General features: G+C 35.7%; 2 pseudogenes; both read left to right on the top strand.

The window, feature by feature from the left end:
* Positions 1-26,929: 26,929 nt before the first annotated feature.
* LOC149152235 (uncharacterized) lies at positions 26,930-48,309 on the top strand (annotated as a pseudogene).
* A 29-nt stretch (positions 48,310-48,338) lies between these two features.
* On the top strand, positions 48,339-52,856 carry LOC149152234 (uncharacterized; annotated as a pseudogene).
* Positions 52,857-72,089: the final 19,233 nt, after the last annotated feature.

Below are 72,089 nucleotides of genomic sequence, written 5' to 3'. Positions count from 1 at the left end.
CTTCTGCCATATTTTCTCTTTGATTCGACAACATTTCGAAATTTCTTTGAGAACATGGATACTGCATGATGCAGGCTCCTTTGCATTGCGTTCTCAAACCGTTGCAGATCACTTAGAGAGGCATCATAGATATGAGAAAAAGGAAAATCTCTGTGGAACAATGGGAGCTTAAAAGAAATGGGTTCTTGGCTATGGTCGGCTAAATATAGAATAGGCATGAGTAAAAACACAAAGGGAAGTGGACAGAACAAGAAATATTGCTTGAAAGAAGCCATTGCAGCAGGTCTTCAAAACCCAGTCTATGGTGACGAAGAGCAAGTGTGCAGGTGCTGTATGGTTGTCGCGGAACAACTGAAGACATCTCATCCGGTTCATCGTCATCTCCCTCCCGACCCTTCATGGCCTTATACCCATACCCTTCCAAGAACTCGGGCCCTCTCTGCAACAGCCACATCGGCGCATCAGGAACTTCCCACTCGCCCTCCAACATCTTCAGGGCGACGCTCATCCATGGCCTCTGGTTGGGATTGTCCCGAATACAGCAGAAGGCAACCTTGGTCAGCTTTGGTTCTGCCTGAATTGTGAAAGGCAGGGATGAGTTCTGCAATGCGATGGTGGAGCGCATCTTGAATATCGTAGTATTTACGGAGGCACTGAAATAAAATTCAAATTTCAAATTTGCGGAATGTTGTCGATGCATGGCTATGTGATTGTCATTCGGCAGATGGCTACATGATATACTTGGCTGGAAAGTGGTGAGGACGCGGAGATAAGTGCGATTATATAGGAAATGTCATAAACAATTATTGGTGTACTAAATATCTTATAGTATGGTAAATAGTGGTCGCTTTGGATTACGAAATTCTGGGCAGTTTTCTAATTTGACAGGGGAATGGGTTTTTCCGTAAAATAACGTCTTAGTTTTTGGTTTACTTCACCCATATCCGGAATGTTATTATTTACATAATATTTTATATGAGAACTCGAATCTTATTATTTACCTAATATTTCATGTGAATTATTTTTAATAAGTTAATTTAAGAAAACAAAATTATGTGAATTATTTTTAATAAGTTAATTTAAGAAAACAAAATTATTTTTAATTATAAGTCAGTAAATTTCAATTTTTTTTTTTTTTATTTTAATAATTAAAATTTAAATATTAATAATAACAATAATAAATAATTTTCTCCCCTCTTATAAAAATATTAATATATAATAATATTTATTTTGTATACCAAAAAAATATTAATATATAATAATATTTATATTTGTATACCAAAAAAATTATGAATAATTATGACACGTAATTCTTTATAAATAAATATTTAAATTTAAAATAAAGCAAAAATGATAACATCACCTATAATTTATTATATCTATCCTTTTATAAATATTTAATAATTTAAATTTAAATATTAATAATATTAATATTTTTTATATAGATATTTAATAATTAAAATTTAAATATTAATAAAAGTTATAACAGCATAAAAAATATTATTATTATTATAGCATGTTTTTGGATAGAATCAAATAATAAGGAATATTGTGTTAAAGGAGCACCAAAATTAGAGGCAAAAGTGTCTTTTGTTAATCTTTTCTTTGTATGGTTTAGTAGATTTTGGTCTAAGTTTTGATTTAGATTTGCAAGTTAATTAATATGAAGTTAAATTTTATGGAGAGGAAAAAATTGATATAAATATAAAGTTTAACTTGTAAATGAAAATTAATTGTGAAAAAAATAATATTGGCTAGAAAATTTAATAGTATCTTACTTTTTAATACGGGAGAGATATATAATTATTTTCATACTCAAAGTGGTATTGATGGATAACATTTAAAAACATATTATAACAAGAAGTATTTGAATATGGGCCTAAAATAAAATATCTCAATATCAACTGTTTATATATTAATAAAGCTATTGGAAGTAAAAACATTTCAATGGTGTGCATATGATTAGGATTTGCAATTCCTTTCATGCCCAACATGGACTTGAAAAATGACACACACACACATAACAATCTGTGTAAAACTAATTAACTATCATGTCTTACAGGGTTCAAGTCTTTGGACGTGCACACCTTTTTTTTAAGTGCAAAAATTATGGAAATGGTTGCACCTTTAGAAATTTGTTCCCTCTAAACATATGATAAATTCTAAGTTAATATGAAACTATACTAGTATTACAAATAGCTCAAATTCAAGTGCAACTTGATGGGTGTAAGATACATTTAAATTTAAACCTCAAAATAACGCATATATAAATTCCACCTTTTCCAACAAAAACTATAACTTCTATATAACTAGTTCTATTTATTAGTGTTTTTTTTTCTCCAAAAAAAACTAAAACCTTTAATTACTGTACTTTAATAAAAATATTATATTAATGGAAATTTTTAAATTAATTATATCAATAAAAAATTTAGCTTCTCATACAATAATATTACAAGTTCAAATGTATTATATCTCACAAATATGTATAAAAAATTCCATCCATACCAAACATTGTAATGTGCATGAATCCACCCAAATAAAACTTATTGGTCGATGACGAGCATTTTAAAATACCAACACCAAATTTGAGTTCAACACAAACTTGATTCAGTGTAATCTCAAAAGTTAAAAATACACTTGCAATTCAAATGCAACCTAACATTAACCAATACACACCTCGGATTACAGAGAGGATATTATAGTGCTACTCGATAAGCATTGAAGGTTTTCTACTTTTGACATGAAGATAATTTATCAAAATGCAACATAACTTTAACAAATACACACTTCGGATTATAGAGAGGATAGTATAGTGCTACTTGATAAGCATGGAAGGCTTTCTACTTTTGATATGAAGATAACTTATATAAATACTTCACGACATATAATATCACAAACAAATGCTAACCTTCACCTTCACTTCCATGGGACAAGATAAAGCACAACGAACTAATAATGGTTGTTTTAGTTACATTGAAATATATCAAAGCCATATTAGTGAACTTCATTGGTTGTTTTAGTTACATTGAAATATATCAAAGTCATATCAGTGACATGAAGTTCAGGATACATACAATATTGAATTTGGACACATAACATTTGAAAGTGAATACGTCAAAAACATGTGACACTCTTGCTCTCCTATGCTTGTAATCATTTGGTTTACATTGAAGATCTAGAACAACGTCCTATGAGATCTTCAGCAACATTTATATAGGTATTCAAGAGAATAGACGAAGTTGATTATAATTTATCGAGTAAAAGAGATGGTCAAGCACGTGTAGAGCGAAATAATATTGTTCCTCAGGGGAAACATGGAGAAGGCGGTGAGAGACAGATATGTAGTCCGCATCATATTCAATGATCTAACGTCCCTCTTTGACGAATATGATCTAACGTCCCTCTTTGACCGTTATATCGCCTCACCCGTCTTTGACGAATATGATCTAACGTCCCTCTTTGACCGTTATATCGCCTCACCCGTTCACAAATTCTAGATTGAATTAGTTGCCTTCAAAACACACCACTTATTCATCAAACCTGGTTCATTGCTTCCTCTCTTATTGCACAAATTTTTGGAAAACAAAATCTTGAATTTCCTACAAATTTCACACAAAATGGTTTGGTCATAATGGCTATCTAGTTAGTATGTGAAACATGTTGTATAAGTGTAATGATCAGGAATTCCCTTCATAACGATACAATTTTCTTTTATATGGTTTCTTATTTTTTTTAAATATGGGTAAATTTATTTTAAAAAGTATTTTTTATCTTTTTTAAAAAGTGTTTTTTAAAAAATTCAATTTCTACTCATATTTTAAGTTTTTATCTTTCTTTTCTTTTCCCAATAATTGCTCTTAAAAATTTCACAGAAATTGGTTTGGCCATAATGGTTTTGTAGTTTCTCTTTTATGGGACATGTTGCCTCATTAACAATGTGATACACATGTTTTTTATTTTACTTTTTTTTGCCATAATATCTTCTGCAACTTTGAGACAAATTGGTTTTATCATAATGATTTTTGTAGTTACTCTTTTATGACATGTTTTATGTGGGAGTGTGCGGAATCAGAAAGGGATATACTTATTTCTTGGTGTCTTTAAATTTCCTTTATAACTATAAATTTTTCTTTAAATTGTGTTTAACTATAAAAGAAAAATGACATTAGTTTTTTTCTCCTCGTTTAAATATGGGTAAATTGAAGCCCTTTTTTGCTAGCTAAATGTTTAGATAAAAATTTCAATTTGTCCTTTTACATATTTGTTTCTCGGTTTGATGGTAATGATTATGCCTTTCCTCTTTAATGTCATGTGTTGAGTGGGTGCGTGTAGAGTCACTTTCACACACATCTATTTTATCACATCTTGAAATTTTTTACAACTATAGAATTTCTTTGGAATTATTTTTTTCTCGTTCTTTTGGTAAATTGAGACACTTTCCCATATTACTAAAAAAACTACACGAATTTTATGACCAAACCAACTTAGTAAGAGGTATTATGGAAATAAGAATAAATAAATAAATAAATAAAAGATAAAGACAAATTGAGCTTTGCAAAGAACACATTTAACCCACGAGCAACTTCCCTCAATTTACCAACATTTAACTTACACCCGACTTGCTTCAATTTACCCATATTTAAAGAGGAGAAATAATTGTATTTACAACTATAGAATCTTTTTGGAATTATTTTTTTCTCCTTTAATTATTGGTAAATAGAGGCACTTTATCATGTTGCCAAAAAAGAACTACATGAATTTTATGATGAAACTAATCTAGTAGGGGGTTAACTCACATACAAATTGCTTCAATTTACCCATCTCTAAAAGATGAGAAAGAATTGTATTTACAACTATAGAATCTTTTTGGAATTTTTTTTTCTCCTTTTTTAATCCTTGGTAACTTGAGACACTTTCCCATGTTTCCAAAAAGGAACTACATGACTCTCATGCCCGAACTAACTTAGTAAAAGGTATTAGGGAAATAAGAAAAAAAAATGAAAAAATAAAAAATAAAGATAAATTGAGTTTTGCAAATAACACATTTACCTCATGAGAAACTTCCTTCAATTTAAGAACATTTAACTCACACAAAACTTGCTTCAATTAACCTATATTTAAAAGAGTAGAAAGAAAAAAAAACAAGGTTGATTTTCTAAAAATAAAATTAGAATATACAAAAATATATTTTTTATTCAAAATTATATAAAAAAAATTATCTTTAAAGAATAAATATATATATCATGATATGTAAATATTTTGAAAACATTCCAATCAAATAAGTAAACTTAATTCTTAAAAATAAGTACGTCCATCATAATATTATGGAAATATAAAGTGGAATAATTACGTATACAAAGTAATCACTAATACACAACTTTCAGAACCCACACTTAAGTTGTGTTCACTATTTTTAATTAGTAAATATTTTTATTTTCTAATATATTTTGATTTTCTAATACGGTGAAAAAATATGTTTTATTAAGTTAGTAATATTCTAATTTTTATAATAAAAATTGCAATTAGTCTAGTCATATAAATTAAATGATTAATAAGTATAAGTTAAATGATTAATAAATATTGATCAATATCAATTTATGACAAACATCACAATACTTATTTTATTAAATTTTAAATTGTTAAAATTTTAAAAATCACAAAATTTGTTTGAATTATAATTTTATTTTAAATTACTATTATTAATGTAATTATTTTTTTTGCTAAGGCAAGAGTGGATCCTTCTATTCAATTAAAAAGAGAAATATTGTACAAAGGCGACCGCGGTTGTGGGGCCTGCTAATATGACATGCCAACCCCAGAACAAGGTCACAAAATGACAAAGCATATTCAAGGATGCAGGCCCACCAAAGCAAACCTACAGTCCAAAACTGACCGTTGGATCATGAACTGATGATCCAATGGATAATAAAGATATCGAGTGGCCAACAAGCGCACCTTTTAACAAAAAAATCGGACCCGATAAACCCATTAGACCATAATCTATAATCTTATCGGGTCCATTTTTGGCTTAACCTTCGATCACTTTAACCCTCCAAAATCCACCATCTGCGCGTGATCCCGGAGAGGTCTTGTGAACAGCTCGAAACATAACCCCTGACGTGGACCCACCAACTTGCACGCAAAATCCTGGCTGTAGATTATCTCCGCTTGATCCAATAGTTACAGATCATATCACACGGGCTAAGAGTATCGATAGTTAGCGCGCGATGAAGGAGGTAATTCCAGCCCACCCCTACCCACGTGTCGCATGGTGAGTGGAATCGCTCCCAAATGAGAAAAACCACTTCCTGCTTGATGAGCTTGCGAAATACCAGAAACCATCACAGTGGCCGTAAAGCTATTCACCGGAATAAAAGTTGAGGTTTTGCGGTTGGCGAGAAAATCCGGGTTCCGGCTCATGGGCCACAAGGAGATGAAGATCCCTGAGACGTCTGGATTGCCATTACCCGCGTTAATGAGGCCTCCATAGACCTGCCCCCTAAAAGGGATCACACTTATGTCAAAACACTTCATGATGAAACTAGAATAATTGTACCCCATTACTGTGGCTCTGTGTCAACAAAAACGGTCTCTTGATTTTCCTGATGTTGTAATCAGTCGCTAAGGGCTCTGGATGAACATCCCTCCTTCAACCTGTCATCTGTTATCTCCTCCCACCAGCAGCAGCGATCAATATGCTTATTTTGTACCCCCTCATTGGAAAGCCAATCCGCCACTTTGTTGGCTTCCCTACGAACATGCACCAACCCGAGGGTTCTCAGCCGTCTTAGGTGCGCTTGGATTCTTTGGTAGACTTGTAGAAGCCGCCAATGTTCTGAGATTTTCTCAGGAGCAGCTCTAGCATTTATCCTTTTTACTGAGTTAATGACAAGTTCTGAATCAGCCTCAATGATGACATTTTGAATGTTGTACTTGAGCAGTATTTCCAGGCATGATTCCATCGCCATGAGCTCAGCCATATTGTTAGTAGCTTTACCAAGATAACTGTGGAAGATGACCTGTATGTTTCCTTCCTCATCCCTCAAAACCCCTCCATAACCTGCTTCTCCTGGATTCCCTTTTGAAGCCCTGTCTATGTTGAATTTTAAAAAACCATGAGAAGGGGGTTGCCATGAAGACTTTTCTGTTGAGGTTTTCTTGATAATCTACTTGGAACCTTGAGGGGGATTGACCTTGAGCTGTAATTTCTTCAATATTCTTGTCTCTCTTTGTTCAATAGGTTTACCTATAGCTTCTCTTCCCAGCATATGTACAATTTCTTTAAGTTGTTTAAGGACCAGTTTGAGGATGTTACTCATCGGACTCACTTTCTCCTTGAAAATCCTATTGTTACGCTCCTTCCAGACATTCCAGATTAAGAATCCTAGGGTTAGCGTTGAGGCAGAGTTTATGATCTCATTATCCGAGAAATTTTTCCTCCAGTTCTTCAAAGTGGTGATGATGTCATTAACATCTCTGTCTATTTGCTCAAAGACTTCTCCAACCCAATTCCAAAGAGTTGTGGTGAAAGTGCATCTATTCAGGAGATGATTTGTAGTTTCTTCCTATTGTCTACATAAGTGACATCTTGAGGGGCCAACAAAACCTCTTTTTGTTAGGTTATCACATGTCAGAATCTTGCCCTGTTGAACTAGCCACTTGAACAGTTTTGTTTTCATCCAATTAGGATTTTACCAGATTTCTTTCCATTTCTTATCAGTGTTGGGATGGTTTAGCCCTGCCTCTATTCTTTTGGCTTCCTTAAGGTTGAAGAGACCTGTCTTGTTTTTCCACCATCTTAGTTGATCATTCAAGTTTGTGTTCAAGATTTGTCTATTGTCTAGAAGACCTTGAAGGGATGTGGCTTGAGTGTGCAACATGCGCATTCCACTATAATCTGGAAGTTTCCAAGTTCTCCATTTCTTATCATTCCTTTCTTGGTCGCAATAGTCACTTACCCACTTTAGTCCTTTGCTGATGGTATCAGTGTGAATGTCTTCTAATTCTTCACTTCAGAGATTGTGCCTCCTGCTGCCAATTGTCCTCCTAGAACCGAGCCAGGTTCCTATTTCTAATCTACCAGAAACTATGGTTTTGGACTAGGGCTTCGTTCTCCCATGCCCTATTCCAAATTGCAGAACCTTTTATGTTATGAAACCAGCTCAAGAAAATATAGAAAAGATAGATCAAGGCCTTAGAATTCAGCCTCTTCAAGGGGGCAACCTCCTTTACATTACATAAATGAACAATTCTTCGATGATTCAAATGACAAAACCTCCTTTCTATATACAGGAGTCTAAGGAGTCACAATATAATCCAGTCGACCTAACAATAATAATATAAAGCCACAAAAATAACAATAAAGGGAGCCCCCGAGGGTTAGCTCAAATGGTCGAGTTCCCGCTGATAGTACTCTCCGGTTTGAGAGGTCACGGGGTCAAATCTCCTCGACGCCCTCGGGGGTAGGCCTGATGGCCGTGCAGCTCTACGTGGACGTAGCGGCCACCTCCGGTGCCCCCGTGAACCACATCGAAAAAAAAAAAAAAAAAAAAAAAAAAAAAAAAAAAAAAAAAAAAAAAAAAAACAATAAAGGGATTCTATGGGGCACAGTGATAACAATATGGGGGCAATACGGGCACAACAATATTAATAAGGGGTATAACTACAATAGTAATGGGGTAATCACTAGTATTATAGGGACCCAACATGCCCCTCTCCTTCAAAAAAGTGTTGTCCTCAATGCTTGAGTAGTTCTGGGTACTTCTGCATAAAATTATCATCCTCCCATGTGGAATCTTTAGCGGATAAGTTCTTCCACTTGATAAGATACTCTGAAATTGATCGATTTCGTAGCTGTCGAGTTCTTGTTTCTATGATCGCTTCCGGTTCCAATATAGTTTTTCCTTCCTCATCAAGTTCTGGAAATATTGTTTGAACTGGGAGCTTGTTGCCTATAACCTTCTTTAAACATGAAACATGGAAAATTGGGTGCAATCGAGACGCTGCAGGAAGCTCCAATTTGTATGCCATAGTACAAATCATTTGCAACACCTTGTACGGACCATAATACTTTGGTGATAATTTATTATCCTTCTTAGCTTGCTTGAGGGAAATTTGCTTATATGGTTGTAGCCGTAGGAATATCCAATCACCTACATCAAAACTTCTTTCACTGCGATGTTGATCTGCCTGTTATTTCATTCTATTCTGTGCCAACACAAGGTTATCCTTTAAGAGTTGGAGGACTTGTTGTTGGTGTTCGATGTGATGTTCCACTGCCTGAACCTTAGAATTTTCTCTTAGATATGATGTGATGGATGGTGGTTGATACCCATAAAGTGCCATAAATGGGTTCATTTTTGTTGCTGTGTGGAAGGAAGTGTTATACCACCATTCAGCCAGAGGCAACCATTTGACCCATTGTGTCTGTTTATCAGATACAAAGCAACGAAGATATCCTTACAAACATTTATTTACTATCTCATTTTGCTCATCAGATTGAGGATGATAAGATGAGCTATGAGCTAACTGAGTACCAAGACAAGAAAATAATTCTGTCCAAAAATTTCCAGTGAAAATGGGATCTCTGTCACTTACAATAATCTTTGGGCTTCCATGTAGCTTTTGAATTGTTTCCATAAATGCAGTAGAAACTGTACTGGCTTTAAATGGATGTGATAATGCACAAAAGTGTGCATACTTGGTAAATCTGTTAACTACCACCATGATGACACTCTTTCCCTCAGACTTGGGTAAACCTGTGATAAAATCCATTGAAACCTCCTCCCAACATTGGCTTGGAATGGATAAAGGTTGTAATAGACCCGGTGTCTTAAATTGTTTCAACTTTATTTTTTTGGCAAACCAAACATTCCGCCACAAACTTTTGAATATCTGATTTAAGGCCATCCCAAAAAAATTCCTTCTTAACCTTGTGGTAAGTTTTTAAAAATCCTGAGTGCCCTCCTAAGGAAGAAGTGTGCAGTTCCATAAGAATCTTTTGTTTTAGCTGGGAATTCTTACAGAGGTACAAGCGATCTTTGTACCACAATGAATCATTTTACCAGCTAAATGTATCAGACGTACTGGAATCTTGTTGTTACTTTCGAATAAGTGCCCACACTTCTTCGTCATTCTTCCATTCCTCCCTTGCTTCATTTATCCAATCTGGTTGGATAATAGAAATGGCGCACAACAATGCTTCCACATCCTCATCCTTTCTTGAGAGTGCATCTGCCAGCACATTTTGCTTCCCTTTTTTGTAGATGATTTCAAAGTCATAACCCAACATCTTTGTGACCCACTTTTGTTGCTCTTCAGAGGATAATCTTTGTTCTAAAAAGTATTTAAGGCTATCATGATCCATTTTTACCTTGAAGTTTCTTCCCATTAGGTAGGGTCGCCATTTCTTAAGTGCATGGAGTATTGCCAACATTTCCTTGTCATAAATAGCTTTGCTTAAAAACTTTCCCTTGATTGGACAACTTTCAAAAGCAATGGGTCTTTCATCTTGCATTAGAACAACACCAATTCCATTCCCTGAAGCATCACATTCCACAATAAATGTTTTTGTGAAGTCCGGTGTAGCTAAGACCGGTGCTTGGCACATTGCCTCTTTAAGATGTTCAAAGGCCTTTGTTGCTTCCGGAGTCTATGAAAATGCATCTTTCTTCAATAATGTTGTTAGAGGTGATGCTATTCTCCCATAATTCTTAACAAACTTGCGATAATACCCTGTCAACCCGAGAAATCCTCGCAGATGCTTTATGGATGTGGGGATTTTCCATTCCTTAATGGCTTTAATTTCGCTAGGGTCTACCTTAACTCCTTCCTGAGATACAATATGACCCAGATATTCCACCTCCTGGACTCCAAAGAAACATTTGGATCTTTTTGCATATAATTGTTTCTCCTCCAATAGTTGTAGCACCCTGTCAACATGTTCAACATGATCCATCCAAGACTTGTTGTAGATTAGTATATCATCAAAAAATACTAACACAAATTTTCTAAGGAATGGTTTGAAAATTGAATTAATCAAACCTTGAAATGTTGAAGGTGCATTGGTAAGGCCAAAAGGCATGACCAAAAATTCATAATGACCCTCATGAGTTATAAATGCTATTTTCGGAATGTCTTCAATATTCATTCTGATTTGATGATATCCTGAACGAAGATCCAACTTGGTGAAGTAAATTGATCCATGCAATTCATCCAGTAATTCATCAATGACAGGAATGGGGAACTTATCTTTAATAGTGAGCTTGTTGAGCTCCCTATAATCCGGACACATGCACCATGATACATCCTTCTTGTGCACCAATACTACTGGAGCAGAGAAAGAACTTTGACTTGGTTGAATTATACCAGCCTCTAGCATTTCTGCAACCATACGTTCAATTTCACTCTTTTGGACATAGGGATATCTGTACGGCCTGATGTTTGGAGGAACACTTCCTGGAATCAGATGAGTAGCATGATCATGATCACGCATAGGTGGGAGAGCTTTGGGAGTCTCAAATACCTTGGAATGATTGTCCAGGACTTTTTGGAGATCTGGAGAAATAGACGATTCCGATGTGGAAACATCTAGCGAACATAATTGTGCAATTACACCTCTTTTCTCCTTTTTTAGAAGCTTTGTCATACCATTAGAGCTGATTATCTTTCCTGGTTTCCCTGCAATACCCCTTAATTCAACTTCCTTTCCTTCCGTAGAAAATTTGATGAAAAGTTCTTGAAAATTAAAAGATATTGTACCCAAGGATTGTAGCCATTGGACTCCTAGTACAACATCAGCACCTCCCATTGGAATGGAAAGCATTGGGCTAGTCAATACATATTCTCCCATGGATAGCTTGATATTATGGCACTTTCTAGAGCAATTTATTGTTCCTCCATTTGCAATCATCACTTAACACTCTGGTGCTGGATATAGGAAGCAATTCTGAAATTCTTTTGCTACCTTACAGTGAATAAAATTGTGAGTGCTTCCTGAATCAATCAACACTATTACCTTTTTCTTCTTGATTTGTCCTTCTATCTTGATGGTTTGAGGAGTGGTAATCCCCGCCAATGCATTACAAGATATGGTCGGATTTATTTGTTCTTCATATAGGCTTTGTTCCTGGAGTATATCCTCTTCTTTTGACCTTTCTTGCTCCTTTTCTTCTTCCTCTTCACAATCTATGTAGAATAATTTCTTCTCAGTACACTTATGACCTTTAGTGTATTTGCTATCACAACTGTAACAAAGCCCTTTTGCTATTTTTCCTTCCAATTGTTGTGGTTTCAACCTTATAGGTTGTGGAAGACTAGGGGCAACAACACTTTCGTCTTTATAGTTGTGAGTGGTATGCTTCCTGGTTGCCATAATTTTGCTTTCCATTTTTCTTGCTAACCTGAATGCCTTCTCTAATGAATCAGGTTCCCAAAGTCGAACATCATGTTGGATATTATCCTTTAAAGACCCTATGAACACATCAATCCTATGCTCCTCTGGAATATCTTTTACCCTTATGCTCAATTTTTAGAACTCCTCAATGTGCTCCATTATTGAACCCTTTTGTTTGAGACTTATCAATTGGCTAAAAAAAATGTTGATTTTTGTATCCTCATAATGTGCTATCAATTCTTCCGTAAAAATTGCACAAGTGATAAATTGTTTATGAGAGCAAAGCCATTGATACCATAGAAACTGATTTGGTTCCAAATATAAAGTTTCCATACGTACCTTTTGTGTGTTTTGCACATTATCGAGATCGAAGAATTGCTCCATCTGTAATATCCATGTGGCGGGATCCTTGCCATCAAACTTCCTCATATCGATTTTTGGAATATGGTGGGTCTTCGATCCCACATTAGAGTCTATGATATCATGATTTACATTTCTTTTGTTCGCATCATGAGTTTCCTTTACTACCTTTTCACCATTAGTAAGTATTTCTTGTAGAGAATTTGTCAAATCTGTCTTCAAATCTGCCATGCCTGTCTTCAAATTTGTGTTCAAATCTATCTTCAAATTGTCCATCTTAGCTTCCATGCCATTCATCTTAGCTTCCACGCCATTTATCTTAGCTTCTGTTAACTTTTGTGAGCACATGTGACATTTGTTGCACTTGTTCTTGTAATTTTGATATATCATGTAGCATTTCTTCTTCTTCTTCATGAGTCATGCTAGAGTTTTCAGGTTCCTTACTAGGTGTTTGCATTTTCTTTCCTCGGGGCATCAGTTACCGATAATAATGCTCTATTATGCCCTTTGAATTCCTTCAGAATAAATTTTCAAACTAAGCTTAGCAAAAATTTAAGAAAATCTACACACCTTTTTTCACTTTGTCGGAGCTCGATATTACCTCTGATGAATCTCTGTACTTTCTGATCATATAGTTCTGAATTGGTGACCTGTAGTAGCCCTTTGTTTCCTCTTTTCAATGCCACAAGTCTGACCCAAATTGGATTCTCCAAGGAAGAGTTATGTTAAATCTCCCACAGTGACTTGATTATAGACTAGTTCAGTAGAGAGAACTTGTACGATGTGCCACGAGTCACTGTTTCGACCTTTGGATCTGAAAAATGCATACCCCAGGTCACCTGTTTGGAATGTAATTCAGGAGTTTGCAAAAAGACCAACTTCCTTAGATCATATCTCCTCAAATATAGTGCGGAAAGCTCTGAAATTTGGACCCAAGGTTCAACGTGATTTCTTCTCAAATGAGTTTTTTCTGCGACTTCTGAAACATCACAGAAGAAAATTTATAGCGAAAATGCCACGATGACCTGTTTGGAGCAGCGAAACCCTAGAATCCAATGCTCTAATACCAAATGTTATGAAACCAGCTCAAAAAAAGATAGAAAAGATAGATCAACGCCTTAGAATTCAGCCTCTTCGAGGGGGCAACCTCCTTTACATTACATAAATGAACAATTCTTCGATGATTCAAATGACAAAACCTCCTTTCTATATATAGGAGTCTAAGGAGTCACAATATAATGCAGTCGACCTAACAATAATAATATAAAGCCACAAAAATAACAATAGAGGGATTCTATGGGGCACAGTAATAACAATATGGAGGCAATAGGGGCACAACAATATTAATAAGGGGTATAACTACAATAGTAATGGGGTAATCACTAGTATTATAAGGACCCAACATTTTACCTGTCCTATCATTCTGTTTAGATTTTTTTCCTGCCATTCCCTAGCATATTTATGCTTCCAGAGTTTTGCCCACGGGGCTTGAATTTCTTTCAGCCATCTCCAACAAATTTTGGCACCAAGAACTCTATTGAGAATTCCTGGGTCATGAAGACCCAAGCCACCATGGGACTTAGGTTCTCATACTATGTCCCATGCCACAAGGGCCCATTTCTTCTTTTCTTCACCTTTCCCCCATAGAAAGTCTCTCTAAATGTTTCTTATATTGGTCATTACACTGGTTGGTGTTGGAACGACAGATAGCATATAGATAGGGATACTTTGTAGGATAGCCTTAGTGAAAACTAGTCTCCCTGCTAGATTAAGTGCTCTATTTGTCCATTTGTTGATCTTATCTTTTATCTTATTAAGAACGGGCTCCCAGATGTCCTTGTGAAGCGGTTTTTCAGTGAGAGGAACTCCTAGGTACTTCACAGGCAGTGTCTCCCTTAGAAAGCCCAAAATTCTGGAAAGATTTCTTTGAATTGAAATATCTATATTGAGAAAGAATATTTTTGATTTAGTGAGACTTACCTCAGTGCCTGCTGCCCTAGCAAACTCACTTAGAATCAGTTTGAATTCTTTGGCTTCCTTAACAGTGGGAGTACCTTGAAGCATAGTGTCATCCGAAAATTGTTGATGTGTCACCGTGTCCCCACCATTAGTGAGTCTCAAACCGTGAATTCTCCCTTCCTCCTTAGCAGGTCTGATAGCTCTTCCTAACCCTTCCATCATTAGAATGAAGAGGAAAGGAGAAAGAGGATATCCTTGCCTTAGACCTCTAGAAGGCTTGAAGGTTTTGGTAGGAGCGCCATTGAGAAGAATCGAACAGCTTGCTATGGTAACTAGCACCATAACCCATTTTATCCAATCGTGATCAAAGCCATAGGCTTTTAAAATTGCCCTTATATATGACCAGCTAAGTTTGTCATAGGCCTTTGCTATGTCTAGCTGCATTATCATTCCAGCCTGTTTGTTGGTAATGAGTGAATGAACCATTTCATGTGATTGTATTATATTATCTAGAATTTGTCTTCCTTCCACATAGCCTATTTGTCCCTCTGACACTAGGGTTGGGAGGAGAGGTTTAAGATGATTGGCAATGAATTTGGATATAATTTTGTAGATCACACTGCATAATGCTATAGGTCGAAATCTGTCTGGAGAGGTGGCCTTTTCCTTTTTGGGGATTAAGGCTATGAAGGATTCACTGAACACCTTTAAGACTTTCTTAAATCTTCGAGAGCCTTCCACTACCTCCAGGATGTCCTATTTCACTATCTTCCAACAAGCTTTGAAAAAGTTCACATTGAAGCCATCCGGGCCTGGTACTTTCCCATTTTGCATCTCTTTCACTGCTTCCTCAATTTCTTCCAATGTTACTGGTATATTGAGATTGAAATTATCTTCTTTGGTGACCAATTTAGGGATGTGCTGAGTGAATTTTTCTGTAAATTGGTATCTATCTTCCGAGGTTTCCTCAGCATTTTTATGGAAATGCTGGAGTAGAACTTTCTCCATCTCTTCATGAGTGTTTCTCTCTACACCATGTTGATCTGTAAGTTTCACAATTCTATTGTTGTTTCGATGAGCTATGGTGGATCTGTGGAAGAATTTGGTGTTTCTCTCCCCTTCTTTGATCCATTGTACTGTATATTTTTGTCTCCAGAGTATTTCATCTTGAAGGCATATATTGTTCCACTCTTGTTGGAGTGACTCTGCCATCTCTTTCCTTTCATCTGTGTATCCTTATGTGATAAGAGTGTGGTTTATTTCCTTTATTCTCTTTTCCACCTCTCCTTCAGCTTTAAAGATGTTACCAAATTCCTTTTTTTTCCACTCTTTGAGTCTGCCTTTAATATGTTTGAGCCTGTAGTGAAGCAGGAACATCTTTGTACCATGAAGGTGAGGATCTCCCTTCCACCATTGTTCAATATTTGTGAGGAAATCTGAATGTGTGAGCCAAGCATTCTCAAACTTGAATGGGGTGTTCCTTGGTTTGCCAAAAAGGGAGGCTTCTAATTGGATAGGCCAATGATCTGAACCCCCAAAAGGTAAAATGAGTGTAGTAATGTTGCTTCCCCTGAGAAGAAGTTCCTCTGAAACCATAAATCTGTCCAATTTTGAGGCCACTGGGGTAGGGCCTCCTCTTTTGTTGTTACAAGTGAAGATTCCATTGCTTGTTTCCATATCAACCAGTTTCATATTGGTGATGAAGTTTTGGAAGGCAATTGAATCTCTCCCCAGTATTCTAGTTCCTCCTTTCTGCTCCATGAGTGATTTTGTTATGTTAAATCACCTCCAAGAATCCATGGTAGAGCTGGTTATGTCTTCTTAATATCCTCTAGTGTTGTGAGGATTTGAAGTTTGTCCTCCATTGGTTGTGGACCATATACATTGGTGATCATGTAACATTGCCCGTTTCCCACCGGTTGGAAAATCAGAGAAAGGTGATGTCTGGATGCCTCCGCATCAATCACACCAAATTTCTATGGATCCCAGAGAGTGAGAATACCACCAGCTGATTTGTTTGCCTTAACTTCAAGGTATTCATATCTATTAAACCATTCTCTATGTTTTTCATGGATCTTCTCCACTGAGCATTTTCTTTCCTGTATGAATACTATGTCAGGTTTTTCCTCACTAATCCTTTTACCAAGATTCCTCTGTTTTCTTCTGCTCCCTAGTCCTCTAATGTTCCAGGTTGTGATTTTCATTGAGGTGGGGTTATAAAGAAGTAACTAGAAAGGTCTTTCATCCTTCCTGAATCAATCATGAGCTTGCCACACTCCAATAGTAATTCCTTCTGTCTTTTTCTACCCCTCCTTTTTCCTGGATTCTTTGTTAATTTTCCGGTTATTAATCCTATTGAGGAGGTTCCTTTGTTTCCCTGGTTGTCATGTCCTCTTTTGACTCCTGCAGCTGTTTGATGTGTCTTGTTAAGGAATATCTGTTGGACTTTATCCACGTCCTCCTAAGGGATGGAGTTTTTTCCCAAGTTTATGCTCTATTCTACAAACTTTTCCAGCTATAGGTTCTCCCTTTCTAAGATCTCCTACAAATCTTGATCCTCCGTACCACTTTCACTTTGAGTCATTTCTTGGTCTTTTTCTACAACCATGGTATTCAAAGAGTCCATTGTGTGTTCATTTTGATCCTGAATGTACTCCACGCTGGTCTCTTTTTCTTTCCCCCTTGCTGTCTGATTCTCTGCACTCTCTTTATCCCCTTCCTTAGATCTTTTTCTCCTAAGATCTCAAAGTTGTTGTAACTTTTTGTTTTATCATTCACACTATGGCTCTTTTGTGTCTTCCTTCCCCCACCTTTTCCTTTCCCTCCCACTTTGGTGAAACCTGTCTCGTCTTTTCCTTTGTTGGGATTTAGGATTTCCTCCCTTCGATTGAGTGGACAGTCTCTTGATAGATGCCCATGCTCATGACATTTGTCACATCTGAATGGGATATGTTCATAGTCAACTGCTTGAACCCATTCCTCATCATAGACTTCTAGAATGACCTCATCTGGAAGGGCTCCTAATAGGTCCATCTCCACACAAATACGAGCATAGGATGTATATTTTCCCCTTAGAGTTGCCTCAGAAATCTTTAAGAAATGACCTAATTTAGTGCCTATAGCTTTTAAAGACTCTGGCATCCAGTAATCTAAAGGTAAGGAGTATAGTCAAATCCATATCGGTTCCGAAGTGAAGGTTTCTCGTTTAGGTGCAAATTTCATCGTCCATGGCGTCATGTAGAGCCCAGCAGCTGCAAAGAAGTATCCACCTCCTTCAAAGATTTTGTCTCTATCTTCCATGTTTGTAAACACCACAGTGAAAAAACCTTTGGATCCAAGATGAATATTTAACTCCCCCTTTGGTTTCCAGTTGTATTTTATCTAGGTGTACAACGCTTTCTCTGATGGCTAGATTCCAATAAATTTACATATGATGGCCTAGTTGGCCATGTGGTCTCTGTGCACTTGCTGAGCTGGATCATTCAGAATAACTCGAGGTTTAGCTGTGGTCTTGGGTTTAGAGGGCCCCAACTTAGCTCTATCCTCTAACCCTTGACCTCTGTCTTCTACTTTTTCCTCCCAACAGTCTTCTTCGTGGGACCCTTGATCTACATTAGTTTTGCTACCTTCTGCCCTCTGAGTTTCTGTGTCTTTTGTCTTGACCTCCTAGGGCTTTGGAGGTTTGTTCTTTTTCCCTTCTCTTCCTATGTCTGCTACCATATAACTGTAGGATGGAGTGGAGCTCCCTCCTCCCTATGTCTCCATGGATGCTTGGTACTTTCTTCCACTAGTTTCGTTAAACCCTAGAACCAGAGCTCAGTTCGTCGTATTTCACCGTATTTCCTCCATGTCCCATGTTCTTTTTCCATTATTAATGTAATTATTACTAATGATAAAATAAAGTAATATCTAAGTTAAATATATATATTTAAAAAGTCATGTAATTGTCAACTATGTAAATTAGTCCCACTTTATAATAAAGATTCATAATTTGTAAGTAGGATTTTTTACAATATCAATTGCCAATATCATGGGTAATCAATACTACATGTCCAAAAGTCCATAACTCATTTCATATGAAACTTGTTCATATGATATTTTTTTAATTAATCAATTTAATTAAACGATGAAGATGACATGACTATTTTGGAGATAAATATCAATTTTTGATTTGTGAATACTATTAAAAATATTCTAGAATATTCCATGAAGGCTAAATTCCTACTATCCACCTAATAATTATTCATAATTAAATTAAAATTTTAAAGGCTCTATTCCAAGTGAATATGCCTATGGATGTAATTAAATATTTGTGTCAATCCAACACCCAAGATGAAGGTAAATCACTGAAAAAGTATTAACTGTGTGACAAAGATATTTTTAAGGGAGGCTGAATTTTGCCTCATCTGCACACATTAATTGTTTGATACCTCTAAAGCTTCCCTAGAAGACACACAAGGAAGAGGGATTTCTAGGTTTTGTTAAAGCCTTAATCTAACTATTCTATGTTTTGGTGTTTTTTTGGACATATTTTCGAGAGATTGTTAGAATGAAAAAATCGAGTTGTGAATTTTATATAATTGTAATGCTTAAAATTTCTAGTGCTAAATTTATTTATACATTCAAAAACATATTTTAAATTTTAACTATCAAACCAAAAAATATTTTGTCTAATTTAAATAAAAAACTTTAAAATATAAAATAATTAAACAACACACAAAAAAAAGACAAACCTTATCCACTTCACTACTGACAAAGTAGTTAACGTTGCAATAAATAACATAGAGATTATGTGATTGAATTAGCAACCTCTATATCACTTATTATAACATAACATTAAATGTTGTATAATAGCGTAAATTTACCATCCTGAAGAGCTACTCATTTTGGTCTTCACACGTGATGCTGCAGTTTGTTAATTGATGTGACTCCAGTGCATGTGACTTGCCGTAACACTGTTACAAAGGAAACATGTGGAAATATGACATTGTAAATTATTTATTTAAACCAGTGATATCAATTTCTTAGTACTTAAGAAAACTACCAAACAACCGAAAAGTATGGTTGTTAGTCCCTGCTTGGGACTCTATGCGATCGATCGATCACTGACCGTTGGTTGACCGACATGATTTTTCATTATAATAGCATTATAACCTAAGTCGAACCAAAGTTTTGGGGTGGAAAGGTTTTGGGGTCTTATTACGGGCTTCGCATCGTTCAAGGTGAATGTGTCTGTGAGGAATTAAGTGGCTGGTACCAGATGGCATGCTTCGGCTCAGTGTTTGACGTTAGTATGGTACACCTGGTTCGAACTTGCAACCTCCGAGCAACATTCATATTCACGGATTATACAAAAAAACATTGATCCGTAAACAGTGGGCTTATGCACTGTCCTCTCAACACGGTTCCGTCTTCCGTCAACACGAAGTCTTTCTGCAATTGAATGCGCTACATATTATACCTTATATTGAATAGTTAGCGCACACCTTCGTCAGCACACTGTCCTTACAAAAAGGATATACTATACCAATTGAATTTATCACGAATATCACATTGTCCTCACAAAAACGATATACTTTAAAAATGCCATTCAATAGCAGTCTGTGTTCCTGGTGGATGTAGGACCCAGTGCGTCCCTCATCAAGAATGCCAATGGGATCCCGGAACTTTGTGACTTATGAAACACCCATTGCCTTGAATATAGGTAGGAACTGTGGATGTGAAAGTGATCATCCAATCTCCAATCAAAGCACATGACGTGGTTGATGAATTGAATGTGAAAAAAGAATAACAGATGACTAGAATCTTTCAATAATAAAAGCTTAATTAAAAAATATTTTTTTCAATGTTAAAATTTTTCACATATTTAATATAAGGAAAAAAAATAAATTGACTTTTATATACTTTTTAAATATGCTACCATCTTGAAGTTAAAAAAAATTAAAAATAAAAATACGAAATAATAATAATAATAAAATAATTTTAAATTTAAACTTTTTAGAAACATCTAAGAAATGTTGTATTTTTTAAATAAATAACCACATCTAATATTAAATACTGAAATAGCTTATATTTCTCACTTTGAAGTGTATATGAATGGGGAACGAGAATTTTTTATCTATTTGTAATAGTAGAATTTTATTAGTCAGTCAAATTACATTTTGGTAATATATGATATATGATCCATTCAATAAATATGATGAAAATGTTAATTGAGTAATTATTATTGTTAATTAGATTTCTTTGTTTCGATGAATGTTCATTAGAAATATACTTATTATAAAATAGATACACTACCTATGAATCCATATGTTCTTGATGATTGATGGCACCAAAATGTCGAAAACTCTTTCCAAGATTCCCCATCTACAAATTTTCAAATACTTAATTATATACTCGTCATATCATCCATAACCTTTTAGTTGTCATTTCATTTTCAAATAGAAACCTATCAGCATAGCATGTTATAATGCATTATGTGCATTTGGAAAGATCAACAAGATTGCTCTTTTCATTTCTAATTGATGCATTGCATCATTTAAACTTTATTTTTTCTATTTCTAGAAGGTCAAGTTAAACGGGTTATGAATATGTATGTGATAAATGGTTTTGTTACCAAGATAAGTTAATGAGACTTATTAGTCCCTGCCGGGGACTATTAGCGATCAATCGATCGTTGACCGAGCATTAGTTTATACTTTGACCAATTTTTTTCAGTGATTTGGCATTTTAACCTAAGTTTAATGCTCCCAATTTCATTCAACAAACTTTTAAGCAAAGTTTTTGGTTCGGAAAACAATTGAGGTCTTATTACAGCCTTCACGTCGCCCGATGCAAAAATATTGACGCAATATCATCTTATCCAAAGTAGGCTGTGGAGGCAAAGTTTGCAATATGATCTTATCCTAAGTAGGTTGGTTGAAGCGGCAAGTTATTTTATCCAAACTTTGGTTGCCGACTTCCACAACACATCATATAGGCAAGCCACAACACGTCGGGCAATAACACGAATTTTGCATGGCAGTAGCCACTTGTCTTCAGTTGGCCACTTGTCTTCAGTTCTTATTCAATTCTAAATGCTATTGCCCCCGGGTCATTCCTCTTGCCCCTCCATGCTCATGTTAGCCCATTGTTCTCTGCAATAGTTGAGCCCAACCTGTTCAATTCGCAGAAGAAAAGCAGAGAAAGACAAGAGCTCGACTGTTTCTTCGGTTAATCTGCGCCTGTAGGTACAATTTAGAAATTGAATTATATTTTTTTGTCAGCTTGGTTTGTTATGCTTCTTCAAAATTGTTTTCGTTATAAAAATGATTACAAGTAATCAGTAACAAAAAAATAAATTTCCCTAATCAAATTTGCCAGAATGCTAACCTGCTCCAGTGCTGCTAATCAATTTGCAGAAGAAAAGCAGAGAAAGACAAGATCTCGGTTGTTTCTCTGGTTAATCTGCGCCTGTAGGTACAATTTAGAAATTGAATTATATTTTTTTGTCAGCTTGGTTTGTTATGCCTGCAGTGCTGCTGGAAATTAATGATAAATCACCTCTGTGGAAGCCGCGTGCAGAAGACTGGTACTGATATTCTGATGGTCATTCAACACGCTCTCCTTGAGCTGAAGGTGAGAGCTAAAATCATTGATAGTCATTCTAATATATAGAGAGTAGTCGGTAAGGGTTATTTTCCATTAAGTATCAGGTAAGAAAACTATTTCTTTTCCATGGATAAAGAGCTTGCCGCACTCGGCCATAAACTAGCATCTCGCCTTGAAATTTCATAATCAAACTATAGCACATGTAGACAAATGAGTTCGGAGAACAACACCCATGAAAACAATTAGGATGCAACTTCCTTAACCATATCATTACGCAGATAACAATCCAACCCAGAACAGGTTGAAGTAAAAATAAATAATCTGAACAACAAGAATGCCACGACCGTGACAATAAATCATTCATATATTAACATTCGAGACTGAAAACGTGTCTCCATTTGAGATAGTCTGGTGGTAGGACGAAAAACAGTTAAAAATTGGGTTCACACAACTAGGGTCTACTGCTGACCTTGTAACCTCATATGCCGAGCTAAGCTAGCAAGGGTTTAGGGCAAACCCAGTTTGCAATAGGACCCAGAATGTATCAAAACTCAGTTTGCAATAAAACCTACTATGTATCAAAACCTAGTTTGCAAACGCCTTCGGCTCATGTAGTACCCGGTAAGGAGACTAGATAAGTTTCAATTCATATCTCTAGCTTTTGCTCCGTCTTGCAACCCAAAATTTCTACCTTGCCAAGATTTAAAGACCAAAGATCAACATCGATACTTCTGCAAGAAATGTAAATTGATACAATAACTTAAAAACCCTAGGATGAGGACAAAGACCTTACCTGAGATGCAAATCACGTCTAGGGTTGCCCTCGCATGGCTGTGCATGGTGTAGGAGTCCATAATTCTGTAGAGACCAGGCCCATCGATAAGTAAAGGCATCAACCAGAGAAGTAAACCCATTATCTATGCACAAAATGACCATGTCAAATGATAAGATAGAGCAGAAAACCATTCTCACCATGAAGGGCAACGATAACCCAGTATGGTGTATGTCGAGGAGATAGACGTGCAGTGGAGACATCAGAAAGATGAAGATCAAGTACCGAGGCTAGGAGGGCCAACTGAAATGCAAGCTCCATGGAAAAAATGAAAGGTGGCGCATGCAGAGAAGAATATGTGGTAATGGTGATAAATGCAAGGGGTGCATGGAAACTAAATATGTGGTTATAAAATTGAAGAAATTGAAACCGTGTATATAACTTTGAAGGAAGATGCACTTAGAATATGTTGAATATGTTGGGATAAAATGGAAAAGATACAAAACCAAGAAATTTTGAAGGCATATAAACTTTGGATATAAGTGCGAAGGAATTTGCATTTGGAATATGTTGCCATAAAATGAAAAAATATAAAACCGGGAAATTTTGAAGGCATATAAAACTTTGGATATAAGTGCGAGGTGGAAAAAGTATAAAATTTGGAAATGTTGAACACATATAAAACTTTGGCTATAAGTGCGAGATGTGGAAAAATATGTTTCGAATGGAGCGAAGCCTGCAATAATAGCTCAAAACCTTTCGCCCAACCAAAACTCATGAAAATAAAAAGTAAGTAATTTTAAATTTGAAATTTTATTGAAACATTGGTTAAACTGTACCATATGAAAAAATTCAAAGCAATTAATATACCGTCAAACATCTATCGATCGGTGGATAGAACGCTCTCTGTACTGGTCGTGCTAATTGAAGGACCTATCTGGGAAGATGGCAATGGCTCTAAACAATTCAAAAACCAGAAATTCAATTATAATTACAATTTTGTATTGTTGTTGTGGCAAACCCCGGCAGGGACTACCGCCAACAACTCCTTTGATAGAGAATATTGATGTATGGGATTTGCTCTATGCAGCGGCCGGCGAAGTTGTCAGGCTGGAGATGGATGGAGCTAATCCAATATCCATGCCCAAGGGTTTCAAGGGCATGTTAGAAGGCAAAACTTCTCTGCATCACAATCTCCAGCTTTTCTGAATAAAGACCTCGCGAGAAAGAGCTGTAGTTTCTCTGCACTCTTCCAAGGACAGAATCAACAGTTCCCAAATTCTCTAGAGAACAAATTACACACTGAATTTGCAACGCCATGCAGACAGCAAGATCTTTCAACACCATGCAGACAGCAAGATCTTTCAGGTAAGGTAGCAAGTTTGTTCGACGAAGGCAGGTTTTTAGCGAAACAGAAAGCTTAGACATGTTGCACAGAGCGTTTGTATTGTGTTGTTGTGGCAGACCCTGGCAGGGACTACCGGCTGCATGCAACACTTGTTTATATTTAAATTTTAATTTATTATTTATATTTAAACCATAACTATAATATTATATAATTTATGAGATTTTACATTACGATGAAAATTTATGAGATTTTACATTACGATGAAATGAGAAAAGAGATGTTGAACAATATTCATTACTTATTTCATTTATTCATCACTTCTCTGGGTTGTCTCTTATCATAAGCATTATGCGACATTCGTCTTATTAATCAAGTTATATTTCATTATAAGTCCTATACGCGTATTAAAATATATTTTTTAACATTATATTTTAATTAAAAAATTACATTTTAATTAGTAATAATCTACTTTAAATTAAATTATCAAAATATTTAAAATATATATTTAAATTATATTTATATAATATGTAAGTTTTTTTAATCATTTTGTTTTTAATATTTGACATAAAAAAATATAATTTATTTAAATTAAATTATAAAAATTAAAAATATTTTTTTAAATTTATGTGGGGAATATAAACCAATATAACACATTGTAACGGATAAAAATCATTATTCATGGTTTTTATTTTTTTTTGGGTAATAAAGTATATATATAGATATTAGTAATATTAAAGTTAAATATAATTAATGTAATAAATATGTTAGGTTTATATTTATGAAATATTTATGGGTATATTTTTATAAATATAAATATTTATAATGATGATGATTAATATTTATATTAATAAAACTAGTAATTGCTTCTAAAGGTACACCGAAGGAAGATTTGGGAAGTTCATCTTGCTAGGAATAGAGCCCACCTCTCATGACCATGTTCAAGGTTCTTAAACAATCTAGCTCAAATAATGATCATATAAGATCATCAAATCTAATAAGAATAACAATGTGTAAAAGAACCCTTAAAACTCAAGGGTGTAATGAATATAAAATAAATTTATCAACCCAAGGATGTAATACATATATGATAAATTTCTTAGATGATGTGTGTCATATTGAAATCGACGAGATCAATGAAAAAAACAATAAACAACTACCTGATTTGGAACAAATAGGTATCCTCAATTATTTGATGGTGATTTTACAAATAGTATCTAAGTAAGTTAACGAATAAAGCAATGTCTCACACCAAAAAAGAAGTAGTAGCTAACTCTTACTTTACTTAATAGTAGAAGGCTATAAGGGGCAATAGAAAGTAGTAAATCGCTGGCACGTAACTGGAAACACTAAGGATGGGTGCTAGGTGATGAGGCTTTCTCTTTAAGTGAAGCCATTTAGTACAAATACAAGTGAGATGATCTTTCCACAATTTTCTTTTATATAAAAGAATAAATAAAGAAAATATTGTACAACCAGCAATCTATCACAACCAAAAAAATCTTTTAACTATCATATTACTTCCGTTTTGAATAAATGTTAACGTGTCATCTAAATGGGAATAATTCCCTGTATATATTCACTATATGTGCAAAAATTATCATCGTGAATGTAAGGTATTATAATATTGAGAGAAAAATGTATAGTGATAACGTTTAAGTAGAAATATTCGAGGATTTTTTAGCGCCAATGCAGGCCTGCGCGTATCTAGCGGATGACACTGGCAGCACCTTCATTTTCTCGGGAAGCAATGACTTTACAATCATTTTCTGTGGTGACAACGCCACCTTCCTTCAAAGGCAACTGTCTAGTCAAGGTCAACTCTCTAATCTATCACGTGGAAGATTCGATCCATTAGGGAAGATCCTCCAAGGCAATAAAAACATACATTTTTATACATCACTATTGATATGATCGTTTGAAAACCAACCATAACGCAACCTTGACATGGTACACATTTTCCACAATGCACTACAAAGTGATAGGTTTTTTTTATTTTTTTGATAGAACACTTGCCTTACACACGCAAAGCATAAACGAAACAGACAACTCCCCTTCTCTAGGTGTCGTTGCATTCTAAGTTCCCACGACATTTGTTAGAATCGTGGATCAGTTAATCAAATTATCCCAGTGAATGTTCATATATATATATATAGAGAGATACAAACCCTGTTGCTGCTGCTATTTGATTGCTGCGATTTTATTTCTTCAAAGTGAAAAGCTCGTCCCTCGGAGGAGGCTCTAGTATAAGATATAGTTATAGTAATAGTTCCTATTACCGAAGGGCTGACAGAGAAGGAAAATGAATTGAACTCAGGATTTAGGGTTTTATGGGGTTTGTGTTTAGTGAAAAATATGGAGATAAATGTATATTCAATTTTTGTTCTAGGTATTGGCCTTGTGTTTTGCTTGTGAAGGTTTGTAATCTTGTTGTCCCATTCTTAGCAGTCAACAATTATTCTTTACCTCAATTTTTGTAAAAGAAGCAGAGATTTTGTGGGTGCCGACAATGTCTGTTTTGACACGCTCCATGAGACGCGAGAAGTCAGAGGTTTAGAGTGGTTGTAAGTCGGACATGGGTGAAGTTAACGAAATTGTGGAGGAAATGGGTGAGGCCAGTCTTTCCATATATGATTACAGCGATGAAACGTTGTTGAGGCAGCTCAACAAGTATTCTTACTATGAGACAGATGACGAGGAGCAAGACGGTGCTAAAGTTGCAGAGGATTTTGTCCTCGAACCGCTTCTTCCTCTCAAGGAACAACTTGAGAAAGATAAGGTCCTAAAATGACAAGTCAAGGATTCTTTTCTTGGCATTGCTAACTCTTAATAATATTAAAAGAGAAAAAAATTATTTGGCTTGGCAGGAGGACGAGTGCTTGGGAAGATGGAAAAAGCAACTGCTTAGCAGGATGGACATGGAGTCCATGAAAGGTATGAACATTTATTTAAATAATTTATATGCTTAAAGGAGGTATGAACATTTAATGAAGATTTCTTAAAATAATTAATATGCTTCTGCTATGTTTTCTTTGACTTTAAACTGGGAAATCTTTTGGTTATGTTTGTTCTTTTTTGCTTTGAATTTGAGATTTTTTTCCCATAATTAATGTCTATGCAATTTACAAAATGCCTGGTGCTAGATGTGAAGGTCATGAACCTTTCAATATTATCCCCAGAATGGAACGACATAATTCTCCCTATTCCATGTGCTTCTAAACTGAGTGTTTCCTCATTTACCCTTAAGGAAGGCAGTGGATACAGTGTAAATTATGTTCCTCAATTCTAGATAACATTGTGTCCCACCTAACTTACATCAAGATCCTTTCTCAGAGCTTATACTCTCACAAGATGTGCATTTATGTCAAATGAAGCACCTGATATTCAAGGAATTCGACTTATTTTCTGTGAATTTTTTAAGTGGACAATATTCGTTTTATGTTGGGAACATTTAGTCCTCAACAAAAATCGTATACGTACGTTATGGACGAAGAGATAACACCATATGGGATTCTGACAAGGGGTTATTGGATCAAAAATTTTCTTTTTAAAGTTTTCCTCCATAATAAATGGAATCTCATCTCGCAAATTTATATATATATATATATATATATATATATATTCAGTTCAACATCATTATTTTCTCTTCTTTTTCAATTTCAGTTCAACATCATCATTTTCTTTGCTTCTTTAATTCCGGTTGAAGATCACCCTTACAAAAATTTGAATCATATCTAACACATTTCTGTGTTTTTTTACTTTCGGTTTGTTCACAACGACGATAAATCTACCTGGAAATGAATTACACCTTCGAAATGTGGAAGAACTGGTAAATTTTATTCGGATTCTAATCCGAGCTGTGTTACCAGAAATGGAAAGGTAGCCACCGTTCCCGGAAAAAAACGCACAAGAAACACAACGGCACGTGAAACACCGTTTTCTACGGCCGTTTTTGTTAACCTGCATTTTTCCAGAGCTCAGTTCCTTGTAATTTGTTCCTTTAGAGTTCGTTCTCAGCTCTGTTTTTTTTGCTCTTTGCAGATATTTTTAAAAATTTCAGGTACCAAATTCCCTTCGTGTGTGTTCATAGATTCCTGCAATGAGGCATATGTTTACCAATGAGGTACCAAATGCACCAAATTTTAATAGAATCCACAGGGACAAGAATTTCTGCAAGAGCTGTGTTGAATTTCAAACGCTGTGATTCGACTGTCTTTGGGCCTTCGAATCCTCCGCCATGCATCTCATCTCAGGATTTTGCTATCATATTCTGAATTGCCTCTACTTTTTCTTAATGTCTTGGAGTTTGGAAAAAGAGTTCTATAAATGTAACATTTGGATATTCTTTATGGATGTAAAAGTGTTTGCATCGTTCACAAAGAACCCTGAAGAGTAGAGTTTCACTAAGCTCATCAAACTGCGAACTACTAGCACTCCTAATAGCAATTGAAGACCAGATACCACCTAGGTCGATTTCCCTTTTTGAAAAAGTTAATCTCTGCACTAATTTTAAGTTAATCTCCGCATTAATATATATGGCTAAAACTCATAGCTTAAACATAATTCCATATATGGTTTAAGAAGTGTACATTCACTTGTAGATTTTACTTATTGTTTATTGTTTCTCTCCAAATGGTATATTTTGGTCTTGGGTGACGTACATATGTACAATTTTTTGAAATTTCCACACATAAACAATAATTAGCAGAAGGCATAAAAAACAATAATAAGCAGAAGACATATATATAATCGTCAATTTGCTAAGCGTCAATATGAGATAAACGATACTCGATTTATTTAGTTTTTTAATTAAATTTCACTGTAAATTTAGTTGAAACTATATTGAAAATTAAAATTATTGTTTTTTATATTTTTGTTGTTTTTTCTCTCTCCTCTTTTTTTAATGTGAAACCTCCAAACTATTTTTCTCCCATTGTTGTTGTTTTTTCTCCCTCCTCATTTCTTGAATCTTGAATGTGAAACCTCCAAACTACTTTTCTCTTACCATTCTCGTTTCTAGTTTCGTTTCCCCTTTCTCGTTTCTAGTAACATAGAATCCGAGTAGTTCTCACTACCATGTTGCATGTAAACACCACAGAGTGCATGAAGCCACACAAAGATTTTCTCTAAATGAGTGATTAGAGCCCACGAGACAACTCGTCTAGTATTCCTTGTATCTTCAATGAAGTAATGGGATGAGGACATTGCATAATCCATAAATAAATTATGCATCTTTGTACGATTTATTCCATGGCTTGTCTTCGAATTTTCTTGCTAAAATCTAGAGCCAATGTTCCAGGTTTTTGTCTTTTGCCTCTAATTTGATCATGCGTGAATTATACTTGGCTGGAAACTGGTGAGGACGCGGAGATAAGTGCGCTTATATAGGAAATGTCAGAAACAATTATTGGTGTAGTAAATATCTTATGGTATGGTAAATATTGGTCGCTTTGGATTACGAAATTCTGGGCAGTTTTATAATTTGACAGGGGAATGGGTTTTTCCGTAAAAGAACGTCTTAGTTTTTGGATTACTTCACCCACATCCTGAATGTTATTATTTACATTATAAAATATGAGAACTGGAATCTTATTATTTACGTTATGTGAATTATTATTATAAAATATGAGAACTGGAATCTTATTATTTACGTTATGTGAATTATTTTTAATAAATTAATTTAGGAAAACAAAATTATTATTTAGTAAATTTCTTTTTTCTTTTTTTTAAATTTTAATAATTAAAATTTAAATATTAATAAATTAATAAGAACAATAATAAATAATTTTCTTCCCTCTTATAAAAATATTAATATATAATAATATTTATATTTGTATACCAAAAAATTTATGAATAATTATGAGATGTACTTCTTAATAAATAAATATTTAAATTTTAAAATAAACCAATAATGATAACATTACCTATAATTTACTATATCTATTCTTTTATAAATATTTAATAATTTAAATTTAAATATTAATAATATTAATATTTTTAATTTAAATATTAATAATACTAAAAAATTTTATATAGATATTTAATAATTAAAATTTAAATATTAATAATATTAAAAAATTTATCGTTATTTTCCTTCCAAAACTATAAATATTTAATAATTTAAATTTAAATATTAATATTTTTTATTTAAATATTAATAATACTAAAATTTTTTATATAGATATTTAATAATTAAAATTTAAATATTAATAATATTAAAAAATTTATCGTTATTTTCCTTCCAAAACTTATAACAGCATGAAAAAATATTATTATTATAGCATGTTTTGGATAGAATCAAATAATAAGGAATATTGTGTTAGAGGAGCACGAAAATTAGAGGCAAAAGTGTCTTTTGTTAATCTTTTCTTTGTATGGTTTAGTAGATTTTGGTCTAAGTTTTGATTTCGATTTGCAAGTTAATTAATATGAAGTTAAATTTTATGGAGAGGTAAAAATTGATATAAATATAAAGTTTAACTTGTAAATAAAAAATAATTTTGAAAAAAATAATATTGGTTAAAAAATTTAATAGTATCTTTCTTTTTAATATGGGAGAGAAATATAATTATTTTCATACTCAAAGTGGTATTGATGGATAACATTTAAAAATATATTATAACAAGAAGTATTTGAATATGGGCCTAAAATAAAATATTTCAATATGAACTGTTTATATATTAATAAAGCTATTGGAAGTAAAAAAATTTCAATGGTGTGCATATAATTAAGATATGCAATTCTTTAATGCCTAACATGGACTTGAAAAATGACACACAGACACATAACAATCTGTGTAAAACTAATTAACTATCATGGCTTACAGGGTTCAAGTCTTTGGAAATGGTTGCACCTTTAGAAATTTGTTCCCTCTAAACATATGATAAATTTTTCCCTCTAAACATATGATAAATTCTAAGATAATATGGAACTATACTAGTATTACAAGTAGCTCAAATTCAAGTGCAACTTGATGGGTGTAAGATAGATTTAAATTTAAACCTCAAAATAATGCATATATAAATTCCACCTTCTCCAACAAAAACTATAACTTCTATATAACTAGTTCTATTTATTAGTGTTTTTTTTCTCCAAAAACACTAAAACCTTTAATTACTGTACTTTAATAAAAATATTATATTAATGAAAAAATTTAAATTAATTATATTAATAAAAAATTTAACTTCTCATATAATAATATTACAAGTTCAAATATATTATACCTCACACATATAAAGAAATTCCATCCATACCAAACATTGTAATGTGCATGCATGCACCCAAAGTAAAACAAACTTATTGGTCGACCAACATTTTAAAACACCAACACCAAATTTGAATCCAACACAATGTTGATTCAGTGTAATCTCAAAAGTTAAAAGTACACTTGCAATTCAAATCCAACATAACATTAACCAATACACACCTCGGATTACAGAGAGGATATTATAGTGCTACTCGATAAGCATTGAAGGTTTTCTACTTTTGACATGAAGATAATTTATCTAAATGCAACATAACTTTAACAAATACACACTTCGGATTACAGAGAGGATAGTATAGTGCTACTTGATAAGCATGGAAGGCTTTCTACTTTTGATATGAAGATAACTTATATAAATACTTCACGACATATAATATCACAAACAAATGCTAACCTTCACCTTCACTTCCATGGGACAAGATAAAGCACAACGAACTAACAATGGTTGTTTTAGTTACATTGAAATATCTCAAATTCATATCAGTGACATGAAGTTCAGGATACATACAATATTGAATTTGGACACATAACATTTGAAAGTGAATACGTCAAAAACATGTGACACTCTTGCTCTCCTATGCTTGTAATCATTTGGTTTACATTGAAGATCTAGAACAACGTCCTATGAGATCTTCAGCAACATTTTATAGGTATTCAAGAGAATAGACGAAGTTGATTATAATTTATCGAGTAAAAGAGATGGTCAAGCACGTGTAGAGCGAAATAATATTGTTCCTCAGGGGAAACATGGAGAAGGCGGTGAGAGACAGATATGTAGTCCGCATCATATTCAATGATCTAACGTCCCTCTTTGACGAATATGATCTAACGTCCCTCTTTGACCGTTATATCGCCTCACCCGTCTTTGACGAATATGATCTAACGTCCCTCTTTGACCGTTATATCGCCTCACCCGTTCACAAATTCTAGATTGAATTAGTTGCCTTCAAAACACACCACTTATTCATCAAACCTGGTTCATTGCTTCCTCTCTTATTGCACAAATTTTTGGAAAACAAAATCTTGAATTTCCTACAATTTTCACACAAAATGGTTGGGTCATAATGGCTATATAGTTAGTATGTGAAACATGTTGTATAAGTGTAATGATCAGGAATTCCCTTCATAACTATACAATTTTCTTTTATATAGTTTCTTATTTTTTATAATTATGGGTAAATTTATTTTAAAAAGTATTTTTTTTTAAAAGTGTTTTTTAGAAAAATCAATTTCTACTTATATTTTAAGTTTTTATCTTTCTTTTGTTTTCCCAATAATTGCTCTAAAAAATTTCACAGAAATTGGTTTGGACATAATGGTTTTGTAGTTTCTCTTTTATGGGACATGTTGCCTCAATACGTGATACACATGCTTTTTATTTTACTTTTTTTTGCCATAATTTCTTCTGCAACTTTGAGACAAATTGGTTTTATCATAATGATTTTTGTAGTTACTCTTTTATGACATGTTTTATGTGGGAGTGTGCGGAATCAAAAAGGGATATACTTATTTCTTGGTGTCTTCAAATTTCCTTTATAACTATAAATTTTTCTTTAAATTGTGTTTAACTATAAAAGAAAAAACGACATTATTTTTTCTCCTCGTTTAAATATGGGTAAATTGAATCCCTTTTTTGCTAGCTAAATGTTTAGATAAAAATTTCAATTTGTCCTTTTACATATTTGTTTATCGGTTTGATGGTAATGATCATGCCTTTCCTCTTTAATGTCATGTGTTGAGTGGGTGCGTGTAGAGTCACTTTCACACACATCTATTTTATCACATCTTGAAATTTTTTACAACTATAGAATTTCTTTGGAATTATTTTTTTCTTGTTCTTTTGCTAAATTGAGACACTTTCCCATATTACCAAGAAAAACTACATGAATTTTATGACCAAACCAACTTAGTAAGAGGTATTATGGAAATAAGAATAAATAAATAAAAGATAAAGACAAATTGAGTTTTGCAAAGAATACATTTAACCCACGAGCAACTTCCCTCAGTTTACCAACATTTAACTTACACCCAACTTGCTTCAATTAACCCATATTTAAAAGAGAAGAAATAATTGTATTTACAACTATAGAATCTTTTTGGAATTATTTTTTTCTCCTTTAATCATGGGTAAATAGAGGCACTTTATCATGTTGCCAAAAAAGAACTACATGACTTTTATCATGAAACTAACTTAGTAGGGGGTTAAGTCACATACAAATTGCTTCAATTTACCCATGTTTAAAAGAGGAGAAAGAATTGTATTTACAACTATAGAATCTTTTTCGAATTTGTTTTTTCTCCTTTTTTAATCCTTGGTAACTTGAGACACTTTCCCATATTTCCAAAAAGGAACTACATGACTCTCATGCCCAAACTAACTTAGTAAAAGGTATTAGGGAAATAAGAAAAAAAAATTAAAAAATTAAAAATAAAGATAAATTGAGTTTTGTAAATAACACATTTACCTCATGAGCAACTTCCTTCAATTTAAGAACATTTAAATCACACACAACTTGCTTCAATTAACCTATATTTAAAAGAGTAGAAAGAAAAAAAAAAAAACAAGGTTAATTTTCTAAAAATAAAATTATAATATACAAAAATATATTTTTTTATTCAAAATTATATAAATTTTTTTATCTTTAAAGAATAAATATATATATCAAGATATGTAAATATTTTGAAAACATTCCAATCAAATAAGTAAACTTAATTCTTAAAAATAAGTACGAATAATATTGTGGAAATACAAAGTCGAATAATTACGTATACAAAGTAATCACTAACACACAAGTTTCAGAACCCACACTTAAGTTGTATTCACTATTTTTAATTAGTAAATATTTTCATTTTCTAATACTGTGACAAAATATGTTTTATTAAGTTAGTAATATTCTAATTTTTATAATAAAAATTGCAATTAGTCTAGTCATATAAATTAAATGATTAATAAGTATAAGTTAAATGATTAATAAATATTGATCAATATCAATTTATGACAAACTTCACAATACTTATTTTATTAAATATTTTAAATTGTTAAAATTTTAAAAATCACAAAATTTATTTGAATTATAATTTTATTTTAAATTAGTATTATTAATGTAATTATTTTTTTTGCTAAGGCAAGAGTGGATCCTTCTATTCAATTAAAAAGAGAAATATTGTACAAAGGCCATTGCGGCTATGGGGCCTGCCAATATGACAGGCCAACCCCAGAACAAGGTCACAAAACGACAAAGCATATTCAAGGACGTAGGCCCGCCAAAGCAAACCTACACTCCAAAACTGATCGTTAGATCATGAACTAATGATCCAATGGATAATAAAGATATCGGGTGGCCAACAAGCGCACCTTTTAACAAAAAAATCGGACCTGATAAGCCCATTAGACCATAATCTATAATCTTATCAAGTCCAATTTTGGCTTAACCTTCGATCACTTTAACCCTCCAAAATCCACCATCTGCGCGCGATCCCGGAGAGGTCTTGTGAACAGCTCGAAACATAACCCCTGACGTGGACCCACCAACTTGCACACAAAATCCTGGCTGTAGATTATCTCCGCTTGATCCAATAGTTATGGATCATATCGCACGGGCTAAGAGTATCGATAGCTAGCGCGCGATGAAGGAGGTAATTCCACCCCACCCCTATCCATGTGTTGCATGGTGAGCGGAATCGCTCCCAAATGAGAAAAACCACTTCCTGCTTGATGAGCTTGCGAAATACTGGAAACCATCAAAATGGCCGTAAAGTTGTTCACCGGAATAAAAGTTGGGGCTTTGCGGTTGTCGAGAAAATCCGGTTCCCACTCATGGGCCACAAGGAGATGAAGATCCCTGAGACGTCTGGATTGTCATTACCTGCGTTAATGAGGCCGCCATAGACCTGCCCCCTAAAAGGGATCACACTTATGTCAAAACACTTCATGATGAAACTAGAATAACTGTACCCCGTTACTGTGGCTCTGTGTCAGTAAAAACGGTCTCTTGATTTTCCTGCTGCTATTGTCAGTCGCTAAGGGCTTTGGATGAACATCCATACTTCATCCTGTCATCTGTTATCTCCTCCCACCAGCAGCAGAGATCAATATGCTTATTTCGTACCCCCTCATTGGCACGCCAATCCGCCACTTTGTTGGCTTCCCTACAAACATGCACCAACCCGAGGGTTCTCAACTGTCTTAGGTGCACTTGGATTCTTTGGTAGACTTTCAGAAGCCGCCAATGTTCTGAGATTTTCTCAGGAGCAGCTCCAGCATTTATCCTTTTTACTGAGTTAATGACAAGTTCTGAATCAGCCTCAATGATGACATTTTGAATGTTGTACTTGAGCAATATTTCCAGGTATGATTCCATTGCCATGAGCTCAGCCATATTGTTAGTAGCTTTACCAAGATAACTATGGAAGATGACCTGTATGTGTCCTTCCTCATCCCTCAGAACCCCTCCATAACCTGCTTCTCCTGGATTCCCTTTTGAAGCCCTGTCTATGTTGAATTTTAAAAAACCATGAGAAGCGGGTTGCCATGAAGACTTTTCTGTTGAGGTTTTCTTGATAATATACCTGGAACCTTGAGGGGGATTGACCTTGAGCAGTAATTTCTTCAATATTCTTGTCTCTCTCTGTTCAATAGGTTTACCTATAGCTTCTCCTCCCATCATATGTACAGTTTCTTTAAGTTGTTTAAGGACCAGTTTGAGGATGTTACTCACCGGACTCACTTTCTCCTTGAAAATCCTATTGTTACGCTCCTTCCAGACATTCCAGATTAAGAATCATAGGGTCAGCGTCCAGGCAGAGTTTATGATCTCATTATCCGAGAAATTTTTCCTCTAGTTCTTCAAAGTGGTGATAATGTCATTAACATCTCTCTGTATTTGCTCAAAGACTTCTCCAACCCAATTCCAAAGAGTTGTGGTAAAATTGCATCTATTCAGGAGATGATTTGTAGTTTCTTCCTATTGTCTACATAAATGACATCTTGAGGGGCCAAAAAAACCTCTTTTTGTTAGGTTATCCCATGTCAGAATCTTACCCTGTTGAACTAGCCACTTGAACAGTTTTGCTTTCATCCAATTAGGATTTTACCATATTTATTTCCATGTCTTATCAGTGTTGGGATGGTTTAGCCCTGCCTCTATTCTTTTGGCTTCCTTAAGGTTGAAGAGACCTGTCTTGTTTTTCCCCCATCTTAGTTGATCATTCAAGTTTGTGTTCAAGATTTGTCTTTTGTCTAAAAGACCTTGAAGGGTTGTGGCTTGAGTGTGCAACATGCCCATTCCACTATAATCTGGAAGTTTCCAAGTTCTCCATTTCTTATCATTCCTTTCTTGGTCGCAATAGTCACTTACCCACTTTAGTCCGTTGCTCATGGTATGAGTATGAATGTCTGCTAATTCTTCACTTCGTAGATTGTCCTCCTGTTGCCAATTGTCCTCCCAGAACCAAGCCAGGTTCCCGTTTCTGATCTCCCAGAAACTATGGTTTTGGACTAGGGCTCTGTTCTCCCATGCCCTATTCCAAATTGCAGAACCTTTTACCTGTCCTGTCATTCTGTTTAGATTTTTGTCCTGCCATTCCCTAGCATATTTATTCTTCCAGATTTTTGCCCAAGAGGCTTGAATTTCTTTCAGCCATCTCCACCAAATTTTGGTACCAAGAACTCTATTGAGAATTCCTGGGTCATGAAGACCCAAGCCACCATGGGACTTAGGTTTGCATACTCTGTCCCATGCCACAAGGGCCCATTTCTTCTTTTCTTCACCTTTCCCCCATAGAAAGTCTCTCTAAATGCTTCTTATATTGGTCATTACATTGGTTGGTGCTGGAACGACAGATATCATATAGATAGGATACTTTGTAGGACAGCCTTAGTGACAACTAGTCTCCCTGCTAGATTAAGTGCTCTGTTTTTCCATTTGTTGACCTTATCTTTTAGCTTATTAAGAACGGGCTCCCAGATGTCCTTGTGAAGTAGTTTTTTAGTGAGAGGAACTCCCAGGTACTTCACAGGTAGTGTCTCCCTTAGAAAGCCCAAAATTCTGGAAAGATTTCTTTGAATTGAAATATCTATATTGAGAAAGAAGATTTTTGATTTAGTGAGACTTACCTCAGTGCCTGTTGCCCTAGCAAACTCACTCAGAATCAGTTTGAATGCTTTGGCTTCCTTAACAGTGGGAGTACCTTGAAGCATAGTGTCATCCACAAATTGTTGATGTGTCACCGTGTCCCCACCATTAGTGAGTCTCAAACCGTGAATTCTCCCTTCCTCCTTAGCAGGTCTGATAGCTCTTCCTAACCCTTCCATCATTAGAATGAAGAGGAAAGGAGAAAGAGGATCTCCTTGCCTTAGACCTCTAGAACGCTTGAAGGTTTTGGAAGGAGCGCCGTTGAGAAGAATTGAACAGCTTGCTATGGTAACTAGCGCCATAACCCATTTTATCCAATTGTGATCAAAGCCATAGGCTTTTAAAATTGCCCTTATATATGACCAGCTAAGTTTTTCATAGGCCTTTACTATGTCTAGTTGCATTATCATTCCAGCCTGTTTGTTGGTAATGAGTGAATGAACCATTTCATGTGATTGTATTATATTATCTAGAATTTGTCTTCCTTCCACATAGTCTATTTGTTCCTCTGAAACTAGGGTTGGGAGGAGAGGTTTAAGACGATTGGCAATGACTTTGGATATAATTTTGTAGATCACATTGCATAATGCTATAGGTCGAAATCTGTCTTGAGAGGTGGCCTTTTCCTTTTTGGGGATTAAGTCTATGAAGGATTCATTGAGCGCCTTTAAGACTTTCTTAAATCTTCGAGAGTCTTCCACTACCTCTAGGATGTCCTGTTTCACTATCTTCCAACAAGCTTTGAAATAGTCCACATTGAAGCCATCCAGGCCTGGTGCTTTCCCATTTTGCATCTCTTTCACTACTTCCTCAATTTCTTCCAATGTTACTGGTCTATTGAGATTGAAATTATCTTCTCTAGTGACCAATTTAGGGATGTGCTGAGTGAATTTTTCTGTAAATTGGTATCTATCTTCCGAGGTTTCCTCAACATTTTTCTAGAAATGCTGGAGTAGAACTTTCTCCATCTCTTCATGAGTGTTTCTCTCTACACCATGCTGATCTGTAAGTTTCACAATTCTATTGTTGTTTCGGTGAGCTATGGTGGATCTGTGGAAGAATTTGGCCCATGTGCTTTTTCCATTGTTAATGTAATTATGACTAATGATAAAATAAAGTAATATCGAAGTTATATATATATATATATATATATATATATATATATATATATAGATATATATATATATATATATATATATATAAAGTCATGTAATTGTCAACTATGTAAGTTAGTCCCACTTTATAATAAAGATTCATAATTTGTAAGTAGGATTTTTTACAATATCAATTGCCAATATCATGGGTAATCAATACTACATGTCCAAAAATCCATAACTCGTTTCATATGAAACTTGTTCATATGACATTTTTTTAATTAATCAATTTAATTAAAACGACAAAGATGGCATAACTATTTTGGAGATGAATATCAATTTTTGATTTGTGAATACTATTAAAAATATTCTAGAATATTCCATGAAGGCTAAATTCCTAGTATCCACCTAATAATTATTCATAATTGAATTAAAATTTTAAAGGTTCTATTCCAAAGTGAATATGCCTATGGATGTAATTAAATATTTGTGTCAATCCAACACCCAAGATGAAGGTAAATCACTGAAAAAGTATTGACTGTGTGACAAAGATATTTTGAAGGGAGGCTCAATTTTGCCTCACCTGCACACATTAATTGTTTGATACCTTTAAAGCTTCCCTCGAAGACACACAAGGAAGAGGGATTTCTAGGTTTTGTTAAAGCGTTAATCTAACTATTCTATGTTTTGGTGTTTTTTTGGACATATTTTCGAGAGATTGTTAGAATGAAAATTTTGAATTGTGAATTTTATATAATTGTAATGCTTAAAATTTCTGTTGAGATTTTTCTGTTTTAGTCAAAATAGGCAAAATCCCAGTGTGTGACAACAATAGAAAATCTGTTGCTGGATTATCTCCAGGTTGTTGGGAGAGATTTAATGCATCCTAAATTTGATGTGAGAAGCAGTTAGATTCTCCTTGCTATACAATAGGCAGTCATACGGATAGCTGGGTGTAATGTGAGAGTTTATGTAATCTCCTGTTTGATTAATAAAATATTGTCGATGCCTTAATTGTGTGGACGTAGCCCAGATTGGTTGGGTGAACCACGTTAATTCTCTGTGTCTTTATGTGCTTGAATTTCTGCTGTGTATTTGTTTCTATGACTGTTGTGCATCTGATCTCCAACAATTGGTATCAGAGCGATGTTGGAGCACAGCTGAGCGCTGGTCGTGGATTAGAGCTGTTGCGTGGATGTTTGCTGCTGTGTGTAGATCGTGGATTAGCGCTGAGACAAATTCTATACCTGCGTGCTGTTGCGTGGAGGAATGGCACATTACCTTGTGTAAAGCTGTTTTGGAGCGTGCGTGAAGCGCTGTTTCGTGGAGTCTTAACGGTATGTTACTTAGCATACTCTTGGTGCATATTTTAAACAACGTGGGTATGTGTATAGCGTGGAAACAATAATTATTTAAAAACAGCGTGGATAGATTATTTCAAAACGGCGAACATCGTGGTTTTGTTTTTTGGTGTTGCGTGGGTATATCTATTGTAAACAGCGTTGATATATATTTATAAAGTGCGTGGCAATGGAATTACATTGAAACCTACGTGGATGTGTTTTTTAAAAACATGGTGGATATATTATAACCTGCGTGAGCATTTGTTATAACGGTGCGGATTTACGTTTTGAAACCGGCGTGGATATCTATTGAAACTGCGTTTTGAAACTATTTTGCTTAGTATGTGTATGGACACCTGCGTTAAAACGACGTACAGGTGGATATATGTATTTAAGTCTGCGTGGATAGATTAAATCCATACGTTGTGTTGATTTTTTAAATATATGCGCTGTATATATGGTGTTTTGGGATTGGCGCGGGATTTATGAAAACAGTAGCGCCAATCTCCTGAAATAGCGCCGAATCACATTATTTAAGCGCGCCAATGCGCCAATTCTCTAGTTAGCGCAAATTTTAAAGGTATAAACGCGCCAATTTGTCATCACTTAAAGCGTTTTTTAATTGGCGTGGTCCTTGTAATTATTAGCAAGCGCCATTTGTATTTTACATGCTAATATGAGTTTTATACAGCAAAGCACAAAGGTTTGTTTTTTGTTTTAAAAAGGCGAAGATAATCTGAGGCATAGGCATTGATTCAGATTCAATTTTGTTTTGTTATTAAATTGAAATTGGAGATTCTTTGTTTTTTAAGACGCGATGGCAAAAACGCAGAGTGCCCGTTTTGAAATAGAGAAATTTAATGGGAAAAATAATTTTGAGATCTGGAAGGTAAAGATGCACGATCTGCTGGTTCAACAAGGTGTGGCGAAAGCACTGTTGGGGAAAAACAAAAGGCCTCCTTCAATGACGGAGGATGAATGGGATGAGATGGACGATAGAGCTCTGAGCGCAATTCGGTTATGTCTGGCGGACGATGTTCTGTTCAACATTGTGTCAGAGAAAACTGTCGCAGGCTTGTGGTCGAAGCTCGAGAAGCTCTATATGACGAAATCTTTGACAAATCGGATTCTCCTGAAATGGCAGCTTTATGGTTTGCGGATGAAAGAAGGTACCTCGATTGCTGATCACCTGAATGTTTTTAATACCTTACTGGTGCAATTAGACAGTCTAGATGTGAAATTTGATTCAGAGGATAAGGCAATAACTCTATTATGTTCTTTGCCTGAATCCTGGGATCACTTTGTTACTTCCATAAGCTTTAGTACATCAGAAATCCTTGAGTTTGACGATGTTGTTGGAGCCTTGTTGGCTGAGGAGACGAGGAAGAGGTCGAATGCAGACACCTCTACATCAGAGGTAATGATGGCCAGAGGTCGCTCAAGAGAGAGACACTCCGGGGGAAAGCATAGCGACTCTCACTCAAAGTCCAAAGGAAAGAAACCAAAGGTGAAGTGCTGGCATTGTAGCAAGGCTGGACATCTGAAAAAGGATTGCTAGAAGCGAAAGCAGGCTGCTAAAGAAGGCTCTTCGACAGAAAAGAAGGAAGCCAACACCACAGATACAGGTTCAATATCTGGTTCAGGTATGAGTGATGAGGTATTTTCTGTTAATGTTTCAAAACATGATCAACATTGGTTGTTAGATTCCGGGGCATCTAACCACATGTGTATACATAGAGACTGGTTTAAAACATATAGATCAGTTGATGATGGAGTCGTGTACATGGGTAATGATGTCACTTGCAGTATTGTTGGAATAGGAAGTATACAACTGCAAATGTTAGATGGCACAACCAAATTGTTAACTGATGTAAGACATGTACCAGATCTAAGAAAAAATCTAATTTCATTAGGAGCACTGGATATGAATGGATATAAAATTGTAATTCAAGGTGGAGTTATGAAAATCTATAAAGGTATCTTACTAGTAATGAAGGCTAAGAAGGTAGGAAATCTTTTTCAATTAGAAGGTAGAACTGGGTCAGATCATGTGTCGGTGTCTGAACAGGACAGTAGTTCCATTCGCCTATGGCATCAAAGATTGGGCCATATGAGCAAACGAGGATTGAAAATTTTGGCTGACCGAAAGTTACTTCCTAATCTAAGATCTGGAAAGTTAGATTTCTGTAAACATTGCTTGTTTGGAAAACAAAGTAAACAAAAGTTTAAAACAGGCAAACATACTAGTAAAGGGATACTTGATTATATTCATTCAGATGTTTGGGGTCCAGCCCCTACAGCGTCGTATGGTGGCTTGTCGTATTTTGTGTCGCTTATTGATGACTTTTCTCGGAAAGTATGGGTCTACATGTTGAAAAAGAAGTCTGATGTTTTTACAGTTTTCAAGCAGTTTAGAGCATTGGTAGAAAACAACACTGGTAGAACTATAAAATGTTTAAGAACTGACAATGGTGGTGAGTTTACTTCCAAGGAGTTTGACAGCTATTGCAAGGATGCAGGGATCGAGAGACATAAGACCACGGTTTATACTCCTCAACAGAATGGAGTTGCTGAACGCATGAACAAGACTCTTCTAGAGAGAGCAAGGTGTATGCTGAGTAACGCCGGGTTGCAAAAGGAGTTGTGGACAGAAGCAGTGGCAACAGCTTGTTATGTGATAAACCAATCTCCATCAATGGCGATAGGCTGCAAGGTTCCGCAAGAGGTATGGAAAGGACACCCTTGTGACTATTCTAAACTCAGAGTGTTTGGTTGTGAAGCATATGCTCTAGTGCCTAAACATCAGCGAACTAAATTAGATCCAAAGTCTAAAAGGTATGTCTTTGTTGGGTATGGTGATGGAACAAAGGGATTTAGATTGCGGGATCCTACTACCCGCAAAATCATCATCAACAGAGATGTAAAGTTTGATGAATCCTCTCTTGTACAGTTAGATGTAGATAATAAATTGAAACAGGATGATGTATCTGATTTTCAGCACATTCAGTTTGACAACACTTCTTCTGATAGTCGTGATGATCATAGTTCAGATTCTAGTCATGAACAGGTTTCAGAATCAGATTATGAACAGGGTTCAGATGGAGGACATGAACAGGTCTCAGATGGTGATCATGAAGTAGTTCCTACAGATGATAGACAGCCAATTGTGGAAGCACCATAAACATTCTTAAGGAGGTCTACAAGGATCAAACGCCCTCCGAGAAGGTATGATGATCATGTTACTTCAGTTGCTTTGATCGCTAATGATGATGAACCTTTGTGTTATCAGGAAGCTGTAGAAGGTTCAAATAGTGACAAATGGAAAGCGGCCATGAAGGAAGAAATGATGGCCTTAGGTAAGAATGGCATGTGGGATCTGGTTGAACTTCCGAAAGGCAGGAAAACTGTGGGATGTAAGTGGGTGTTCAAGGTGAAACGGGGTGTGAATGATACGGAAGACAGGTACAAAGCGAGACTGGTTGCAAAAGGGTTTTCTCAAAAAGCTGGCTTAGACTTTCATGAGATATTTTCACCAGTGGTTAAAATTGTTTCAATTAGAATTGTGTTAGCATTAGTGGCTTTGTTTGATTTAGAGTTGCAACAATTAGATGTTAAGACTGCATTTCTACATGGAGACTTAGATGAGGAAATATATATGGAACAACCGGAAGGGTTTGTTCAGCATCGCAATGAGAAATTTGTCTGCAGGCTCAAGAAGTCATTATATGGTCTGAAGCAGTCGCCTCGGCAGTGGTATAAGAAGTTTGATTCTTTCATGTTGAGTCAGAAATATGTAAGAAGTGAATATGATCATTGTGTTTACTTTAAGCAGTTAAATAATGACATGTTCATTATCTTAGTGTTGTATGTTGATGATATGCTTTTAGCAAGAAAAAGCATTGACAAAATCAATAGGTTGAAGACTCAGATGGCAAGGACGTTTGATATGAAAGATCTAGGAGCGGCAAGACAGATTTTGGGCATGGAGATTTTCAGAGACAGGAGTAATGGTAAGCTCTGGCTATCACAACAGAAGTATGTTGAGAAAATACTTTTGAGGTTTGGTATGAATAATGTGAAGCCTATGTCAGTCCCTTTAGCTTCCCATTTTAAGCTTTCTTCAAGTTTATGTCCTAATACCGATGAAGAAAAGGATTATATGTCTCGAATTCCATATGCCAATGTAGTAGGGTGTTTAATGTATGCGATGGTGTGTACGCGACCAGATATTTCTCATGTAGTTGGGGTTGTCAGCAGGTACATGGCAAATCCGGGTAAAGAGCATTGGTCAGCAGTAAAATGGGTGCTTCGGTATATGAGAGGCACAAGTAGTTCTTGTATTTCTTACAATAAGAGTAGTGAATCTGTTTGCGGATATGTTGATTCTGATTTTGCAGGTGATTTGGATAAGAGAAGGTCAACTTCAGGGTATGTCTTTACTCTTGCAGGTGGAGCTATTAGTTGGATGTCAAAGCTACAAAACATTGTTGCTTTATCCACTAATGAAGCAGAGTACATTGCTGCTTCGCATGCTTGCAAAGAGGCGGTTTGGTTGAAAGGTTTGCTTGGTGAGTTTGGTAGGTTACAGGACAACATCAGGTTACTTTGTGACAGCCAAAGTGCAATACATTTGGCTAAGAATCCAGCCTATCATAGTAAATCAAAGCATATTCCAATCAAGTATCATTTTGTAAGATAGGTTATCACTGAAGGGGGAGTCTCTCTCGAAAAGGTGCATACAAAGGAAAACAGTGCAGACATGTTCACGAAACCAGTTTTGTTAGAGAAGCTACGTTGGTGTTTGGCTTCTCTTGGCATGCAGAAAAGATAGAAATAATAAACAAACTGGGCATCAGGCTAATTGTTGTCAAGGTGGAGATTGTTGAGATTTTTCTGTTTTAGTCAAAATAGGCAAAATCCCAGTGTGTGACAACAATAGAAAATCTGTTGCTGGATTATCTCCAGGTTGTTGGGAGAGATTTAATGCATCCTAAATTTGATGTGAGAAGCAGTTAGATTCTCCTTGCTATAAAATAGGCAGTCATATGGATAGCTGGGTGTAATGTGAGAGTTTATGTAATCTCCTGTTTGATTAATAAAATATTGCTGATGCCTTAGTTGTGTGGACGTAGCCCAGATTGGTTGGGTGAACCACGTTAATTCTCTGTGTCTTTATGTGCTTGAATTTCTGCTGTGTATTTGTTTCTATGACTGGTGTGCATCTGATCTCCAACAATTTTTAGTGCTAAATTTATTTATAGATTCAAAAACATATTTTAAATGTTAACTATCAAACGAAAAAATATTTTATCTAATTTAAATAAAAAACTTTAAACTATAAAATAATTAAACAACACATCAATCCTTATCCACTTCACTACCGACAAAGTAGTTAACGTTGCAATAAATAACATAGAGATTATGTGATTGAATTAGCAACCTCTATATCACTTATTATAACATAACATTAAATGCTTTATAATAGCGTAAATTTATAACCATCCTGAAGAGCTACTCATTTTGGTCATCACACGTGATGCTGCAGGTTGTTAATTGATGTGACTCCGGTGCATGTGACTTGGCGTAACACTGTGATAAAGGAAACATGTGGAAATATGACATTGTAAATTATTTATTTAAACCAGTGATATCAATTAATTATTTAAACATGAAAAGTATGGCTATTTATATTTAAATTTTAATTGTTATTTATATTTAAATTTTAAACCATAATTATAATATTGGATAATTTATGAAATTTTACATTACGATGAAATGAGAAAAGAGATGTTGAACAATATTCATTACGTATTTCATTTATTCATCACTTCTCTGGGTTGTCTCTTATCATAAGCATTATGCGACATTCGTCTTATTAGGCAAGTTATATTTCATTATAAGTCCTATACATGTATTAAAATATATTTTTTATCATTATATTTTAATTAAAAAAATTACATTTTAATTAGTAATAATTTATTTAAATTAAATTATCAAAATATATATTTAAATTATATTTATATAATTTGTAAGTTTTTTTAATCATTTTATTTTTAATATTTGACATAAAAAAATATAATTTATTTAAATTAAATTATAAAAATTAAAATTAATGTTTTACATTTATGTGGGGAATATAAACCAATATAACGCATTGTAACAGGATAAAAATCATTATTCATATTTAGTTATGGTTTTTATTTTTTTTTGGGGTAATAAAATATATATATATATATATATATATATATACTAGTAATATTAAAGTTAAATATAATTAATGTAATAAATATGTTAGGTTTATATTTATGAAATATTTATGGGTATATTTTTATAAATATAAATATTTATAACGATGATGATTAATATTTATATTAATAAAACTAGTAATTGTTTCTAAAGGTACACCGAAGGAAGATTTGGGAAGTTCATCTTGCTACAAATAGAGCCCACCTCTCATGACCATGTTCAAGGTTCTTAAATAATCTAGCTCAAATAATGATCATATAAGATCATCAAATCTAATAAGAATAACAATGTGTTAAAGAACCCTTAAAACTCAAGGGTGTAATGAATATAAAATAAATTTATCAACCCAAGGATGTAATACATATATGATAAATTTCTTAGATGATGTGTGTCATATTGAAATCGACGAGATCAATGAAAAAAACAATAAACAACTATTTCATTTGGAACAAATAGGTATCCTCAATTATTTGACGGTGATTTTACAAATAGTATCTAAGTAAGTTAACGAATAAAGCAATGGCTCACACCAAAAAAGAAGTAGTAGCTGACTCTTACTTTACTTAATAGTAGAAAGGTATAAGGGGCAATAAAAAGTAGTAAATCGCTGGCACCTAACTGGAAACACTAGTGATGGGTGCTAGGTGATGAGGCTTTCTTTTTAAGTGAAGCCATTTAGTTCAAATACAAGTGAGATGATCTTTCCACAATTTTCCTTTATATAGAAGAATAAATAAGGAAAATATTGTACAACCAGCAATCTATCACAACCAAAGAAATCTTTTAACTATCATATTACTTCCCTTTTGAATAAATGCTAACGTGTCATCTAAATGGGAATAATTCCCTATATATATTCACTATATGTGCAAAAATTATCATCATGAATGTAAAGTATTATAATATTGAGAGAAAAATGTATAGTGATAATCAAAATTTATCAATAATTTTGATGATAAAAACACTAAATTAAATAGTGGATACAACATGATGATTACTTATTTAAGTAGAAATATTCGAGGATTTTTTTTAGCGCCAATGCCGGCCTGCACTTATCTAGCAGATGATGCTGGCAGCACCTTCATTTTCTCGGGAAGCAGTGACTTTACAATCATTTTCTGTGGTGACAAAGCCACCTTCCTTCAAAGGCAACTGTCTAGTCCATTAGGGAAGATCCTCCAAGGCAATAAAAACATACATTTTTATACATCACTATTGATATGATCGTTTGAAAACCAACCATAACGCAACCTTGACATGGTACACATTTTCCACAATGCACTACAAAGTGATAGGTTTTTTTTATTTTTTTTATAGAACACTTGCCTTACACACGCGAGGCATAACCGAAACGTGACAACTCCGCTTCTCTAGGTGTCGTTGCATTGTAAGTTCCCACGACATTTTTAGGATCGTGGATCAGTTAATCAAGTTATCCCAGTGACTGTTCCTATATATATATATATATATATATATATTTTGTAGAGATACAAACCCCGTTGCTGCTGCTATTTGATTGCTGCGATTTGATTTTTTCAAAGTGAAGAGCTCGTCTCTCGGAGGAGGCTCTACTATAAGATAAGATATAGTTATAGTAATAGTTCCTATTACCGAAGAGCTGACAGAGAAAATGAATTAAACTCAGGATTTAGGGTTTTATGGGGTTTGTGTTTAGTGAAAAATATGGAGCTAAATGTATGTTCAATTTTTGTTCTAAGTATTGGCCTTGTGTTTTGCTTGTGAAGGTTTGTAATCTTGTTGTCCCATTCTTAGCAGTTAACAATTATTCTTTACCTCAATTTTTGTAAAAGAAGCAGAGATTTTGTGGGTGCTGACAATGTCTGTTTTGACACGCTCCATGAGACGGGAGAAGTCAGAGGTTTAGAGTGGTTTTAAGTCGGACATGGGTGAAGTTAAGGAAATTGTGGAGGAAATGGGTGAGGCCAGTCTTTCCGTAGATGATTATAGCGATGAAACATTGTTGAGGCAGCTCAACAAGTATTCTTACTATGAGACAGATGAGGAGGAGCAAGACGGTGCTAAAGTTGCAGAGGATTTTGTCCTCGAACCGCTTCATCCTCTCAAGGAACAACTTGAGAAAGATAAGGTCCTAAAATGACAAGTCAAGGATTCTTTTCTTGGCATTGCTAACTCTTAATAATATTAAAAGAGAAAAAAATTATTTGGCTTGGCAGGAGGACGAGTGCTTGGGAAGATGGAAAAAGCAACTGCTTAGCAGGATGGACATGGAGTCCATGAAAGGTATGAACATTTATTTAAATAATTTATATGCTTAAAAGAGGTATGAACATTTAATGAAGATTTCTTAAAATAATTACTATGCTTCTGCTATGTTTTCTTTGACTTTAAACTGGGAAATCTTTTGGTTATGTTTTGTTCTTTTTTGCTTTGAATTTGACATTTTTTTTCCCATAATTAATGTCTAAGCAATTTACAAAATGCCTGGTGCTAGATGTGAAGGTCATGAGCCTTTCGATATTATCCCCCAGAATGGACCGACATAATTCTCCCTATTCCACGTGCTTCTAAACTGAGTGTTTCCTCATTTACCCTTAAGGAAGGCAGTGGTTATAGTGTAAATTATGTTCCTCAATTCTAGATAACATTGTGTCCCACCTAACTTACATCAAGATCTTTTCTCAGAGTTTATACTCTCACAAGATTTGCATTTATGTCAAATGAAGCACCTGATATTCAAGGAATTCAACTTATTTTCTGTGAATTTTTTAAGTGGACAATATTCGTGTTATGTTGGAAACATTGAGTTCTCAACAAAAATCGTATACGTACGTTATGGACGAAGAGATAACACCATATGGGATTCTGACAAGGGGTTATTGGATCAAAAATTTTCCTTTTTAAAGTTTTCCCCCATAATAAATGGAATCTCATCTCGCAAATTTTCTATATATATATTCAGTTCAAGATCATTATTTTCTCTTTTTTTCAATTTCAGTTCAACATCATCATTTTCTTTGCTTCTTTAATTCCATTTGAAGATCACCCTTACAAAAATTTGAATCATATCTAACACATTTCTGTGTTTTTTTACTTTCGGTTTGTTCTACCTGGAAATGAATTACACCTTCGAAATGTGGAAGAACTGGTAAATTTTATTCGGATTCTAATCCGAGCTGTGTTACCAGAAATACAACGGTTTCCCGGAAAAAAACGCACAAGAAACACAACGGCACGGGAAACACCGTTTTCTACGGCCGTTTTTGTTAACCTGCATTTTTCCAGAGCTCAGTTCGTTGTAATTTGTTCCTTTAGAGTTCGTTCTCAGCTCTGTTTTTTTGCTCTTTGAAAATATTTACTTAAAAATTTCAGGTACCAAATTCCCTTCCTGTGTGTTCATAGATTCCTGCAATGAGGCATATGTTTACCAATGAGGTACCAAATGCACCAAATTTTAATAGAATCCACAGGGACAAGAATTTCTGCAATAGCTGTGTTGAATTTCAAACGCTTTGATTCGACTGTCTTTGGGCCTTCGAATCCTGCCATGCATCTCATCTAAGGATTTTGCTATCATATTCTGAAGTGTCTCTACTTTTTCTTAATGTCTTGGAGTTTGGAAAAAGAGTTCTATAAATGTAACATTTGGATATTCTTTATGGATGTAAAAGTGTTTGCATCGTTCACAAAGAACCCTGAAGAGTAGAGTTTCACTAAGCTCATCAAACTGCGAACTACTAGCACTCCTCATAGCAATCCCTTTTTGAAAACAAGTTAATCTCTGCATTAATTTTAAGTTAATCTCCGCATTAATATATATGGCTAAAATTCATAGCTTAAACATAATTCCATATATGGTTTAAGAAGTGTACATTTACTTGTAGATTTTACTTATTGTTTCTCTCCAAATGGTATATTTTTACTTATTGTTTCTCTCCAAATGGTATATTTTGGTCTTGGGTGACATATATATACAATTTTTTGAAATTTCCACACATAAACAATAATTAGCAGAAGGTATAAAAAACAATAATAAGCAGAAGACATATATTTAATCGTCAATTTGCTAAGCATTAATATTTAATCGTCAATTTGCTAAGCATTAATATTAGATAAATGGTACTCAATTTATTTAGCTTTTTAATTAAATTTCGCTGTAAATTTAGTTGACACTATATTGAAAATTGAAATTAAATCTGTGTTTTTTATACTTTTGTTGTTTTTTCTCTCTCCTGATTAAATCTGTGTTTTTTATACTTTTGTTGTTTTTTCTCTCTCCTGGTTTCTTGAATGCCAAACCTCCAAACTACTTTTCTCATACCGTTGTTGTTTTTTCTCCCTCCTCGTTTCAAACCTCCAAACTACTTTTCTCGTACCAATGTCGTTTCTAGTTTATCGTTTCTAGTAACATAGAATCCGAGTAGTTCTCACTACCATGTTGCATATATGTAGGTAGGATATTTCAGGATGTTTGCATGTAAACACCACAAAGTGCATGAAGCCACACAAGGATTTTCTCTAAATGAGTGATTACAGCCCACGAGACAACTCGTCTAGTATTATGCTCTCTAAATGAGTGATTACAGCGCACGAGACAACTCGTCTAGAATTATGGATTGGGCTAACGTTGGGATTTGTACAAAGAACGTATTCCTTGTATCTTCAATGAAGTAATGGGATGAGGACATTGCATAATCCATAAATAAATTATGCATCTTTGTACGATTTATTCCATGGCTATGCATGCATTTATAATCTGTACAAAGCTTGTCTTCGAATTTTCTTGCTAAAATCTAGAGCCAATGTTCCAAGTTTTTGTCTTTTGCCTCTAATTTGATCATGAGTGAATTATAGTCAATTGTCATAATTTAAAAGAAAAAAAAACACGTATCCTCGGTGAATCACAGTCAAATGCCATAATTTAAAAGAAAAACACGTAGATCATTAGTAAATCTCAGTCAATCACCATAATCAGAAGGAGAATGAACATGTGTTAGGAGTCTCTTTTGTTAGAGTTGTGGATCACTTAATCAAATTATCCCACCGAGTGTTCCTAGGTACGATTCTTGTAGTATTCTAATTGCGCGTCATTGTGAAATGTATCCTTGTTCGTGTGGAGAAACTTACTATTTTCGTAATGTTTGAACTCTCCGTAGATTCATTATGGAGCAGACCTTCATCATGATTAACCCTGATGGCATGTTGATGGGGCCAGCCCATGTGGTCCCGCTGTCAATGCGCTGATGTGTTATGTGACCGTAATGAATATAATAATAAAATGGATTTTGGATATTTATGTTGGTTGATTTGTAATCTGCGCTGTATTGATTTTGGTTTACGGTGATTTGTACCTTGGTGGCTTACCCGTTGAACACCTGTCCCTCCTCGGGATCCCACGAATCCGCCCTGGTTTGGGGTTTTTACTCCTTCGCGCTCATTTGTTTCTCGTTGTTTCTCCCGGTCATTTGCTCTGTGAGCTCTGCAACTTCGGTGGTTTTTGGTTGTGGTTTTCTGAGGCTTGTCTGCACGGTTTGCTGGTTGTGAGCTCCTGGTTACCCTTTCGACTTCGGTCGTTGGTTCTCGGCCTGGTATGCCTCTGCTCTTCCGGCGATTTATTAAGGCTCTGGTAAGTTTCGCATGGCACTATTCCTCGGCTTGCATGTTGGTTGTTATTGTGAATTGGGGTTTTTCTTTTAAGGGTCCCCGCCTCTGTGTGTTGCTATTTGTGTCTTGCGAGTGGTTACAATTGCTCTGTTAATGGTTTCCGCCTCTGTGTGTTGTTGTCTGTATCTCGTGAGGGTTTAAGTTATACGATAGTTGTGTAATGCTTGATATTTCTTTCAATACTGGTTCAGCCCTTTCCACAGACTTCGGCAATCCGGTGGCGGCATTCTCCGTTGGGTTCTCTGCCAACTCGTTCGGTAAGTCTTTGTTTTATGCTGGATATTTGCAGTCCTCCTTTACCTGTATCTGATGTCTTGGCTCCTTCGTGAGCAGGAGGGTCTCCTCGTGGTTGAATGGAGGCTATGGTTCGTCGAACAAGTATGGTGCCATTTTTGTTCGCTTCTCGTTCTCTTTAGTTTCTTTTTAACTTAGTTGGTGCTGTTACTTGGAGCCTAACCACTCTTGGTCGCTCTCTTGCAGGTGAGACCGTTCGAGGGTTCCGGTGTTTGAGCTCTCAGCTGTTCGGGCAAACACGGGTAGCTTCTCTGTTGTTTGGTAGCTTGATTGTAGGGGTGTTTCGACTTTATTGGCTGAACTTTGTTTGCTGGCCTTAGGCTGCTCTCTGTCTGTACTTAACTTTCTTTGGTCGCTGGGCACGACGTTGGCTGTGGTTCTGGGTCATACGGGAAATTGGCTTCTTGTTTGCTGTTAGGGTTGATTTCTCATGACTGTGAATTGAGTCCAGTCTTCTACTTTGGACAGTATGTAAATGTATATTGAATTTTGGCCGACTGTATTATTGTAATCATATGAATTTAATGATGGAATAGATTAGACTTGCATTTGTAATTTTCACATACCTGTTACGAGGTCTTTTCATTATTTGGTTATATTGATTCGTGCTGTTACTTGTCGTCCAACTGGTTTATCTTCTCCTCTGGGTCCAGAACCTGTAGCAGTACATTTGATAGTATTCATATAATAACTTATTAGCAAAGTTATACAACCATTGAGGACACGGTAGGATTGTATGTGCACGGAATGTTTATATTACTCTCTCTGTTTAATTTCATACAAAGTCAAACCCTGTAATGGGCTTGTTTCTCTCTTTTAGTAGCATTGTTTTCAAACAGTTTTGTAACTACTGTTAGTTTGTGTCATTGGTTACATTAGTTATTTCTTATGTGGAACTTCTTCATAGCTAGCTATCACATTTTTTTTTCATGCTTTTACAACAATAATATAATTGTTTGGAAACAAACGATTTTAACTAATTACTATTGCTCCTAATTAAAAGTCATTACATTATTCTTAGGCAACTTAAAAAAAAAAAGTAAAATAAAATAAAGACAGATATACTATCCATCCAGCGAACTGTGTTCTTTGTCCCTTTCAGAAACCATGTCAACCTTGTTTCCGTCTTTGCCCTGTTAGCCAGATGCTCCTGCATCAGGCTCCCGGGGTAAAAGAAATTCATGGCTCTGTTCCATGATTTCCTCCACCGAATAGGCAGCCTTCTGTATCTGCGCCGCGTCGAGCCATGAGCTGTCCTCCATTGGACGGTCTCTCCACTTGACAAGGTATCGTAGATATTCTTTCCTACGTGTCTTCTTGGCTACCTGGGTACTGAGGATCCCTTCAATCTCATGGGACTGGGCCGAAGGCAATTATTTCTTCCAAGAACTGTCTCCAAGTTGGGTGTCCCATTCTGGCCGTACCACACTGTCATCCTCTGCTTGGGCATTATATGGGAACAGATCTGCCACATTGAAAATAGGTGATATGCCTATGTCAGGTGGCAGTTGAATCTCGTAAGTGTTGGCTGAAAATTTACGTAAGATCTTGCATGGACCAATTTTCTTATATTTTAGTTTATTATACATGCCCTTAGGAAATTGTTCCCTGCGCAGGTGCGCAAGGACCTCATCCCCAACATTAAATTGCATTTCTCTTCGCTTTGAATCTGCTTGCTGCTTGTATTTCTGTACGCTGTCCTGCAACCTTAATTTGACTTTTTCATGAAGTTCGCTCATTGCTTCGGCAAAGTCTTCCCCATCCGCGCTTCTCTGTTCCAACTTTCCCAAATCTCGCAATTCATGTATTCCCTGAGGATGCATGCCATACAAAATATGAAATGGGCTGTGTCTGGTGCTACGATTGGGCGAATCGTTATAAGCGAATTCTGCCTGAGCGAGAGCTCGATCCCATAACCGTGAATTTTCTTCAGTTAAACTCCATAATAAATTCCCCAAGCTCCTGTTCACTACTTCCGTTTGTCCATTAGTCTGCGGATGATATGCAGAGCTGAAATTCAATTGCGTGCCCAACTTTTTCCACAAGGTGCGCCAAAAATGTCCTGTGAATTTTACATCCCTATCTGAAATGATAGATCTGGGTAGGCCATGTAGTCTAACAACCTCCGTGAAAAACAGGTGTGCCACATACGTGGCGTCACTAGTTTTCCAGCAAGGAATAAAATGAGCCATTTTCGAAAATCTATCTACCACCACCATTACTGAATCATATCCCCGTTGCGTTCTAGGCAGTCCTAGGACAAAGTCAATGCGCACTGAGTCCCATGGCCTGCTCGGAACAGGTAGTGGTGTTTAAAGTCCCGTATTCTGACTGTGTCCTTTCGACAGTTGGCAGACTTTACAGCTTTTTACATATCTTTGTATATCCCTGCTCATTTTAGGCCAATAATAAAAATGTCCGAGTTGCTCCAAAGTTTTGTTGATGCCAAAATGTCCCGCTAATCCACCACTATGCTTCTCCCGTACAATATTCTCCTTCATTGAACAGTCCAGGATACATAACTGCCCACCTCTGAACAATAATCCTTCCTGTAAATTATAGTCTAACCATGGGCTTGCATTCCTCAATACGGGATTTTGGCAGGCTTCAAAAGCTTCCTTGAAATCTGTGTCGGTTTGGTACAAATCCTTCAAATGTTCGAATCCCATCACGTGTATGCTACTTTCCTGTAAGAGCAAAGCTCTTCTGCTCAAGGCATCCGCCACTTTGTTGGCTTGCCCACTTATGTGTTTTAACACGAAAGTGAAACTCTGCAAGTATTCTACCCATTTGGTGTGCTTATGGTTTAACTTGTGCTGCTGCATTACATATTGTAATGCCGAATTATCAGAAAATAATACGAACTCATTGCCCAGCAGGTAGTGCCTCCAATGTTTTAAAGCTTGGACCACAGCATAAAATTCCTTGTCATACGAGGAATATTTCTGCCGGCTCTCATTTAGTTTTTCACTAAAAAATGCCACTGGTTTGTCTTCCTGATTGAGCACAGCGCCAATAGCTGTTCCACTTGCGTCACACCGAACCTGAAAGAGTTTATTAAAATTGGGCAACCTCAAGATTGGCCTCTCCATGATCTTCCGTTTCAAAAGCTGAAAACTATCTTTTGCCATCTTGGTCCAACAAAAAGGCTGACTGGCCTTTTTGATGGTCTCTAGCATTGGTGCGCAGATTTCACTGAAATTTCTAATAAATTTCCAATAAAAACTTGCCGGTCCGTGAAAACTACGTACCTTAAATAAGCTCTTCGGTGACGGCCAATTTATAATTGCTGCAATCTTTTCGGGGTCCATTTTCAATTCATTTTCTGCAACTACAAACCCCAGATAGACCAGCTCCTTCGGCATGAAAGTGCATTTCTTTAAGTTTATCAACAGTTTGTTCTGTTGTAACTTCTCTAACACCCTTTGAACATGTTGAAGATGCTCTCCTTTCATTCTGCTGAAAATTAAGATATCATCAAGGTAAACTATCACGAACTTGCCAATAAATTCCTTTAACATCTCATTCATCAATCTCATAAAGGTACTAGGAGCGTTGCTTAATCCAAATGGCATGACCAGCCATTCGTACAGTCCTTCATTAGTCTTGAAAGTTGTTTTCCACTCATCTCCTTCTCTAATCCTGATCGATGATAAATACTCTTCAGATCAATCTTTGTAAAATAAGCTGCTCCGCTAAGACAATCCATTATGTCGTCCATTCTGGGTAAGGGAAATCTATATCAAATAGTGATTTTATTAATAGCCCGCGAATCTGTACACATTCGCCATTCTCCACCCTTCTTAGGTGCGAGTACTGTTGGTACTGCACAAGGGCTCAAAATTTCTCTGATCAGTTCCTTATCCAGCAACTCCTGCACTTGTTTACGAATTTCTTCATTGTCTTTTAGACTCATTCTATACACTGCCTTGTTCGGCAGGCTTGCTCCAGGTATAAAATCAATATGATGGCTAATACTCCTCTTAGGAGGCAACTTATGTGGTAGATCGTCAACTACAATGTCTTGAAATTCTTTTAACAACTTCTGAATTTCTGCAGGCAATTCTGACTTTTCTGTGTTCAGCAACATCAGTTTTGTCCTCCTTACAATCGCATAATTGACTTCATTTTCCTCAATCTGCTTCACAAACTATTTTCCTCCTATTAACAATGCTTTTGTTCCACTTGATTCTGCTGCATCCTCCTCTTTGATGGGTACAAGCGTATGTTTGATCCCATCTTTCACAAATTTATAACAATTCGTCCTCCCATCGTGCGTCACCTTCCAATCATACTGCCACGGTCTCCCTAGTAGTATATAGCACACGTCCATTGGCATAATATCGCAGACCACCGTGTCTTGATATTTGCCAATGTGAAATTCAACCTCACACTGTTCATCAACTAATAGCTGGTGGCCTTTCTGTAGCCACGACTCCTTGTAAGGTGTGGGATGTTTAAGCCGCTTCAATCCCATCTTTTCCACCATTTCGGTGGCAACTGAATTGTCTGTACTTTCGCTGTCTATAATCAATTTACAGCACTTTCCACGTGATTTTCAAACTGTTCGAAACAACGCCTTTCGCTGGGTCTGTTCAGCCATCTCCTTGGCTGGCTTTAACAACACTTTGTTCAAAATTAGAGCCTCTCCTGTTTCTGCCACGTTTTCTATCTCCCGGGGCTCTGCTTCAGCTTCCTCAGGCTACGCAACAAATGCTCCCCTCTGGCCAGCATGCTCAGCTTCCTGGCATTCGAAGGATCTGTGCCCCCACTTATGGCACCTGTAGCACTGGACATTAGTCCCCCTTTCGTGACCATTTCCTCTTCCCCGCTGATATGGCCGACCTCCTCTAGTGCTATCTCCCTTCTCTGCTGTCCCTGAAGCTCTGGAACTGCTGCCTTCTTCGTTGTTAGTGGCAGTTCTCCCTCTGCCGTAGGACTGTCCTCGTCCTCTGCCATTTCCTCTCCCTCTCCTGTTGTTCTGTTTCCTGTTAATTTTCTCTTCAGCCTTTACAGCACTCTGAAAGGCCTCTTCTATATTTCGGGGAGAGAGAATACTGATCTCGTCCAATATTTCCAACCTCAAGCCATTCACGTACCTCGCTGTTTTTTCTGGAGTATCATCCGTATAACCAGCACGTAAATTTACTCGATAAAATTCCTCTGTGTACTCCTTTACAGTCATACCTTTCTGCCTTAAATTCTGTACTCGTCGATAAAGTTCAACCTGGTAGTCTTTAGGCAAAAACCTGCCCTTCAGCTTTGCCACCATCCTTGGCCACTTTCTTATTGGCAACTTGTTCATTCGTCTCCTGTCCGCTTGGACACTATCCCACCATAAGGCAGCGTGTCCTTTTAACTTAGTCGCAGCAAATCTAACTCTTTTGTCCTCACTGATCTCCTCATTTTCAAAATACTTGTCTAACTCACTTACCCAATCCAGCAAAACATCGGCGGACAGACTGCCATCATAGTTAGGGATCTTAGGTTTGGGTTTGCTGCTAGCTAACAGTACTGATCTCAACAGTCTTAACTCCGGGGCTTCTTCCTCTGACCCATCTGTAATAGTTGCTGCCTCGTCTTCACTATCATCCCCAAGTTCCGGGTCTCTTCGCCTACCTGCCTCTACTGCTTCCAAGCGAGCAGTAAGGATTCTCAACTGTTCTCTCAAGCCCTCGTCTGCTGCTCTGTGTGCACCTCTTCCTTGTCCTCGTCTTTGTACTTCCATCTTCCCCTGTTTCCTTAAAATGCTGCTCTGATACCACTTGATGGGGCCAACCCACGTGGTCCCGCCATCAATGCACTGATGTGTTATGCGACCGTAATGAATATAATAATAACATGGATTTTGGATATTTATGTTGGTTGATTTGTAATCTGCTCTGTATTGATTTTGGTTTACGGTGATTTGTACCTTGGTGGCTTACCCGTTGAACACTTGTCCCTCCTCGGGATCCCACAAATCCGCCCTGGTTTGGGGTTTTTACTCCTCCACACTCATTTGTTTCTCGTTGTTTCTCCCGGTCATTTGCTCTGCGAGCTCTACAACTTCGGTGGTTTTGGTTGTGGTTTTCTGAGGTTTGTCTGCACGGTTTGCTGGTTGTGAGCTCCTGGTTACCCTTTCGACTTCGATCGTTGGTTCTCGGCCTGGTATGCCTCTGCTCTTCTGGCGATTTATTAAGGCTCTGGTAAGTTTCGCATGGCACTATTCCTCGGCTTGCATGTTGGCTGTTATTGTGAATTGGGGTTTTTCTTTTAAGGGTCCCCGCCTTTGTGTGTTGCTATTTGTGTCTTGCGAGTGGTTACAATTGCTCTGTTAATGGTTTCCGCCTCTGTGTGTTGCTGTCTGTATCTCGTGAGGGTTTAAGTTATACGATAGCTGTGTAATGCTTGATATTTCTTTCAATACTGGTTCAGCCCTTTCCACAGACTTCGGCAATCTGGTGGCGGCGTTCTCCGTTGGGTTCTCTGCCAACTCGTTCGGTAAGTCTTTGTTTTATGCCGGATATTTGCAGTCCTCCTTTACCTGTATCTGATGTCTTGGCTCCTTCGTGAGCAGGAGGGTCTCCTCGTGGTCGAATGGAGGCTATGGTTCGCCGAACAGGTATGGTGCCATTTTTGTTCGCTTCTCGTTCTCTTTAGTTTCTTTTTAACTTAGTTGGTACTGTTACTTGGAGCCTAACCACTCTTGGTCGCTCTCTTGCAAGTGAGACCGTTCAAGGGTTTCGGTGTTTGAGCTCTCAGCTGTTCGGGCAAACACGGGTAGCTTCTCTGTTGTTTGGTAGCTTGATTGTAGGGGTGTTTCGACTTTATTGGCTGAACTTTGTTTGCTGGCCTTAGGCTGCTCTCTGTCTGTACTTAGCTTTCTTTGGTCGCTGGGCACGACGTTGGCTGTGGTTCTGGGTCATACGGGAAATTGGCTTCTTGTTTGCTGTTAGGGTTGATTTCTCACGACTGTGAATTGAGTCCAGTCTTCTACTTTGGACAGTATGTAAATGTATATTGAATTTTGGCCGACTGTATTATTGTAATCATATGAATTTAATGATGGAATAGATTAGACTTGCGTTTGTAATTTTCACATACCTGTTACGAGGTCTTTTTTATTATCTGGTTATATTGATTCGTGTTGTTACTTGTCGTCCAACTGGTTTATCTTCTCCTCTGGGTCCAGAACCTGTAGCAGTACATTCGACAGTATTCATATAATAACTTATTAGCAAAGTTATACAACCATTGAGGACACGGTAGGATTATATGTGCACAGAATGTTTATATTACTCTCTCTGTTTATTTTCATACAAAGTCGAACCCTGTAATGGGCTTGTTTCTCTCCTTTAGTAGCACTGTTTTCAAACAGTTTTGTAACTGCTGTTAGTTTGTGTTGTTGGTTACATCAGTTATTTCATATGTGGAACTTCTTCATAGCTAGCTAGCACATTTTCTTTTCATGCTTTTACAACAGTAATATAACTGTTTGGAAACAAACGATTCTAACTAATTACTACTGCTCCTAATTAAAATTGATTACATTATTCTTAGGCAACTTAAAAAAAAAAAACAAAATTAAAAATAAAGACAGATATACTATCCATCCAGCGAACTGTGTTCTCTGTCCCTTTCAGAAACCATGTAAACCTTGCTTCCGTCTATGCCCTGTTAGCCAGATGCTCCTGCATCACATGCAACGTGGATTGGTGGGAGAAATTATATCTAGCTTTGATAAGAAGGGCTTTATTTTGTAAGGTCTGACGATGGTGGTTGTAGAGAGATCATTTGTGGAGAAACACTATGAGGATTTGCCTTGAAACCCCTTTTTTCTTGGATTGGTAGAGTACATAATTTATTGGTCTTCAAAGCCCTTTTTTCCTGGATTGGTAGAGTACATAATTATGTCCCTGTAACAGTATGGTCTGGGAGGGGAAAAGGTGTTGTTGCAGTTTGTAGGAAAATCACCGGAGCTACAAATCCTACAACATCTAAACCCATCTAAACCCAAAACTATTAGAGGCGACTTTGTTCTAGAGGTTCGAAGGAACATTATCCATAGCAGTGATGCAGTTGAGAGTGCAAAGAAGTAAATAGAACTTGGGTTTCCTGAAGGTGTTGTTGAATGGAAGAGAATATTGCACTCTTGCGTTTATGAGTAAATTATGATCCAAAATCAAAATTTTGCACAACTCGTGGTTGAATTTTCTATATGAGTTGGAATTGTCAACTGAGATTGCACCGTTGCACATCGTTGCTGGTGAAGGTAGCGCAGGGACTGACATTATATTAGGAATAATGAGAAACACAACGATTGCAGGCATCAAGTATGGATAAGTTTCATACAACTTTCCCTCTCAGAAATGCGTAGTAGGGATGCTACATTCGATCAATATTATCAAGAAATTTTTAAGTTATACGATGTGAACCGACAAGTTTTAGAGATGTTTGCAAACACTAGAATCGAATTTGTAGTGGGGTTGAGCAACAAATACATGGGTAACATTAAATATGAGGCAGCGACAACAGAATGGGTGAAGGAGAATGTGTACGGGTACTTAGAATGGGTGAAGGCGAGGCATTTGTGAAATCAGAGCGATGTCATATGACGAATGGAATGTCAGATGGAAAACCCTCAGACTTCTTGACGTACCACACTCTCGTTGATAAGGTTCAACCCAACAAATATAAAAAAAATCATCGTGAGTGTGCAGAAGCCAAAAGTAGTCGAGGCCAATGAAATCAATAATCTCTAATAAAAAGAAAATTAATAATAATAATAATAAATTGATCAATTAATATAACTTCAAAGAAATTAATGTAAATCACGATAACTAAAAATTAATTTTTAAATAAAAATTAGAATATCTACCCAATAAGAGATCTTAAAACACCTAGCATCGCTCTACTATATTAACCCATTGGTTTCTCTCATTTCATTTGAATTTCATTAGTAAAATTTTGCCATGAGTACACATTTACGCTCCGCTCCAACCATCTCATCTTATGAAAATATAATTACAGGTAACACCACAAAATATTCTTACTGTCTCGCGAATCCTTCTTATCATGTCTTCTCTTATAAATCAACAACCATTCACATGATGTTGCATTTTATCTCGCACAACCTTGACCAAAAGACTGTATTTATATAAGAAAATGGACGATCAGCTCATCGTATACAAAAATGAAATTTCATGACCTTCATACTACTAGCTTATGGCTTCTAATACATATATGTGTATAAACTCTAACTGATGTACCTCCTGATTCAATCGAACCTTGTACAGTCGCTTTTGATAAAGCTCATGATATTGTTCTTCAAATCAAAGGGAAAAATGAAAATCACCCGAAGCGTTGTTGCCAATGATGGAGGCACCAAGTGTTTTTTCCACATACATGCAAAGTACGTCATCATCGAGTGCATGTAAGAGACGCTGCCATGCGATGTCGAGTTTCGCACCCAGTCTGAACTGAAAAATCAGATTAGGAAACTCGAGTTGACCTCCCCTCCACCAGAAACATTAAAAAAAGGGACCCCATGAAGCGACGCATTGAACAGTGGAGGATAATGCAAAGTCCAGATTAAATTTACCACGAGAGCGAAGTAGGCAGGAGCGACAAGATCCCCTGAATCAATCACAGTTATCCATAAAAGGGGAGCACAACAATCTCTCCCTACCCGAGCCAGGGGTGTTTCGAACTCGAGACCTTTGGCTCGATACCACTTGTTAGAGTCACGATTGCCGTTACACCAAAACCCGCAGGTGTTAGTGAACATACACATCACTAGATTTAAGCACATGCTGCAAAACACACGGGAAGCATTGGATCATCATCCTTCTACACTGCCATTAACGGGGAGCACAACACCACTATCACAGTTTATGAGAGGCGTACCACATGCTTACCTTAGAAAGCTGCAGATATGCCAAAGAACATTGAGATCGAAGCATTGTTATCTATGGAAGTGAAGCAATAAGAAATTTTGTGACCTATCATGGGGTCTAACTGTGAAACTAATGAAAATGAATGCCTATCAAGACCTATTCTTCTAGCTCCTGACACCCCACATGTTTGCAATCCACAGTGCACACACAAATGTTAAACTAATGAATTTTTTGATCCCCATGTTGAAATTTTTCCAGGCTTAGGTTGACCACTCCTATGAGACCAGAGGAACCTGAACTGCTTCTGCCATATTTTTTCTTTGATTCGACAACATTTCGAAATTTCTTTGAGAAAATGGATACTGCATGATGCAGTCTCCTTTGTATTGCATTCTCAAACCGTTGCAGATCACTTAGAGAGGCATCGTAGATATAAGAAAAAGGAAAATATCTGTGGAACAATGGGGCCTTAAAGAAATGGGTTCTTGGCTATGGTCAGCTAAATGTAGGATAGGCATGAGTAAAAACACTAAGGTCAGTGGACATAACAAGAAATATTGCTCGAAAGAAACCATTGCAGCAGCTCTTCAAAACCCAGTCTATGGTGACGAAGAGCAAGTGTGCAGGTGTTGTATGGTTTTTGCGGAACAACTGAAGATATCTCATCCGGTTCGTCGTCATCTCCCTCCCGACCCTTCATGGCCTTATACACATACCCTTCCAAGAACTCGGGCCCTCTCTGCAACAACCATATCGGCAAATCAACAACTTCCCAATTGCCCTCCAACATCTTCAGGGCAACGCCCATTCATGGCCTCTGGTTGGGATTGTCCCGAATACAGCAGAAGGCAACCTTGGTCAGCTTTGGTTCTGCTTGAATTGTGAAAGGCAGGGATGAGTTCTGCAATGCGATGGTTGTTGGGAATTTTCTGCTAAATTCCAAAACAGAATAACTGAACAGAGAGTAATACTCTGTTTTGCCATAGGATCAAAAACTGAACAGAACAATGCTTTGTTTTAACACTGTGGAAATAAAAATCATTTGCGGAATATGGTGTTTCAGCAACGTAGTTTCGTCAATTGCTGAATGTAGTGTTTTAGCAACGATGAAACTGGTGTTTCAGCGACACTCTGTTTTGACACCAAGAAACTATTTTATGAATACGGTGTTTCAGCAACACACAAAAAAAACTTGTATTAATTAACAGGAAACCAACTGTTACAAAAAAAGAAACATCTTCCTCACACAGAGGGATTTCACAACTGCTGTTACAAAAACATCTTCCTCTTAACAGAGGGATTCTCCAAGGAACGCTTCAGTTCCACACAAAAGCATCTTCCTCTTAACAGAGGTATTCTCCAAGGAACGCTTCAGTTCCACACAAATAGAATCTTCCTCTTAATAGAGGGATTCTCCAAGGAACACTTCAGTTCCACACAAATAGCATCTTCCTCTTAACAGATGGATTCTCCAACATGCCTGCTTCAGAGGCACTTCAATCGGTCTCTGCCTGCAAATTGACACTGCTGTATCTGCCTGAAATTTTACACTGCTGTGTGTAAAAATCTCTTCATTCGCGCTCCTCTTCACAATGGCGCTCAGGCTGTAATATCTCTGCACTGCTGTGCATTACAGACTGTGTCTTTCAAAAAAACATTACATTCACTTAGCACATACGTGCTGTTGCGTATTGCCTTTTGTTTTCTCAACAAAACAACAAAAGCTCATGCTGTTGTGTTTTTCCACACATTACAAGTTCAACAAAAACATTAGATACGTTGTTGCGTATTCTTTGCATTACATCTACACTGCTATGTGTATTACATTCAACCTGCTGGAAGAATTCTCCTTACGTTTGCTGCGGCGAGTTTCTCTTTGCATTCCATTCACAGAAACTAGACATTCACTCTCTACTGCGTTTTGCCCTCTTTTTCATTTGCGCTCAGCTGCGCTTCACTTACATTTCCACTGCTGTAAGAGAAATTTCTTCTTCTTCTTGCTATCGCGCTACTGCGCCTCTTTTACATTTCATTTCAGTCCCTGCACTGCTGTGCATAAAAGCTTCATTCATATGAGCTCGCGCTGCTGCTCATTACATTAAAACAACACACCAGAAAAACTACTTAATTTTTTTATGAAAAGACTAGAAATTAAAACAAGGTATGGAGCGGCAGACAAATAAGTTTAATTTCTGAAATTTCTGGATGTTGCGGTACATTCCCCATGTCCGCAATAAAACCTGGTGTTTACTATTTTTACCAACGTTTACCAATCACATTAAATTTCATTTATTGCCTGACTGATAAACCTGGCCGTCAATGAAGATTCAACTTCACGTCACGCAAAAGATAGCTCCATGCTGCAGGCCTGTACATTGAACTGGCGGTTCTGCAGCTGCACGGTAGTTGAAATTAATATTCCAACACTCCCCTTTAATTTCAACTGCTGGGTTAAAATTACAGTTCCTTTTGCTTGCTCTTGGCATAAGCTCCTTAACATCTTTCTCATCCAAACTGCTTGACATGCTGCTGCTGTAGCTGCCACATATTCTGCCTCTACTATAATGATCAAGAATTACAGGCTCCCCCTAACTGTATGCATCGTCTCCTTTTAGCAGAGTCTTCTAAAAAAAGACTTAGATTGGCGGGAGAGCTCAAAGGACTTTCAAACTGTATTTCCTTCCTTCTCCATACTTGTGTAACTTTCTTCTTTTGCATGGTTCTAGCTTGTGTAAGATCCCATGTTAATTTACAATCACGTGCCATATGACCAATGTTATGACACTTGAAGCATTCTACATTGTTCATGAATAAGATTTCATGATTTCTTCCTGTAAAATTGTTTCTTGGAGGTTTTCGGAGACTATAACATCTATCTCTATGATATGCTTTACAGTGTTTTTCCATATGAACAAAGTTTGAACAAGATTAACAATAACCAAAAAATGAACTTTGGTACCTGGGAGATGGAGGTTTCCTTGATGTACTTCTGAAGCCTTTCTGCCTTGAGATCCTTTGATGATAACCATTGCCTCTTTCCTCTTTGACATCATCTACATTTTTTCTTGGAATAGGATTTCTTCTATTGTAGCCTTGACTTTTCTCCTTGCTTTTGCTGGAACTAGGAGCATCACAATTTCTTTCTGGCTTCTTCACATCTCTTTTGCTTAAAGCATTTTCATTCTTGTTTGAGGGTTCACCTACATACCCGAGTCCTGATTTATCAGATGGACATCTGTGATAGTTGAGCATGTCATCCAAGGCTTGAGAGCTCTTCATGATTTTGTTCATCCCTTCAACCTTTTTTCTGAGGAGGAAAATCTCTTCTTCCAATATTTCACACTCATTATTCTTCTTTGCAAGTTGTTCGTCAGTTTCTTCCTTGCTACGAGTAGCTTCAGCTGCTACTATTTTAAGGGAGATGATATCTGACTTCATTTTGAAGATTTCTTCATTCTTTGCTTGACTGCTCTCCATTCTCTTCTCAGCTTCTTGTGCCTATTTCCTGGCTTCTTGTAATTGAGACTTAAGGGAGGAGACCTCTACCTTGTACTGAACAACCTCTTCTTCAAGTTTGTTCACGCTCTTGTGCCTTTGTTCAAGTTGACTTGACAAGGTATTTTCCCGCTTCAATGCTTTATTCGATTGATTTGTCATGGATATGACTTCTTCATGATGCTTCCTTTTGCTTTGATCAAATTCCTTCTTAAGCTTGGCAAGCTCTTCATCCCTTTCTTGTACTTGAAGCTTGATGAGGTCAACTTTCTCATTTTTAGCTTCTATGATGGGTTCAGGATCTCCTTCTTGATTGTGTTCTATTTTAGTAGTAGAGGGAGACACATCCTTAGGAGGATTGGAGACCACCTTCTTTGACCTCGCCATTTGTGTTCTAAATGTTGACCTTCAACCTGTTAAGCTTTGTATGAAGGAACCGGGCTCCAGCCGTTCTTGCACTCTTAACTGTGCCTCAAAATACTTGACTATGTATTTAAAAATCACTGACTGTCTTCAACAGCAACACAGAAAACTAGCTTGAGAAATACCTTGGATTTTTGACTGAGTCTTCACTCTGCTGGAGAAGCTGCTGCAGCAAGAAATCCTTCCTTCAGCTTCTTTGACACCTTCAAAGAGCCTGGACAAGCTCTGATACCACTGTTGGTAATTTCCTGCTAAATTCCAAAACAAAATAACTGAACAAAGAGTAATACTCTGTTTTGCCACAGGATCAAAAACTGAACAGAACAATGCTCTGTTTTAACACAGCGGAAATACAAATCATTTACAGAATATGGTGTTTTAGCAATGCAGTTTCGTCAATTGCTGAGTGCAGTGTTTCAACAACGGTGTTTCAACAACGCTGAAACTGGTGTTTCAGCAACACTCTGTTTTGATGCCAAGAAACTATTTTCTGAATACAGTGTTTCAGCAACACAAAAAAAAAAAAACTTGTATTAATTAACATGAAACCAATTGTTACAAAAAAAGAAACATCTTCCTCACACAGAGGGATTTCACAACTGCTGTTACAAAAGCATCTTCCTCTTAATAGAGAGATTCTCCAAGGAACGCTTCAGTTCTACACAAAAGCATCTTCCTCTTAACATAGGAATTCTCCAAGGAACGCTTCAGTTCCACACAAATAGCATCTTCCTCTTAACAGAGGGATTCTCCACGGAACACTTCAGTTCCACACAAATAGCATCTTCCTCTTAACAGAGGGATTCTCCAACATGCCTGCTTCAGAGGCACTTCAATTTGTCTCTGCCTGCAAATTGACACTGCTGTATCTGCTTGAAATTTTACACTGCTGTGTGTAAAAATCTCTTCATTCGCGCTGCTCTTCACAATGGCGATCAGGCTACAATATCTTTGCATTGATGTGCATTACAGACTCTGTCTTTCAACAAAACATTACATTCACTTAGCACATACGTGCTGCTACGTATTGCCTTTTGTTTTCTCAACAAAACAACAAAAAACTCATGCTGCTGTGTTTTTCCACACATTACAAGTTCAACAAAAACATTACATACGTTGCTGCGTATTCTTTGCATTACATCCACACAACTATGTGTATTACATTCAACCTGCTGGAAGAATTCTCCTTACATTTGCTGTGGCGAGTTTCTCTTTGCATTCCATTCACAAAAACTGGACATTCACGCACTGTTGCGTTTTGTTCTCTTTTTCGTTTGCGCTCAGCTGCGCTTCACTTACATTTCCACTGCTGTAAGAGAAATTTCTTCTTCTTCTTGCTATCATGCTGCTGCGCCTCTCTTACATTTCATTTCAGTCCCTGCACTGCTGTGCATAAAAGCTTCATTCATATGAGCTCACGCTGCTGCTCATTACATTAAAACAACACACCAGAAAAACTACTTAATTTTTTTATGACAAGACTAGAAATTAAAACAAGGTATGGAGTGGCAGACAAATAAGTTTAATTTCTGAAATTTTTGGATGTTGCGGTACATTCCCCATGTCCGCAATAAAACCTGGTGTTTACTATTTTTACCAACGTTTACCAATCACATTAAATTTCATTTATTGCCTGACTAATAAACCTGCCCGTTAATGAAGATTCAACTTCACGTCACGCAAAAGATAGCTCCATGCTGCAGGCCTGTACATTGAACTGGCGGTTCTACGGCTACACGGCAGTTGAAATTAATATTCCAACAATGGTGGAGCGCATCTTGAATATCGTAGATGGTGACTTTTGCTCAGTATTTGAGGAGGCACTAAAATAAAATTCAAATTTCAAATTTGCGGAATGTTGTCGATGCATGGCTATGTGATTGTCATCCGGCAGATGGCTACATGATATACTTGCCTGGAAACTGGTGAGGACGCGGAGATAAGTGCACTTATATAGGAAATGTCAGAAACAATTATTGGTGTAGTAAATATCTTATAGTATGGTAAATATTGGTAGCTTTAGATTACGAAATTCTGGGCAGTTTTCTAATTTGAAGGGGAATGGGTTTTTCCCTAAAAAACGTCTTAGTTTTTGGATTACCTCACCCACATCCTGAATGTTATTATTTACATAATATTTTATATGAGAACTGGAATCTTATTATTTACCTAATATTTCATGTGAATTATTTTTAATAAATTAATTTAAGAAAAAAAAAAATATTTTTAATTACAATTTAGTAAATTTCATTTTTTATTTTATTTTAATAATTAAAATTTAAATATTAATAATATTAAAAAATTTATCGTTATTTTCCTTCCAAAAGTTATAACAGCATGAAAAAATATTATTATTATAGCATGTTTCGGATAGAATCAAATAATAAGGAATATTATGTTAAAGGAGCACCAAAATTAGAGGCAAAAGTGTCTTTTGTTAATCTTTTCTTTGTATGGTTTAGTAGATTTTGGTCTAAGTTTTGATTTCGATTTGCATGTTAATTAATATGAAGTTAAATTTTATGGAGAGGTAAAAATTGATATAAATATAAAGTTTAACTTGTAAATAAAAAATAATTTTGAAAAAAATAATATTGGTTAAAAAATTTAATAGTATTTTTCTTTTTAATACGGGAGAGACATATAATTATTTTCATACTCAAAGTGGTATTGATGGATAACATTTAAAAATATATTATAACAAGAAGTATTTGAATATGGGCCTAAAATAAAATATTTCAATATCAACTGTTTATATATTAATAAAGCTATTGGAAGTAAAAACATTTCAATGGTGTGCATATGATTAAGATATGCAATTCCTTTCATGCCCAACATGGACTTGAAAAATGACACACACACACACATAACAATCTGTGTAAAACTAATTAACTATCATGTCTTACAAGGTTCAAGTCTTACTAATGTGCATGCATCCACCCAAAGTAAAACTTATTGGTCGATGACGAGCGTTTTAAAACACCAACACCAAATTTGAATTCAACATAATGTTGTTTTAGTGTAATCTCAAAAGTTAAAAGTACACTTGCAATTCAAATTCAAATGCAACATAACATTAACCAATACACACCTCGGATTACAGAGAGGATATTATAGTGCTACTCGATAAGCATTGAAGGTTTTCACGACATATAATATCACAAACAAATGCTAACCTTCACCTTCACTTCCATGGGACAAGATAAAGCACAACGAACTAACAATGGTTGTTTTAGTTACATTGAAATATCTCAAATTCATATCAGTGACATGAAGTTCAGGATACATACAATATTGAATTTGGACACATAACATTTGAAAGTGAATACGTCAAAAACATGTGACACTCTTGCTCTCCTATGCTTGTAATCATTTGGTTTACATTGAAGATCTAGAACAACGTCCTATGAGATCTTCAGCAACATTTATATAGGTATTCAAGAGAATAGACGAAGTTGATTATAATTTATCGAGTAAAAGAGATGGTCAAGCACGTGTAGAACGAAATAATATTGTTCCTCAGGGAAACATGGAGAAGGCGGTGAGAGACAGATATGTAGTCCCCATCATATTAATGATTTAACGTCTCTCTTTGACCGTTATATCGCCCACAAATTCTAGATTGAATTAGTTGCCTTCAAAACACACCATTTATTCATCAAACCTGGTTCATTGCTTCCTCTCTTATCGCACAAATTTTTGGAAAACAAAATCTTGAATTTCCTACAAATTTCACACAAAATGGTTTGGTCATAATGACTATATAGTTAGTATGTGAAACATGTTGTATAAGTGTAATGATGAGGAATTCCCTTCATAATGATACAATTTTCTTTTATATGGTTTCTTATTTTTTTTAAACATGGGTAAATTTATTTTAAAAAGTATTTTTTATTTTTTTTTAAAAATGTTTTTTAAAAAATTCAATTTCTACTTATATTTTAAGTTTTTATTTTTCTTTTCTTTTCCCAATAATTGCTCTTAAAAATTTCACAGAAATTGGTTTGGCCATAATGGTTTTGTAGTTTCTCTTTTATGGGACATGTTGCCTCATTAACAATGTGATACATATGTTTTTTATTTTACTTTTTTTTTGCCATAATTTCTTCTGCAACTTTGAGACAAATTGGTTTTATCATGATGATTTTTGTAGCTACTCTTTTATGACATGTTTTATGTGGGAGTGTGCGGAATCAGAAAGGGATATACTTATTTCTTGGTGTCTTTAAATTTCCTTTATAACTATAAATTTTTCTTTAAATTGTGTTTAACTATAAAAGAAAAATGACATTAGTTTTTTTCTCCTCGTTTAAATATGGGTAAATTGAAGCCCTTTTTTGCTAGCTAAATGTTTAAATAAAAATTTCAATTTGTCCTTTTACATATTTGTTTCTTGGTTTGATGGTAATGATTATGCATTTCCTCTTTAATGTCATGTGTTGAGTGGGTGCGTGTAGAGTCACTTTCACACACATCTATTTTATCACATCTTGAAATTTTTTACAACTATAGAATTTCTTTGGAATTATTTTTTTCTCGTTCTTTTGGTAAATTGAGACACTTTCCCATATTACCAAAAAAAAACTACATGAATTTTATGATCAAACCAACTTAGTAAGAGGTATTATGGAAATAAGAATAAATAAATAAATAAATAAAAGATAAAGACAAATTGAGCTTTGCAAAGAACACATTTAACCCACAAGCAACTTCCCTCAATTTACCAACATTTAACTTACACCCAACTTGCTTCAATTTACCCATATTTAAAGAGGAGAAATAATTGTATTTACAACTATAGAATCTTTTTGGAATTATTTTTTTCTCCTTTAATTATGAGTAAATAGAGGCACTTTATCATGTTGCCAAAAAAGAACAACATGAATTTTATGATGAAACTAACTTAGTAGGGGGTTAACTCACATACAAATTGCTTCAATTTACCCATCTCTAAAAGATGAGAAAGAATTTTATTTACAACTATAGAATCTTTTTGGATTTTTTTTTTTTCTCCTTTTTTAATCCTTGGTAACTTGAGACACTTTCCCATGTTTCCAAAAAGGAACTACATGACTCTCATGCCCGAACTAACTTAGTAAAAGGTATTAGGGAAATAAGAAAAAAAAATGAAAAAATAAAAAATAAAGATAAATTGAGTTTTGCAAATAACACATTTACCTCATGAGAAACTTCCTTCAATTTAACAACATTTAACTCACACACAACTTGCTTCAATTAACCTATATCTAAAAGAGTAGAAAGAAAAAAAAGCAAGGTTGATTTTCTAAAAATAAAATTAGAATATACAAAAATATATTTTTTATTCAAAATTATATAAAAAAATTTATCTTTAAAGAATAAATATATATATCATGATATGTAAATATTTTGAAAACATTCCAATCAAATAAGTAAACTTAATTCTTAAAAATAAGTACGTCCATCATAATATTGTGGAAATATAAAGTGGAATAATTACGTATACAAAGTAATCACTAACACACAACTTTCAGAACCCTTATTAAGTTAGTAATATTCTAATTTTTATAATAAAAATGGCAATTAGTCTAGTCATATAAATTAAATGATTAATAAGTATAAGTTAAATGATTAATAAATATTGATCAATACCAATTTATGACAAACATCACAATACTTATTTTATTAAATATTTTAAATTGTTAAAATTTTAAAAATCACAAAATGTATTTGAATTATAATTTTATTTTAAATTACTATTATTAATGTAATTATTTTTTTTGCTAAGGCAAGAGTGGATCCTTCTATTCAATTAAAAAGAGAAATATTGTACAAAGGCGACAACGGCTGTGGGGCCTGCCAATATGACAGGCCAA

Source organism: Pinus tabuliformis, chromosome 9 (assembly GCF_031772625.1).
Source record: "Pinus tabuliformis cultivar Carrire ecotype Pingquan chromosome 9, CPIR1, whole genome shotgun sequence".
NCBI classification, from domain to species: Eukaryota; Viridiplantae; Streptophyta; class Pinopsida; order Pinales; family Pinaceae; genus Pinus; species Pinus tabuliformis.
This window is presented reverse-complemented; position numbering and strand designations above follow the sequence as displayed.